The sequence below is a fragment of the Pinus tabuliformis genome, chromosome 3_1 (genome assembly GCF_031772625.1).
Source record: "Pinus tabuliformis cultivar Carrire ecotype Pingquan chromosome 3_1, CPIR1, whole genome shotgun sequence".
Classification (NCBI taxonomy): Eukaryota; Viridiplantae; Streptophyta; class Pinopsida; order Pinales; family Pinaceae; genus Pinus; species Pinus tabuliformis.
This window is the reverse complement of record NC_142301.1, coordinates 918,769,572-918,841,660: the sequence shown is the minus strand read 5'-3', so window position 1 is coordinate 918,841,660 and position 72,089 is coordinate 918,769,572. Positions and strand designations below refer to the sequence as shown.

General features: G+C 38.6%; 1 protein-coding gene, 1 non-coding gene and 1 pseudogene across 3 annotated transcripts; 2 read left to right on the top strand and 1 right to left on the bottom strand.

Moving 5' to 3' along the window:
- Positions 1 to 24,938: 24,938 nt before the first annotated feature.
- Positions 24,939 to 25,571, top strand: LOC149190704 (putative disease resistance protein At5g43730). The gene has a single exon (XM_089410580.1). The coding sequence runs from the start codon at positions 24,939 to 24,941 to the stop codon at positions 25,569 to 25,571; it is 633 nt and encodes a 210-aa protein (XP_089266706.1).
- Positions 25,572 to 28,441: 2,870 nt separating this feature from the next.
- LOC149190703 (fatty acid elongase 3-like pseudogene) lies at positions 28,442 to 33,186 on the bottom strand (annotated as a pseudogene). The gene is made up of 2 exons (XR_016255625.1): positions 29,147 to 33,186; positions 28,442 to 29,012 (listed from the first exon to the last, which is right to left on the bottom strand). The product of XR_016255625.1 is annotated as a fatty acid elongase 3-like pseudogene (transcript).
- Positions 33,187 to 34,759: 1,573 nt separating this feature from the next.
- On the top strand, positions 34,760 to 34,832 carry TRNAK-UUU (transfer RNA lysine (anticodon UUU)). The gene has a single exon. It is a non-coding gene; the product is annotated as a tRNA-Lys (tRNA).
- The last annotated feature ends 37,257 nt before the right edge of the window (positions 34,833 to 72,089 follow it).

The following is a 72,089-nucleotide window of genomic DNA, read 5'->3' as shown; positions in this document are numbered from 1 at the left end:
TCACACACAAGAAGCACACATGAACACCATGATGTAAGGTGGAAACCACCTGCTACAAGTCATCTCAATCTTATTTTTAATAAGAAACTTCTTTCTACAATATTTCTGTACTGGTGTAGTCTTATACCAGTACACAGGCTTCTACCTATAGAAGGCTACAACCTTCTCTCGTTCTCTAGCTTCTCCTGGAAGGGAACTACAACCCCCTTAGCTCTTGTACTAGTCGATCCTTTTACTAGTACGTAGGTGCCGACCTACTGAATGCTCCAACCTTCACTCATTTTCCAGCTGCTACTAGAAGGGAGCTACCACCCCCTTAGCTCTTGTACTAGCTGATGTACTAGTACGTAGGTGCCGACCTACAGAAGGCTACAACCTTCTCTTTCTTCCTCTAGGTATCATGTTTCATACATTTTCAGACTAGATACTCCTGAAGCACAACACCATAATCTGAAGGCCACGTTTCATCCAATTTTCATATTGGACCCATCAATATCATTGAAGCACACAATCATTCAACACTAGCATCATCAATCTCTGAATCACCCAATACTGAATTACTGAAACCCTATCAACAAACTGCAGTCACCAGAACACAGAGCAGAACACAGAACTCCGCAACAACATTCAGATCTAATTGTATCATCAAAAATCATGCATCAGACTGCATACGCTACTTGGAAGAGTCGAATCAGCGTGTATACGCAACTTCACCAAAGAAAACCAGTGTATATGTCATTAATTACTTACTTATAACTTGTTGCACTTCCTGACTTCAGACATACCCAGATTATTACATATACAAGGATAATATGTGTGTTAGAAACCAGATCTAGACCATCAAATCACATAAATATAAGTCATTATCATCCTGATCCATTACTAGATCTCATCCATCAACACTGAAGCTAAACACAATCAACCAAACTAAATATGCAGAATACTGACACCAGTAAACAGTCATCAGAACTCATCAACAACTAGAACCACCTGTAACTTCAAACATCATAGCTCATATGGTATACGCTACTTAGATGTATCTAACCTGCGTATGTACATGCTTTTATCATAGTCAACCAGCGTATACATCTGTAAATATTCATTCATGATTTGTAGTTATTCCAAACTTGAGTTATACCCAGATCATAATATTTACAGAACATTACATGCGTCAGTATACAGATCTAGACTTAACAAGACCAAACCATATAAAGATGATTCATTCCAAGCCATTAGATCCCGATCTATCCTTAGATCTTGTTCTCCATCAACTGCTGAGATTCCTCCTTAGCTCAGATCAAGCAAAGCATCATGAACCCATAACCTGCATACTAGGTCTCATACTTCATCAGATATTCAAGATTTTCTTAATTGCCTTTGCCTAATGATCTTCTTCTCCTTTTATAGTCTTAGGCCTTACTTAATACCATGGTCCAAAACCATTTAGAACCAATACTGGGGACCCAATACCTGGGTTCAACACTTCGGATGCAATACCAAGGTCCAAAACCATAGGTCTCAATACCACAGACCCAAAAATAAGCTTTCCCACATGTACGTGCTTTTCTGTGCATGAAAGTGCGTGCATACGCATACGCGACTTTTGATCAGCAATCCCATGTGTATACGTGCCTTTGTATATAGTGAACCTGCGTGTATACACTACTTGGTGTATTGCGAACCTGTATGCGCTTTTCCGTGCATGAGAGTGCATGCATACGCATACGCGACTTTTGATCAGCACTCCTGTGTGTATACGCGCCTTTGTATATAGTGAACCTGCGTGTATACACTACTTGGTATATAGCGAACCTGCATATATACGCGACTTGGTATATAGTGAACCTGCGTGTGTACACAACTTGGTATATAGTGAACCTGCGTATATACTTTTCTTTCTTCATTCTTTGTAGTCTGATCATCAATTCTTTGCTACTGACCTACTGCACTATGATCTGTCATCTGTGTGAGTTTCCATTAAGGACAACACTTGTATCATAATGCCAACAGTCTCCCCCTTTGAACTTGATGGCAAAGCTAACTTGTCATACTAAGAACTGTCATCTTAATGAGTTGTCATTGTTCATTACATTTGAACTGATTCCTTTGGGCTGTCCTGCATCCCATGTGTTCTGTCACATCTAATATCTCTTTTGTAGATTCATCTAGTTATGTATAAGTGAGATGTTCTGCTACAAGTGGGTTTCCATCAAGTACAACATATGCATCATAATTCCAACAATCTCCCCCTTTGGACTTGATGGCAACAACCATACCAAGTCACTCTCCCCCTTTGACATCAAGGGCAAAGGGTGAACCAAGATATTCTCTTCCTTGATATACATTATGTTGTCCATACTCCCCCTGAGTACCTGTTGAAGTCTCTGATTGAGCTCCCCCTTTGTATATGCCAAGATGTACCAATCCATCCATGCTCCCTCTAAGTACATGTAGAAATCTCTACTCTGCTGAAGTGTGTTGTTCATGCTCCCCCTGACTGTAAGCAAGGTCTTCAAAAAGATGCTCTACAAGAAGAACATGACTCTATCATAAATGACCTTCCTATTACCTCATACATACATCCATATCCCAATCTAGGGGGGATATACCAATATTGACTCATCCACCCAACCAAGTGGGGATACGCCAGATACCAAATGTTTGTACATGACCGAAATATTACATCATCCTTCCATGCATGGTGGGGGTACAAATTACATCATATGAACAAAAGGGATTCATCAAATGACTATAATAGATAGGGACAAACTATTACATCATGAGTCTTGATATGACCTTTACATGACATTTATAATAGAGACAAAACATCTAAATAAGATCATGATAGTCATCAGCAACTATCATACACAATGTATGATCTGCTCCATAATCATCTGACAACAGCATCTAGACCAGCAACCTGTATATGTTCATTAGTGTATAAGTCATCAACCTATAACAAGGTATGTCTGTATCAACTCATCCTTTTGAATAGAATTCTGCATATGACATACAGAATCATTCACATTATATCATATGTGAAAAACACCATAGCCATCTCATCAACATCAAGATCTGCATGATCCAAGTATCATCACTTGGGAACATCTGCATCAATCAACATATGTAAGTATCAACCTATCATCATATAGGTAAGAACTCATCATCATCATGTCTCCAACAATGCAAATTTGAGTAATCAGTCATGTATCCAGCACTATGCATCTTGAGTTCAAGATCATTTGTCAAGACTTCTTAATACCATCAACAGCAACAATCCTCATCCACATGAGTGCCAAGAACTATAGGAATCCTACATCATAACTGTATTATATGATCTTTATGCATATGATGACAGCAGCATATGAGTGACTCATCATCAAGTAATGAAGATGTGTATTCAAGCTTTGTACTTCTCCTTATCCTTATGAATATCACCATGTAAGCACCATATATGCATCATCAGAGAATCAACCACAAATCTGATCTGAACATCAACTATGTAACCCCAAGAATCATATGAGATTTTGTCATGGACAACTCATAACCATATCATAGCAAGATATATCATTTAGCCATATAAGCATCATCACCAAGGACTACTAACCATAATGCCAACAATGCATTATTAAAAGCATATGCTCCCCCTGAACCTATGCCATCTTGCTTACTGTCAGATCTGATCATGCATATATCAGCAAGAAGTATCAAGGCATCATCAACATTAATTTAGGATCAAAAGGCTTTTAAACATCTTACAAGTGTCAAGACATTTCCACACATCATCAGCAGATTGTAACCATTATCAAATAGAGCAAATAATGGACTGAATCATATCAGACCCTTTTTCCTGAGCCTGTCCCTACTGCTTTTCCTCAAACTAACATATACGCGATTGTGCAGTAACTAACTCGCGTATATACGCTACTTCCTTTTATGTAACTTGTGTATGAGATTTAGGACACTGAAGTTTTACACTTTCATCTCCCTCTGAGTCTGTTATGTCTGTATAGTGTGTTGTGCCACATCTTTCTGGCTGTACTTCCTTCTTCTTCCATATCTTCAAGTGTGATGATGTTTTCTCCTTTTGGTATGGTGCCCATACTTTGTTTCTGCATTCCTTTGTTGTATGTCCAAGCTTGTTACATGCATAACATCTTACATGTTTCATATTCCTTTTGTAGCAATCAACAGCTTTGTGACCAAACATATTGCAATAAAAACAATATCCCTTAAAGTACCTGGAACGTGATGATCTTTCTGTGTGATGGTCTTGAACCATTCCACTTCTGCATCTGGCTGCAACATGTCCAAGATTATGACATACATAACATTCAACATTATTCATCGGAGGAGTAAAAGATTTTCTTTGAAGAATTTCTTTCCTTGGTTGTTGATGGGATTGACCTCTCATCTCCTTGTTTATTTTAGCTTTCTCATTAGAGTTCCTTGCCTCTCCTTGTGAGCTAGATTCATCTTTAACAGATTCATAAAAACCAAGGCCAGTTTTGATAGCAGGAGACCTTTGACTACTAAGAATATCATCCAAGATCTTAGTACTATCTTGAAATTGTAAGAGCTTATTCTTTTCTTCTAAGTTATCTTTTAGAATATTTACCTCAACCTGATGTTTCTCCTCCTTTTCATAATACTGCTTCTTCATGTTTTCTTCAGCTTTTATTCCTTCTTCCAACTGATGTCTTAGTTCAAGAACTTCGTTTTCTTGTTTTTCAAGAGGTTGGAGTAGTTCTTTATTCTGATTATTTGATTCTTCAAGATCTTATTTTAGTGAGAGGATCGTAGCTTCAAGACTTTCATAGTAACTGGATCTATCTCTGAGTTTCTTGATTCTCGTGCTCCTTTCACTGACTTCATTTCTTAATTATGTCACTTCATCCTGCAACTTTTGACATTGATCTTCCTTGTCCTTGAATAGCTTCCTTACCTTGTTTCCTTCCTCTAGTTGAGATTTTAGTTTGGTAGCTTCTTCTTTGAAGGCACATTCCCTTTTGTTCAATAGATCTTGTTGATCTCTAATTTTGTCTGTAAGCCTTTTAAATTCTACCTCTATTTGATATCTTTCTTGCTCACCCATAAGAGCAAATTCAGTTGTTTCGCTATCACTTTCATCATCTTCAAATGGATGGATAAATGTATCACCAAAGGATAACAATTCATACCTAATAGTTCTTTTGCTTGTTCATCTTCATTCTGAAGTGATTCTAAATCTAAAGTGCTTCTTCCACATATTCCCCAATCGATTCTCCCACTGTCATAGCTCTTTTGATATGTCTTCTTCTTCTTAGGCGCTTTCTTCTTAAGCTTCTTTCCCATTGATCTACGGATCTCCTTCAAGCGATCAAGCTTCTACCAAAGGACCTGCTCTGATACCAATTGTTGGAAATAATACTGAGAGGGGGGGGCATGTGAATCAGTATTATCAAATTAATATAACTTTTTCATTTCCATATTCAGATTCATATACGCTACTTCAGTTAAGTCAAAACGCATGTATACGCAACTGTGTCTAATGCAACTAGCGTATATCCAGTAAACTTATGATTCAGTTAATCCATTAAATTGTTGATCTTTAGTTAGTGCATCAAAATTTTATTAACCATATGAAAAGTAAACAGATGCAGTAAAACAGAACAGATCATCACACACAAGAAGCACACATGAACACCATGATGTAAGGTGGAAACCCAATGTGGGTGAAAACCACCTGCTACAAGTTGTCTCAATCTTCTTTTTAATAAGAAACTTCTTTTTACAATATTTCTGCACTGGTGCAGTCTTATCTAGTACACAGGCTTCTACCTGTAGAAGGCTACAACCTTCTCTCATTCTCCAGCTTCTCCTGGAAGGGAGCTACAACCCCCTTAGCTCTTGTACTTGCCGATCCTTTTACTAGTACGTAGGTGCCAGCCTACTGAATGCTCCAACCTTCACTCGTTTTCTAGCTGCTACTGGAAGGGAGCCACCACCCCCTTAGCTCTTGTACTAGCTGATGTACTAGTACGTAGGTGCCGACCTACAGAAGGCTACAACCTTCTCTTTCTTCCTCCAGATACCATGTTTCATACATTTTCAGAATGGATACTCCTGAAGCACAACACCATTATTTGAAGCCCACGTTTCATCCAATTTTCATACTGGACCCATCAATATCATTGAAGTACACAATCAATCAACACTAGCATCATCAATCTCTGAATCACCCAACACTGAATTACTGAAACCCTATCAACAAACTGCAATCACTAGAACACAAAGCAGAACACAGAACTCTGCAACAATTTTCAGATCTAACTGTATCATCAAAAATCATGCATCAGACTGCATACGCTACTTGGAAGAGCCGAACCAGCGTGTATACGCAACTTCACCAAAGCGAACCAGCATATATGTCATTAATTACTTACTTATAACTTGCTGCACTTCCTAACTTCAAACATACCCAGATTATTACATATACAAGGATAATATGTGTGTTAGAAACCAGATCTAGACCATAAAATCACATAAATATAAGTCATTATCATCCTGATCCATTATTAGATCTCATCCATCAACACTGAAGCTAAACACAATCAACTAAACTAAATATGCAGAATACTAACACCAGTAAACATTCATCAGAACTCATCAACAACTAGAACCACCTGTAACTTCAAACATCATAGCTCATATGGTATAAGCTACTTAGATGTATCTAACCTGCGTATGTACGCACTTTTATCATAGTCAACTAGCGTATACATCTGTAAATATTCATTCATGATTTGTAGTTATTCCAAACTTGAGTTATACCCAGATCATAATATTTACAGAACATTACATGTGTCAGTATACAGATCTAGACTTAACAAGATCAAACCATATAGAGATGATTCATTCCAAGCCATTAGATCCTGATCTATCCTTAGATCTTGTTCTCCATTAACCGCTGAGATTCCTCCTTAGCTCAGATCAAGCAAAGCATCATGAACCCATAACCTGCATACTGGATCTCATACTTCATCAGATATTCAAGATTTTCTTAATGGCCTTTGCCTAATGATCTTCTTCTCCTTTTATGGTCTTAGGCCTTACTCAATACCATGGTCCAAAACCATTTAGAACCAATACTAGGGACCTAATACTTGGGTTCAACACTTTGGATGCAATACCAAGGTCCAAAACCATAGGTCTAAATACCACGGACCCAGAAATAAGCTTTCCCACATGTACGCGCTTTTCCGTGCATGAAAGTGCGTGCATACGCATACGCAACTTTTGATCAGCAATCCCGCATGTATATGCGCCTTTGTATATAGTGAACCTGCGTGTATACATTACTTAGTATATAGCGAACTTGTACGCAATTTTCTGTGCATGAAAGTGCGTACATACGCATACGCGACTTTTGATCAGCAATCCCGCGTGTATACGCGCCTTTCTATATAGTGAACCTGCGTGTATACACTACTTGGTATATAACGAACCTGCGTATATACACGACTTGGTATATAGTGAACCTGCGTGTGTACACGACTTGGTATATAGTGAACCTGTGTATATACTTTTCTTTCTTCATTCTTTGTAGTCTGATCATCAATTCTTTGCTACTGACCTGCTACACTATGATCTGTCATTTGTGTGAGTTGCCATCAAGGACAACACTTATATCATAATGCCAACAATCTCCCCTTTTGAACTTGATGGCAAAGCTAACTTTTCATACTAAGAACTGTCATCTTAATGAGTTGTCATTGTTCATTACATCTGAAAGGATTCGTTTGGGTTGTCCTGCATCCCATGTGTTCTGTCACATCTGATCTCTCTTCTGTAGATTCATCTAGTTATATATAAGTGAGATGTTCTGCTACAAGTGGGTTGCCATCAAGTACAACACATGCATCATAATGCCAACATTGGGGAGGAATCATTTACTTATATTCAAGTTTTTTGCAGCCTTTCAGACCCTCATATGTTGCCCCTGTATGTCCCTGATAAGCTCCTAGCCCAGGAAATAGCCTATCAGACTATGGGAAATGGCCTGTCTAAGGTCATGAGAGAAAGAAAAAAGACAATGTGGCCTAGTTTCCCCTTTCGCTGTGGAGTCTACTCCTTAGATAATTTCAAACATGCTACTAAGGAGATGGAGGAAATCCAACTGATGAACTTTCCAACCATTCCAAATCGGTTGTATGATCCCAATGATACTACCAAAAATATTACAACATAGGCAAAGATTAGGAAATTTACAAACGAGCCTGATAAATTTGACGATTTCTTTGAATCAACCTCAGATTATGTGCAGGTTGAAAAAGAAGCAGAAGCACAGCTTAGTCGTGAGGAATTAGTGTAGTTTCATCAATATAGGGTTAAAAGGATTTCCCACTTGCCCAGTGAATTATTGAAACTAAATCAACAGAGCACGAAAGAAGAGACAAAAATAAGCACAACCGAAAGTCAAGATGTAGCTCATGCAACTCAAACATTGGCAACTTCCCAGTCAAAGACAAAGAAGGTTATGACAGAAGAAAATATGGATGTGATTTGGGATCAGTTTCTTAAAGAGACTAACCCTAAAAAACTGCAAACTCCCTCCCAGACAAAGATCACTCAAACTGGTGTAATTACAAATAATACCTCATTCACTGTTGAGGCTTCTAAAGAAATTATGGACACTGATGATGTGGAAATGATCCCAGTTTTTTGGACCTTTGAGGTCATTCTCAAGATTGAGGAGATTCCTCCTCTGGATGTATTTTATAGTCCCAAACACAGAACAATAGTCAACAGACAAAGAAATAGGAGAAGGACTGAACAAAGGAAGGATTTGATCCCTAGAAACACCTCTTTTCAAGTATTATGGAAAGATTCCCAAGCCACCCTAGTGAAGATATTGGGAGACTATCACAATATGAAGGAGCCTATGTTAGTGCAACAATTTACAAAGCCACAGAAGTGCAACAACTCCTAAGGGAGAAAGATGATACAATAATGCATCTTGAACAAAATTTATAAAATGAAAAGCAAGGAATCATTCACCAATGGCAAGCTCGACTTGCACAATTTCAAACTAGTTTTGATGGCCTAAATATTCAATATGAATCTGACATAAAGAGATGGGATATCCATATACAGGATCTAGAGCACAAGATTGAGCAACTGAAGGTTAATCCTGAGATGGCAGAATTCATGAAAGAAGCACGGGAGCTGAATAACCTACTCGCTCATCAGAAGGTTCTGTTTTTCCAAAAGTTTTCCATTATCGAAGACATGTGCCAATCAGCTGATGCACTTATGAATCAACTGTCTGATCTAAAGACATATAGAAAAGAAATTGAAGAGAAAATCTCTGATTTCATTGACTAGCAGAATAACTCTGAGGGGCGATCAACCAATCTCTTGAAAATAGAATAACCTCAGAAATACATTATCTTTTAAGAATGGGAGTTAAGGCTTAAAAATACGGAGATGGAAATCTATAGTTCCAGGGACATATCTAGCAACATCATTGAATCAGTCAATGACAACCTGTTGCAGGAAAATCTAATCTCAGAATGCCCAGAAGATACTTTGCCCGATGTTAAATTATTGACAAAATCTTACCAAGAATCGTCAAAGAAGACGTCTAAGGGAATTAAAGCTTTATCAAATATTGACTTGGAATGTCATTTGCATTTCCTAGTCAAACCACATTGGCAATGGTTGATGCTAAGGTGTCTTGGAAATACAACCAGTCACTTTCTTCCAGCACTCAGTGATGCATTATTCACTGCACGTATGCACATTTTCCCTCAACATCCACCTGAATTGAAGAGAATGACAAATATATCTGAACTTCAACAGCGAATGGAAAAGCAGTCTTGCTCCAAGTCTTGATCAAGTTGTTGTAACAACACTCTAGTATTAGCTTGTATTTTTATTTTAAGTGTGGTTTTTTTGAACCACCCTAGCATGTTATGGGCTTTTCTATATTTGAGTTTTGATTTTAAACTATAAGTCCACTTCATTGTTATAAGAAAGGGGGTTCTAATTTTGTGTGAGAAACCTTTTTTTTTGCACTACTATAGTTGTAAAGAAGTCTTAATAGAAAGAAGAACCACAACGATTCCATGTATGAGAAGAGTGAATGTGTATCGCGTGCTATTATTTGTTTGTTGATGCTATGTTTATGAGTTGAATTATTGATTTATTTCAACTTTGTCATATATGTTATTGGATGCGATTGGACCATTATCATGATTAATGTGTTTTAATCGAAATATTTTAATTATATAGACAAACAACGATATCATATATGTGCAGTGCTTTATATCAACTAATGTAATTAACTATTTAATTAAAGCAACTATCATTACTCGTTTTATATTCATGAATGGTTTGATGATCTAGATTATAATTCTATAAGTGAAAAGATCTGTAAGTCACACATATTAATGATGCATTATCCTTGGATAGATATTACAAGGCTTTGTTTATATTTATTTTTTTAGTTTGATATACATTCAATAGCTTTGCATTCATATATCCTTCACTCATCCAAGACCCTTGTAGTCTTTGATACCACTGAGTATAATATTGTGGAACACATGAAGAAGGTTAAGGGAAACATTTCTTTCTATGAGGTTAGTAAATTGAAACAACAACAAAAAATGTTATTTAAAGAGTTTAATGCAGTTCTTGCATCTCCTTTCCATTTCTTAATTGATTAAAAGGACACAATTTTAAGAAATTGATATTAACATTTTGAGTATTTTATCCTTTCATTTGGTTCTGATCTCTGCTATATATAATTAATTTAAATTTGTATTTGAAGTGAAAAGTTACATAAGAAGAAACTAGATGCAAAAAAAGGGAATATTTGGGAAATAATGTAGCTTAAATTAGAATTAGAATTGTACAAATCTACAGATATTTTTGTTGTTGCTGATAATTAACATTCAGCAAGGATGTTGATGATAATTAACTTCTTTTTATAACTTTATCGGATCGTAAATCGAACGCAATATTATTTTGAATGAATTGCATACCCATATTTGGTCTGTGTATTGGAGCTCTAAACAAATCGAAGGTCTTGTGATATCGCACATCGGAGATCTAAACAAATCGGAGATCAAAGGTAACACTATATCAGCAATCAGAGGTTTGGAGGGGTGGTACATTACCAAAACGCCGATATGCAATTGCTCTGATATGATTTCATTATATAAGATGTGCATTATATATTTTTTTGTGAACTTTGATTGAAAGGTTTTCAAAGTATCAGTTAAATACTGCGACAGTGTGTTATTACTCAAAGGGCACATTTAACATTGGTTCAATATAAAAGGGTTAAATTCGGACATCAATATAATTCCTGGAATCAGGAGCTATTTGTTTCATTTATTTTAGTTAATGAATAATAAAAAGAAACTTTAAAAATAAGATTAAGTCAAATTGAAAAATAAAACAAGACAACATAAGGAAAAAAGGAATAACAAATGATCCAAAAGCCAATTGCAAATACATAGTGGTCCCCATTATTATTATGATAATAATACAATCAAAATGGGGGTGTTGTATTTTTCACCACAATAGTTTGGAAAGATTGCTCATAGTAGCTTTTGAGTCCTTTTGTTGTTTGGAAAAATGGCTTCCAACTTTTCCGGTAAGTTACTTCGTGGACAACTGAAAAGATATTTTCCAATAAGTGACAACATATTTTCTTTTTGTTTCTTCCTGTCAAGCATTTTGAAAGTATTTGATTTGAAGTAGAGTTGTAAAACCATGCTCACATCAATCAGCGAAATGCGAACTTGTAAAGTTTTTTCATTTTTATTTTTTTTGTTCCAAACGCAAATGCACATTATATTTTTTTTAGAAAGGGGAAAATTTTTGGAATTTTAACTAAGTTTCACAACAACTATTTGTAAAATAAAGCAACTATTCTGAAATTGAATCAAAAGTATGCTTACTCAAATGAAATTCGAAGGGGCTAGATGGAGCAATTAGATTGTAGGTGGTTGTAAAGACTTTGATGCTAGCATGGATTCCTCTTGTTGCCTACATTTGATGTAAGCATTGCCTTGCATGTGGGAGTAGTGGTTGAAGGAAAATGGTGGAGAGATGTGAAGATTAGCCAAGGTGCGAACTCTGGAGATGGCAGGGAATGTTAAGCATTGTCGATCTGTGTTGCCAGTGTCCAATGTCACCTTTGGTAATGTCATCCCTTGCGTTTTATGTATTGTCAAACCCCATAAAAGGTAGATGTGTAATTCATTCAATTCTTAATAGAAAAATGATATGTAGCATTCAAAAAATATAAATAAAGATAATAATATTCAATATAGATCATGAATAATAATATTGACATGTATTTAAAAATATATTAATAACATGAAAAAATAGTACAAACAACGTAGTTAAAAAATAAAAAATAAAAATTATTTCTAGTATATTAAATAAAATATATCAATGTCAATATACAAAATATTCCAATGTAAACTATGCAAATATGTATATATTTTTTTTTCTAGTTAAGACTAACCTAAGTACCCATGGGGGATTTGAACCGGTGACCTATCGCAAGGAGTGCCTTAACAGCGCACCCATTCACTGTCAATCCAAAGCCCCGTGGGCTTGCAAATATGTATATATTATATAAAACAAGTAAAAAAATTAAATTATTATAGTTCGAATATATATATATATATTTTAACTGTATCGGATATAGTTTATTAAGAAATCTGGTTGGGCCTATGCCTAATCAACCAATTTTACATAGCTTTTCCTTTCATTTTTCCCGCCTTTAAGGAGATTCCACAAGCCTGGAAATTCTAAAATGCCTGGAAACCTCTCAGGACTCTGCTCATTTTCCGACATATTGACAAAGTTTGCAGTGACTTTATCTTAAAACCACTGGAGATTCTGGCGCATTATGGGTTCCTATCCACTGAAGGCGATTGTTTTCGGTATCCGGCTGTTACTGTCAGTTGTTGTCAAGACTGGAGCCCTCCAACCGAACCCAATGGCGTCGGCAAAACTGACCAACGGTGTCCTTATACGGAGTCCTCCATCCGATCCCTTTCTGAATGCAGAATCGTCAGCATAGTGGTTGCCAGCAGAGTCCATATGAATGTCATGGTAAGATGCGTGTGCCACCTTCAGAATCGATGGTGGAAAATCTTGGCGGTAACAAAGAGATACTCCTCTGTTCAGATCTCCTTGACTAAGCAATTTCAGGCCTCCATTTTCGTCTAACAGCTACTGCCCTGTGTAATTGAATTTGAGATGGAAAAAATTCCGCTGATTTACCTGTACACATTATGCTATGCCCTGTTACAGTTGATATGCCGAAAATATCAGTCATATTCTTCTCTAACAGGTTCAGTGTGTAATGATCCCTGCTTCCTGCTTCTTGTTCTGATCTGCCCTTGAGCTAAGGTATGCAATATGAGTTTGCGTTGTTGCCATTGTTGTTGAGAGTTCCCGGTGCTAAGAGACAGCCTTTGTTTGCCATTTCGTCCGCCTCCCTATTCAGACTTCTGAGGATATGGTATATTTTGAAGGAGGTGAAGTCTTGCAGGATTAGCTTTAATCTTTCCAGAGACTTGTTGAGGATTGCATTGTTGAACTAGTCACCTGAGTTGATCTTCTTAATGAGGATTTCAGAGTCTCCGAATGCTTGGCATTCTTTGATGCCTTTATCACGGACTATTTTGCAGGATTTTGTGAGGGCAAGGAGCTCTGCTTGATTGTTTGTGGAAATACCGAGCCCCCAACAGAAATGGACCTTTATGAGATTATCTGCGAAGTATATGACTCCTCCATCTCCCGCAACCCCCGGATTTCCTTTGGAGGCACCGTCAAAGAAGATTGAAGTTGTGTTTTGGGTCTTCCACCAGTTTTGAAAGACAGCTTCAGGTTCTCTAATTTTCCAAGAAGGAGAGGGGAGGGGAGGGGAAAGGGAATGAACTTTGGTAGTGGGATGGGGGCTGTGGAGGTTCAGCCAAGCCTTCTCAGAGGGGAGAAGGGAGTGGTTAGACGTTAGGGAATGCTAGAGGACAGATTCAATAAGAAGGGCTTTAGAAATTGAGGCAGATTTAGCAGGAGAGCGAGAGGAATTATTGAAGATTAAATCATTCCGGGCAAGCCAAATTTCCCAGCATACAAATTTGGGAATGGAAAGCCAAATGTGAAGCCACAAGGATTTATTTGGGATGGATTGAGGGTAATAATGAAGCCATTCAGAGAAAAGATCTGCCATGGAGCTGTGATGGGGCGGGGAGACGGGCAGTCCAAGAAGAGTTATTGTCCAAACTTCTTTGGCAAAAGCGCAGTCAATGAACAGGTGGGAGGCTGATTCTCCTGAGTTTCTGCACATTGCGCATCTATGTGGCCCAACAAAGTTTCGTTTTGACAAGTTGTCCCCTGTGAGCTGTTTATTCTGCATGAGAATCCAAAAAAAGAAATTGACTTTGGGAAGCCCCTTGGCGCTCCATACCTGTTTCCAAAACGATGGCGTTCTCAGTCTATCTTTTTTGAGTTGCAGGGCAGAGTAACCCAAAGATGGCGTATAAAACCCAATTTCACCCCACCCCCATCTGTCTGCGATGTTGCGGTGGACCGGCGCTGCATTTGAGAGCAGTGATTTGAGAATTTTGATTTGATATTGGAACTGCGCTGGCACAGGAGGGATCGCCCATTCGGTCAAATTTCCTCTGCTGTCCCACTCTGAGATTTCGTTCAACTTTCTTATTCCTGCATCGTGGAGCCAGTTTCTGATGTCCCTGATTTCTGCGTGGGAGTTGAGTGGGGGACTATTCATGATGCGATCTTTCCAGAGAAGGGTCTTCTCTCCATTGCCCGGGATGCGGCATAGATGTTTCCTGAAGCTGCTTATGCTTTTCCTGCAGAGATTCCAGGTGTGTGTACCTGCTGTCGTATTATTTGCTGACAGGTGCCTGAGAGAGATCCCCTGCGCGTATTTTGAGATGAACGTTTCACTGACCGAGTGTGTAGGATCTGAATATATTTTCCACAAAAGCTTGCATCCAAGTGACAGATTAGAAAGGGCAGGGTCTTTGATCTGTAGCCCACCATCCAGAATTGGCTACTTGACTAGATCCCAGTTTTCCAAATGAATTTTATTGTGATTGCCTCTACCTCCTTTCCAGAGAAAGTCTCTTAGAAGACAAGAGATCTGTTCCATAATGTGTTTCGGGGCCAGAAGAAAAGAGGCTTGGTAAATGGGAAGAGCAGATAAGACGGATTTAAGAAGGATAATTTTTCCTCCCTTGGTTAGCCAATAACCTCCCCAGGAAGTGATCTTGTCTTTAATTTTGCTAATGATGCCATGCCACAGGGATCTGTTGTTGACTCCAGATGTGAGGGGTAAGCCGAGGTATTTGATGCTGTCCCATTATGCAAAGCACTCAAATCCTAGAGTCTGGGCTATGATATTGAGGTTGTGTTGGCTCACATTCCATCCAAAGATCGAGCTCTTTCTGTCATTTATCACAGCTCCTGAAGCTCTACAATAACTTTTTAACATGGCATCGAAGTTGACTGCTATTCTAGTAGAGGCTCCTCCTAGAAGAATGGAGTCATTTGCAAAAAGAGCATGATTTATTGGATTTAGAGCATTTGCAATTCGGATTCCTGGGAGATCACCAGTGTTCATTTCCGCAGCCAGCTTCCTACTAAGAGAATCAGCCATGAGAATGTACAAGAAAGGTGAGAGTGGACAGCCTTGCCTTAATCCGCGATGAGCTTGAAAGAAGGATGTTGGGCGGCCGTTGACCATTGGGGCAATCCAGGGGCATGAGATGCAAGCTTTGATGAGATTGATGAACTGAGGAGGAAAGCCAAAGGATCGGAGGACTTGGAGAAGAAAAGAATGGTTGACTCTGTCAAATGCGTTAGCCATGTCAAGCTTGAACGGCGGCCGTAACTATAACGGTCCTAAGGTAGCGAAATTCCTTGTCGGGTAAGTTCCGACCCGCACGAAAGGCGTAACGATCTGGGCACTGTCTCGGAGAGAGACTCGGTGAAAGCCTCCTCTCCTCTCCTTAACAGTCGAGCCTGCTTACGCATCCTCTCCCTCTTGGTCGAGCACCTAAAGGTGATGGCGGCCTTAACAGTCGAGCCTGCTTACGCATCCTCTCCCTCTGTTTGCTGGAATGGATAACTTCCTGCACTTGGATGATGTTATCCAAGATATGTCTGCCTTTGACGAATCCCCCTTGGGCCTTGGATATTAGTTTGTCAAGAAGGGGTTTAATTCTATTTGCCATAATTTTAGACAATATTTTATAGGAGGCATTGCATAGGGAGATGGGCCTAAACCTGCTGAAGGTTTCCGGATTGGCCTCTTTTGGAATTAGAGCAAGAAAGGTGGAGTTGATGCCTCCCCCAATCTTGGCTTTCCCAAAGAAACCTTGTATCATTTTCAACAAGTCTATTTTGATGATGTCCCAGCAGACTTTGAAGAAATGTATTGTGAAACCATCTGGCCCAGGGGCCTTGTCTGATTCCATTGCCCAAATAACCTTGATGATTTCTTCTTCAGATACTGGTTTCAATAAAGCCTGATTGTCCTCATGGGTGATGAGGTGGGGAATGTGAGAGAGTAGATCTTCAATGTCTTCTTTGCTGCCTTCATGCCTTGTGCCATATAGAACTTTGAAATGATTTTCAGCTGCAGTTTTTATTTGGTCAAATTTATTGCAGATCTGCCCTTCATCAATTTTGATCTCAGTGATATGATTCCGAGATAGGCGGGCTTTGTACTGTCGGTGAAAAAAGGAAGTGTTTCGATCTCCTGCCTTTAACCAAAGGCTACGAGATTTGAGTCTCCAGTGCTCTTCTTCCCTTCTGAAAGATTGATGGATGTTTCTTTGATAGGCTGCTTCTTTGTTTAAAATTTCCGGGGTAATGTGAAGCCCTTCCATACCAATTTGCAAGGTTTCCAGCTGCTGAACATCGATTTTCCTCTGTTGGGTGGTGGGGTTGTGGAGTTTCCTTAGCCACTCTTTTAAATCTTTTTTGGTGGCTTTTAATTTTTGCTCCCACACAACGCTTGGGGATCCGTTGATGGGGATATCCCAAGCTGATTGGATAGTATCCATGAACCCTGCTTTTTAAATCCAAAGTGGACTGAATTTAAAGGGAATGGGACCGAGATCTTCTTCAGGGGCTAAAAGGAGTTGAATTGGCTTGTGATCCGAGGAGAGTTTGGGGAGAATTTTTGTTGAAATGAGGAGATTTTCCATCAGCAGGGAGCTTTGAATTAGAAATCTGTCCAGCCGGGCAGCGATGTGGTCAGGCCCAGTTCTGTTATTGGTCCAAGTATATTTGCCTCTCACCAGAGCAAAGTCTAGGAGATCCCTCTGCTACATTATTTCCTCTACCAAACGCAGCAACTGATCTCTTTTACTGTTTCCCCCCCTTTTTTCCTTTGGCTTCATGACTAAGTTGAGGTCTCCTCCCAGGACAATGTTATTTATGGAGTGTTGATCTATGAAGGCCAAGAGAGTATTACAGCAGTCTCTTTTTTCTACATAGTTAACAGGAACATATAGATTGAACAAGGCTATAGTTAACTTACTTTCTAGATGCTTGAGCTCCGTGAAGATCCAGTGTTGGGTCTCATGGGCGTTTAACAGGGGGAACTGATCTTCCAGCTAGAGAGTTGCAACACCTCCCGAGGTTCCCCTTGAGCTGACTGCTATGCCTTCGTTCTTCTTCCATTTAGATTTGTTGATATCCTTGAGGGCTTGCCCTTCGATTTTGGTCTCTTGGAGCAAGAGGATGTCTGAGGGTTCTATTTTCATCAGATCTTTGACGGCTTCAATTTTTGGTTGGGTCCCCAGGCCTCTGCAGTTCCAAGAGACTATACGCATTATTTACCTGGCGAGGGGTTTGGGATTCCTCCCTTGGTGGATCTTCCTCTAGTATTTCTTCCTATAGTCATCTCTATTGTGGACTGGTTGCCTTGCATTTTGAGACGCTATGCCTCCTCCTCCCTGACTGCTTTGTGGGTCTTCCTGCCTGCTTTCTTCGAGGGTCTCTCATAGGTCTCTTCCTCTGAGGAGTCTGAAGGTTCTGGCAATTTTTTCTTCTTTGTTATATCTGCATACGAAGGCCTGGAGGGTCTTCCCTGAGGAGAGCCAAGCGATACATCTCTGCCTCGCTCTTTATTTGCCTGTGATTCTTCGGCCTGTGCTGGAATGGTCAGATCCGTCTTTGGGGGTTCTGATGGAGAGGCTTCTTCAGGGATTGGGGTCTCGTCCAGTTTCTGTTGGGTTTCATTTTCTTTGCTGGGTTTTCCTTGATTATTCCCCTTTGTGGCTCCTTTCCCTGATGCTTTTGCATGGCCCATTTTCTGGACTGTGGTCCATTGATCTCCCTTGGGGGTGTGACTCTGTTCTTCCGATTTTTTCTTGCAGTGTTTTGCGAAGTGTCCATAGCCATGACAGTGTCTGCATTTAAAGGGGATCTACTCGTAATCCAGCTCTTGGATATGAGACCATCCTGCCACAGTGAGTTTTATTGCTTCGGGTAGTCCTTCTTCCAGATCTACTTCCACGCATATTCGGGCACAGGAGTATTGATATTTCCTTACGGCCTGATCAATGTATTTTCCAAGGGAGTTGCTGATGATTTGGAGAGATTTCTGGCTCCAGCAATGCAGGGGGAGATGGGGGAGCCGCACCCACACTGGAACCGCAGAAGGAACATCCTGGGTCGGGTCGAAATCTAGAGACCATTTATTTAAATATAATCCCTATGGCCCCATGAAGTATGGCCCGTTCCTGAAGATGAGGCTCTGGTCTTCTGATGATTCAAAGACGAATACAAAGAAACCTTTTCCTACAAAATAAGATTTGATTCCTTCCTTAATCAGAGGGGTCTAGTTTCTCTTGATCCAGTCTTCTACAGATTTGGGCGATGGCCAAAGGCCGGTGAACTACCCTATGAGCCCTCTATCAACTAGATTCAGAGCCGAGCGGCAGGTTTCTTCCTCAGGAAGGGCCACCGTGGGAATGCAGTCTTTTTTCTTGACAAATTTCTGTTGTTGAGCAGATGGAGGGCATCTGCTGCAAGCGTCGATCATTTTCTGGAATTCTACGACTTCAGGAGGGAGAGGGGGAGGATCCGCCTCCCCATCACTAGGCATGGCTGCCAGGAGCCGCAGCAGCAATGGCGATCGTAGCAACAACACGGGGGCGGCGCAGGGGCTAGGTCACGCTGTGGTTCAGCGCAGATCCGATCCGTGCTTGTCGGAGCTCGAAAGCATTCGATCGACTATTTTTTGATTCCAAAAAAAATGTTCGAATATTTTAAAATGTTTCAAGTACTCTCATTCTTTTAGGTTTTGACATTTTTTCAATATAGTTTTTAGTCAATTTTTACTAAAATCTAGCTAAGATTTGTTAGACTTGCAAAGTTTAAGTTGTGTAGTCTATACAATCCAAGTGCCGAAAGAGACTTTCAAGGCATGTTGAAGCATTAAAAAATGTAATTTAACCAATGAAAAATTACACATGAAATCCATCTTAACTATGGATTTATCAAGTGCCTAGATGGATTAAATCTCTTGAGGTGCAAACATTTTTCCAAGTTTTGTACTGTAGAAATGGTTTGCATATTAAGAGATTTGATCCCTCTTGGAACTTGGTAGATTTGTGGTTAATATGGATCTATTGGTAATAATAATTGAGCCATGGGACACAAAAGAAAATACTCTAAATAAAAATACAATGTCGCTTATATATATATATATCTTCTCCTTCATACTATGTTGTAATATTAAAAAAAAAGGATCAAGTTAGCAAGAATAAGAGTGAAAATATTAATGTTTTATAATAGCTTATAAAACATTAATAATTTCACTCTTATTCTTGCTAGCTTGACCTTTTTTTTTAATATTACAACATAGTATGAAGGAGACATGGTAAAAATATTTCACTTTCACTCTCAAAGCCATAAATAAAATATTCCAATGTATCTATTTTATATCAGCTCTAAGAAATAAAGTATATATATATATATATATATATATATATATATATGCGAGGAAGGAACAAATAATCAAAATTAAAATAATTTTCTTTCTTCATAAAAGGAGATGTGTAATTTATTCACTTTTTAATATAAAATTGATATGCGGGATTTAAGAAATATTAAATATTAAATGTAGGTTATAAATAAAATATTTTACTATGCAAGGTTAATTAATAATTTTTATTTTTATTTTAAATAGAACAAGTAGCTTTTTCATTAGATAAATTGGAAAAAGGCTAGGTCCCATACAATCTTGGAGAAAAATCTCTCAGAAATGTTTATCATTTTAACCTAAAAGAAGACCCTATTGCTGCCAACATTATTTACAAACAAGCTTTGAACATAGCCTATACTATAGACTTTCCAAAAAACTCCACCATATTCTATAGACCGAAAAATACATATATAACTTAAAAGAAAACTTCTACCCGCTGCTACCAAGATCGATTTCTTCTGAGGCTTTGTCCACAGTCATAACCAGTTCTTCAACACCGCCAACCTCGGGTTCAAGGTCCCGAACAACAGCATCCGCAATACCTTCAACATGAGGGACAGAGCCATCCCCAAATCCGAATACTTCTTTCAACACCCTGACTGTTGCAGTCTCAACTTTGACTTCAATGTTCTCCACCTTGTGACCCAGACTCATCACGTCTGTACACAGACTCTCCATAGTTTTCTGCAGTAATTCCATGTCTTTACCGAGACCCAACAACTGGGCATACAGAACTGCCATGTTCTCATTGATTTCTTTTACAATTTCCTTTATGACATGCTTGTAGGAGCTATCAACCATGTCCTATAAATTCTTGTTGTGACCCTACCCAGCTCCACCACCACTTTCATTGCTAGTAGATGCCATTTTCTTGATAATTCTACCCTGAACTGACAAGATCCTGTGATCAAACATCCGCAACTAGCTGTTATAAATAATAGTTTGGTTCATTTTGACATTCATTCCCGCCTTATCTTTCATTAATGAGAATTGATTCTACATCATGGCGTAACAGCTACTCAGCACCGCCGAAACAAGCCTGGAGCGAATTGCGATGGTACCTTCACAACCCACGAATGGAATTGTATTGAATCTCTAGGTCAATAACCGAGGACACATCGCCCACTTGTCACAGATCACGACCTTCGAACTCTAACTGTCACACCTATTCCATAACTTCCTACCAACCACCCCTACTCCCAACGCACTGCAGAAGGCCATCGGGGAGCTAACCTTAATAACTTCCAGTTTGATGTGCTACAGGGTCGTACCCTAGTTGTAATGCACTGGTCTGAAATATTTATATCAAATCAAGGGATGTGACATATTCTAATGGAGTGGTTGATGTGTAAGGAACCTTGCTCTAAAGCCATCCAGATGTTGGATTGCGCATCCGCCACATGGATGTTTGCCCTCAACACATGGACCATTTTAACCTTTTCAAACATTTTTAATAGATAATTTATCCTAATAATAACTGGGGAGGATTCAAATTCGAGGGGGTTCTCACTCTCGAGAGCTTCAAGCATTTTTGGATTACCGTCATAGAATCACCAATGATAATCAAGTTCCTAATACCATTAGAGACGTTGATGTTCAAACCCTACCAAAGGGAAAGAGCTTATGCTTGATTGTTCATGGTGTTTCCTAGTCCCCATGCAAACTTTATTTTTTTCTTTTCTTCGAGGTTTACTATTACTCCTCCCACTCTAGTCTCCCCGATGCAAGGTTAAATAATATTGACATGTATTTAAAAATGTATTAATAAAAGTAATATTTTAATATGGACAATGTGATTTATAAATGAAATATGTAAATGTCCATATTAAATAAAACATTTCAATGGAAACTATGCATATAGGTATATATTGTTTTGTATAATGCTTGACTCCTTATTATTGCTTCAAATATTACATTGGAGATGTCTCTAGGAAAATGCTTGCCCGAAAGGGAAACTAACCCAAAACCATAAATTGATTTTCTTCGGATTGTCAATATTTTTCCTTATCATTTCCACAAACATGGTAAAAAAGCAACTGTGAAGTCTAATGTTAAACCAGGAAATACAAAAAGACTAGCTTTGAGCTCTAGAGAAATCTATATTAAACCAAAACTACCACTTTCTAGTCATATTCATCTATACCAAAGCAACATGCCATGAGATAACTTGGTTCTCCACTGAGAGTGTGAAACTGATGTGCCTCGGCGAACTTGTAGCAAGGAGCCTCAAACTGGTCTTCAGCCTAGGTTCCCACATTTGCAACCCACATGTGATTGTCCTTTTTCCAGCAATGTATCAAGATCTTTGTTTCGAGATGTGAAGGTCACTTAATGCCAAACCAGTCACATTCAGCCATTCCTGCGACCAAGAAGCATTTAACCCTTCATTATGCACCATGGAGAGAAGGATGGTGCTTTCCAAAGTATGCCAACTTTGAACCTTGTGCTACAACAAGACGATATTTTGAGTTTACAGATTTGAAACGGAGCTCTGAGCCCCTCCATGTTTCATTAACAAAATCAAACGCCTTCCAAGGAATGACTGCCCATCTCGGAATCACAAGCTCCAAGATTATCTATATGTTGAATTAGAAGTTGGCGAAAGGTGATGAAACTGATCGAGGTCTATGAAGGCCTCACTAGAACTATGAAGCTATGAAGCAGAATGGCCAATTGAAGGTGCCTATCTAAACGACAAATGGAGGAGTGTGAGGGAGGCCAACGCCAAAGATGCACTGACCAATGTTGGGATTTCCAAATGATACTCAAAGCAGACTAAATAACGGGTGCGTTAAAAGCAGATTCACGATGGGCATGGTGACTCTTGAATAACCGAACCAATACCATCATTTTTGGTAATGGAGCACTAGCTGACAAGGAGTATAAAATGGTGCCATAATACAACCAAATGTGTGCAATGATGCCACCTTCGTCCCTTGCAGGGAGGAAACATTGTACTTCGACATCCCTTATCATAATTTCCACACAGGCTAAATGAAGTTCGTAGTATAGAGCCAACAGGTTGAATGATGTGAGAATCATGTCACAATGAAGCCAGGGGTGTCAGGGAGTTAATGAGATGAATAGGCTGACCATATGGAAGTTGTTCTCTATCATATCTGATCTCGTACCAATAAAGGTCGGGTCTATAGGTCGGGTCTATACATCCATCGTGGGAGTATATATGTATATATTATATAAAGCAATTAAAAAAATATATATATCACTGAAATATTTTAAAATTTTATTTTTCTATTAATTTTATTTTAAAATCTAGTAAAGATTTGTTAGAATGCAAACTTAAGTTGTGTAGTCTACATAATCCAAGTGCTGGAGGAGACTTTTAAAACATTGTATCCATTTATACATTTAAAAATGCAATTTAAGCAATGAAAAATTACACCACATATTCAAGTGTGAGAGGTTAAATTTCTTAAGGTGCAAACATTTTTCAAGTTTGCACCCTACTTTACAAATCAAGAGATTTGATCCCCTCGGTGTTTGGTAGATTCATGGTTGAGATGGATCTATACTAGTAATAATTTAAAATAAAGTTATAAGTGTTATGATATTTATTATAGATTGATGTCTATTGACATTTATCAATCATTGCGCCGAGAGGCGCTCTCTAATCCAATATGAAATAAATGTTATTGTGTCATGTCCTATTATGTTATGCAAACATTTTGACTCAGGGAAATTACATAAAAATAAAAATAAAATAATTTTAACTAGCATTTGCACCACATGTTGCAAAGAAAACGCCGTAAGGCAATGATGAGAAACAATAGCATAGAAGAAAGAAGTCAAAAGTTTATGCAATTTTGTTTCTTTATTGATGTTTTTTTTATCATATGTTATGTTTCATGGAGATTCCAACGGGGATATCTTCAAAGTGAAGGATTTATGAAATTTTTTGAAATTTTTTTGCCCGGATTCCGACCACTTTTGGCGGTCCAGGCAATTCCTCCGCCTCGATAAACGCCTCCGGAAATATCACGAGCGGCTCTGCTAGCTCGTGCTCATTCGGAAACAACCTTTGATTCTGGCAGTCACTTAAAGCGCCTTTTGACTATTTCACTTACTCTACAAATCTAGTTAACAGCTTTAAAACTTTTGACTATTTAATTGACTTTCGAAATTTAATCAACCCTGGCATGCTGGATCTACATAAACTCAAGGGTTTGAGGCAATTGGAGATCATTGAATGTCCTAGAGTAAGTTTGTTTCCAACAGAATTTGGTCACAAAGGAGCATTTCCTCTTCTGGAAACATTTTCTCTTGCTTGGCTACCTACATTAAAGGAGTTGCCTGTAATAGAGAAAGGTGCAATGGCTTCACTTAAAATATTTAATATAATGGCACGTACAACATTAAATATATTACCAGAGAGTTATATGGATCTGAAGACACTTCAGAAAGTAAGAATTTTTGGTTGTCCAATAAGAAATATAGGAACTAGAGAGAACACTAATGTAGAAGTGATGGCAATGTCTATGGTAGACATGGAAGAAATTACAAAGAGATATTCCCAATTGTGAGATAAAAGGGAAAGTTGGTTGTATGGTGAATTTTGGTGCAATGAGCTCTTCTTCTTCAAGTACTTCCCATGGCCCTGTTGTTCCAACAGACTCTGCAAAGATGAAATTGATCGAAGAGCCCCTTATAGTGGGACGGGATAAAGCATTTTCGATTCTCGAAAAGCTGGTGTTGCTGGCAAGGGTGGATCTGGAAAAACTCTTCTTTTGAAGACGCTCTTCAATAGCCAAAAGGTACGCAGTAATTCTAAGGATGGTTTATTACTTTGGCTCACTGTTTCCCAAAGTCCCTCTTTTACAAGTCTTAGAAATGCACTCCGTACCCAAATAGCCACACAAAAAATGTAAATTTGGGCGAAAATATGAACAAAGAAGAGGTAAAGCGATGGTTGAATCAGATAGTGCACCAGAGCACCGGGTTTATTTTGTTATTAGATGATGTATGGGGATGCAATGCTGCAGAATTGTTAGAGGAATTAGGTGTACTGTGCCCTGTAAGGAACCACTCCACCTCCAAAGTCATTGTCAGTTCCAGGGTTCGCGCTGCACTCTTAAAAACAGGTGTCGCAAATAAATACACAATAACAATGGAGGACTTGTCGGAAGATGAGAGTTGGAAGTTGTTTGCTTGTCACACTTTTCCATATAATAATGGAAATCTGCCAGCAAACATAGAAGAGGGAAAAGCCAAGCTTGTGTGTAAAAGGTGCAGAGGGCTTCCCCTCGCTATCAAAGTGGTTGGCAGGGCAATGGCCAGGAGTACTCATCCACAACAGTGGGAATGGGCTGTCCAAAGGCTGCCAAACGTGGACAGTGTGTACAATTGTGTTAGGTTGAGTTATGATGCACTCGGCTATGAGGATGCTGACCTGCAATTGTGCTATTTATATGGAAATCTGCCAGCAAACATAAATACCATGGTTGAGAAAACTAAGGAAATTATTACACAAGATGCTTTAGCTCTTTTATTGATTTTAATTTTGTGGAGCATGTGAAGTACATCATTGTTACAAAGTGGAATGGCTTTTAACACTCCATTGCACACTTTCACACATCCTCTAAATCCAAAATTTTATGATAAAAAATTCATTGCTCAAAGCAATGGGAAGAGGAAGACCCAACATAAGAACGTGACCAATGAAGTGAAAAAATTCTTTCAAAGGTTGTACTTCTTTACAAATTGATGCAAAGGAAGAATTTGCTTGTTTCGTTGCTCGGTTAGAAGATTTTGTAGACATCAGTTTTGGATGAAAGGAGGACAATGAACTCATTTAAATGGAGGACTTGTCATGGGGCAAATGGTGTTTATTTGCAACGACTTGCCACTCGTATGCTATCACAAGTGGCAAGCTCTTTATCAATGGAACAGAATTGAGCTCCTATAGTTTCATTAATTCTATGAAGCACAACAAGTTGGGATTGTAGAAAATTGAGGATCCTGTATATGTGCATTCAAACTACACCTTGTGTCTCATAAAGGTAAAGAATGTACAAGTGGACGGCCAGCAAGTCCCCAATAATTTGAGTATATGTGCATTCAAACTACACCTTGTGTCTCATAAAGGTAAAGAATGTACAAGTGGACGGCCAGCAAGTCCCCAATAATTTGAGGATGTTTCTTAAGGATCCAAAAACCCAGGAACTCAGAGACACAAGTTACATCGGTGTTTCTACGGACAAATTCCTTACAACATAGAAAAAAACAAACCCAAACATTTGAGAATTGATATTTATTACTTGTACGATAGTAAATGAAACATAAAGTGCTTTCTTTTGGTTCATGCCCATTCCAGAATACATAACTTCTAATCACATCAATACTTGCTTCCTTGGCCTTGGCAGTCAAATCTGGCCACATCTGTCATACCGTATAGCAAATCAGTGAGGCATATGTTGGACATTTAAAGTGAGGCCCAATGCAAACTTTCCACGCTTTTATTTAATGTTACATGCCAAATCTATGGAAAACAGTGAATCAATAACAACAACCCAAACCCAATATGAGTTTATCAGTGTGAGACTCAGGGGTACTTCCCACACACTGTTCTTTTATGTATGCTCTCTCAGCTGCATGCTATAGCACAGTGTACCCTTTGATCTATGGTACTATAAAACTTGAATGAGAAGGGCATGCCCTCTCTTCAGGGCATACAGAGGTGGGCTATGGAATTTTACTATTCAACCCTTCATAGAGTGACTTTGTTGGATCCTATGAGGATGATTTAGAGAGTATCCCGGGTCAACAGGATTACTCTGAGCAAAAACGTAACCAACTAGATAGTGATACTGTTAAGATGTTACCCAGATTAGGTACGAGGCCACAAGATAATTTAGACTCCATTACAGCCATGTTGGAACCATTGTTGGTTTTGTGTATGGCTGTTTTTAGTTATAGCCTATCAGGGTCTTCAATCTCGTATGCAAACTAAACTCATCCACCTCTAATTACCACCTTGAATAGAGATACAAGACCCCCCAGACAGACTATGCACTCCCCTTTATCAAAGACTGCATACATATTTAATATAGTTTTCATGAAACCACTAGCACATCATTGCCATTATCATCAATTATCGTTCTGCAGTTTAATATATTCAGTGAGACGTTAAAACTACAATTCCTTAAATATGTGATGCCATGTTGTACGGAAGCATATCAGTGAAATAATTTCACAATGGAGTCACCTCAGACTTGACAACTGCTGATTTTACATGACCAGTGTAACAACTGCCCTCCATAAATAACTTAATAAGTTAATGGAACAGTACTTCATATATACATTAAATTAGTTGACTATATAGTGTATACACCATGAATCTGAAACTTAACACAGCACACTACAGGACTGATTCCTATTCATTGTTTACTCATCAGTATCACAGTATTTCATGTTATTACCATCAGAAAAAACAGGTAAATATACAAACTACCACCTTGAATAGAGATACAAGACCGCCCAGACAGACTATGCACTCCCTTTATCAAAGACTATGCATACATATTTAATATAGTTTTCATGAAACCACTAGCACATTATTGCCATTATCATCAATTTTCGTTCTGCGGTTTAATATGTTCAGTGAGTCGTTAAAACTACAATTCCTTAAATATGTGATGCCATGTTGTACCGAAGCAAATCAGTGAAATAATTTCACAATGGAGTCACCTCAGACCTGACAACTGCTGATATTTACATGAACAGAGTAACAACTGCCCTTCACAAATAACTTAATAAGTTAATGGAACAGTACTTCATATATACATTAAATTAGTTGACTATATAGTGTATACACAATGAATCTGAAACTTAACAAAGCACACTACAGGACTGATTCCCATTCATTGTTTACTCAACAGTATCACAGTATTTCATGTTTTCTCCGTAATTTATGTTATGACCATCAGAAAGAACAGGGAAATACACAAACTCACTACTGATACACTCCTAGATTGACAACAGTATTAGCAGAACAATAATCAACCAACATATACTGGACAAAACAAAAAAACCAGCAAAGGGAGTGTGGCAAGTACTCAATAAAAGGTGATACAATGATGAATCAGCAAGAGAGTTTACCTCAACTTTCTTAATCACTTGGTTGCAAATATTTAAGAAAAGCACACACTGTTGCTTCGTGTGATAACTACGCGCTTTCTAAATATTAACACCATATTTGTGGTTGCTTGATAACTTTTGCTTGGTGTCCTAATTTTCTCTACCAATAGACAAACACAAGCTTTCTAAATCTTAACACCTGACCAATCAGACCCCTAATAATAACCACCTTCATAGCCCAATAAAATTATCCCAGACAAAAGTAGAACTTTTCAGAAATGTAAGATGATTATGCAATACACAAAATGATGAGTAGGAACACTGCCAGATGGGTAACAGTTCAATGCCAATTCAATCAACCTTCAGGCAACCAAGGAAAACCAACTCACCTTTGCAGTATTGAATGGCACATTCTTGCAATGGGATATATGCTGACAGACCATGCAGGCAAGTCAGATGTCAAATTATGAATGGTGGCAGTTATATCAGATCTAAACATCCGTGTTTGACAGACAAGCAACACATAGACCTAGTTTTCTTCTGTAAACATGTGCATGTAGCATCATCCAAGCAACGCTTTTCAATCATGCAAATTCAGACTCTTTGGTAGTGAGCAATGCCTCATCCCCATAAAATGAACTTGAAAAATATTCCAAGTTGAAAGAAATTTTCCTAATGTACACAATTTTTGTGTTATGCACCTCTCATAAGGCCAACTTACTAATACAAGCATGACAAATATTGAATATCTCTAGAGAAGGACCTAATGAGAAATCCTCAGGTTTTCCCGCAAGGCAGGGCATTGCTGCTAATCTCAATTGCCACAAGGATATTCTTTCGAATGTTGTGGCTCTTCTTCCTCATCTCCATCCGTGGTTTCCTGTACAATAATTGTTAACCAAAATTTATAAGAAAAGGCCATACATATTAAAAATCTTATACATTCATTTAACCACCATCACATTTATAACAGAAAAAGATGAAAGTTTAAGGATAAGAATTACAGTTACTTACAGTTCCTCAGTTTTCTGAATAATTGTTCAAGGCGCAGTTTCATGTTATTCTCTTTGCAAAATATTGTTTCCTGTGACTCAAATTGGGTAGCTTCTCCAAGGCTGTTGGAAATCTTTTCGAAGGTCAATGATACATGTTCAAGACACGGACAGAGTTTGGGCAGTATCGTTCCACAGTCTATTGTTTGATACCCATGGTAACAATCCATAATGAAACTGGGTAGTTTCTTCATGTCCTCCATATACTGGGGAAGATCCTTCATTACCCCATATAAATTTTCCTTGGTTGATGTCCTCCATATTTGGTGGAAGATCTTTCATTACCCCATATAAATTTTACTTGTACTTCAACCATAGCTGCGTCATCTCCAGCGAATTCCCCACTATGCTTTCTTTAATTCCTGACTTTATCCTGGTTTAATATTTGACAAATAGATGTGACAGATTTCTGAAACCTTCAAACTCCAAACCCCATATAAATTTTCCTTGTACTTCAACCATAGGTGCGTCCTCTCCCGCCAATTCCCCATTATGCTTTCTTTAATTCCTGACTTTTCCCTGGTTTAATATTTGACAAACAGATGTAACAGGTTTGTGAGACCCTTCAAACTCCAAACATTTGCAGAAGCTTCAGTTTCTACACTTAATCCAGGAGTTGACTATTGAATACAGAGTGCTTAGTTTAGAGATTTCATGTGAAATCATCCATAAGTTCAAGCGTCCGTTTAAATTAAGAAACTTGAGATTTTCAAGCTCTCCAATCTGAGATGGGAATGATTCTAAATATACAAACAATGAAAGCATTAAATAATTGAAGTCTAGAAATATAGCAATCTCTAGAGGCAAACCCTTGAATCATTATGTGAAGAACTCAAATGTAAATTGCCATATCACGAAGAACATTATCATGAGTTCTTCGATGGCATGCCCTATTGACTTCCTAAGTCCCCTTATTTTTTAAATTCTGAAACAAACCACGAGCTCCCTGAAGATTTCCATAAGCTCCCTGAAGATTTCCATAGTTGCACCCAATGGCCATGCCCATTAAATAGTTTCTCTTTTTTGCTCAAAGCAAGCCCTTGGGCAATCTATATTTGTACTAATTTGTCCACATCGAATCTGCGTCTCCCATAAGCATGGCAGAAGAGAAGAAGCAAATCTCGACGTTTGAAAGGGGCAAAGAACCATAACTCCATTTTAATCGCTGATACAGGTCTTGATCAACGGGAGCATGAGTGTGTGGAAAAGATGGATCTGAGGGTTTCATCAAAGGTAAAGAAATCTCCCATTCATCTACACATCTTTTGCCCTTCATGGCTGCGGATACTGCGTCTAATGCCAAAGGAAAACATTTATACTCGTCCGCAACGGAGTATTCCAACTCCATAGGAGCATGGTCCTCTTTGAAAGCTATTCTTGCAAACATCCACGCTTCTTATCCAGAGAGGGGCTGTATTTCAATGGACTTCTCAGTGTCAGATCCTTCCTCCGAGTAGGGAATGCGATCGTGATTTCACAACTCGGCCAATACCTCAAATAATTTCTTGTTTCCTGCAACAACAATCAAAGATTTTTAAAATCTTGAAAAACTGTGACCCAAATAGCATCATAGAGGACATTACTGCCCTTAAACTTGTTACAGACCATTTATAACAAAGATGCTATCACAATGCCAGCATGCCATTACACCATTTAAACGAACTCGGTCAACATCTGCAAGCCACGTCTTTCCCTAGGTTTGAGCATCTTTAATCACAGAACCTACGATCCCTAAGGTTGCACAGCACTCTAGTCCCCTCACCCTGCCTAAAACAAAATTACTAACACAGAGGATATGGACGGATCTGGCATCTTCTCAGTCTGAACCAACCCATCAACATCAGCTGGTGCCCATATTGCCAACCCAACCCGTGCTCATGATGCCCATGAAATGTGAAGGCAAAAATAACAAGCACAACAGCTGCCAAGCACCCCACCTAAAACAAATATGCTAAAAAAGAGAGATGGGATGGATGGATCTGGCCTATTCTCTACTGGAACCGACCCAGGATCGGGTGCCCTAATCATGCATTCTATACGCTGGACAGAGGATCGAAAAACTTGGTTTCCTCAAATGACCATCCACCGCCAAAACACAATCAAATATTCAGAGAAAAATAAAAGAAGGGAAAGACTTACACCTCACAGCACTGTGAAAAGCTTCGCTTATAGATCACGCTATAAACATTTTGTAACTGCTATAAATCGTTCCTTCCGTTTCAGAAAGGGCCATTGATCTGATCTGACAAACATGGGAATGGAAAGAAAGATCAGGTCTATAGGGTTTGTAAAATCTTACCTGAAATTCCGCACCTGGGAGTCCATCGAGAGGTCCATTTCGATTGATCTGTTTGCGCACTCGACAATCTCATCTGATACAAAACCTTATAATTGCAAAAAGCAGAACGACGAATGGGATCTAAGTTGTTAATTTATTTAATTTTTATTTTGAAAAGAAGACTCTTCCCTTTGGGCGCGTACCTATTGGGAAACAGAATATCCACTGTTTAGAGGCATATGGCCTTCCCCACAACCACCGTGTTTCTTCCATCTCAAGGCTTGTAGCTTCCCAGGAACCCACCACCATAAGAGCCGAAAGAGAGAGTATTATCATGTTGTGAATTGCGGGAATAGGACCAAGGCGAATTGGGTATGTTTTTTTCTTCATTATGTGCCATAAAGTTGCAGTTAGGAGCAAATAACTTACCATTGCAGCGATCAAAAACTGCCAGGAGGCCCCCCAGGTGCTTGTGCTGCTCCATTGAAAGTGGGTGATTGTGAGATATTGTGCTGTCCAGTACATGATATCCCGAGCCAGGTTTGAAAATGAAACCATTCCGAAATCAGGCGCTGAGTCTATCAATCCTAAACTTTTGGTGGATAGATCAAGAAAACCAGGCGCTATACCTAAGGAATGGTGGCCACGGGCTCTGCAGGATACAGAGCAGAAGGAGCGTCCATGTAACTGTATCGATCTTCGCCGGAGTTGTGACATTTATTTATCCCTCTCATCACTAAGATCAAGGGATACCAAGTCCAGTTACTGGTTACCCCAAAAATCTTCCTCGGTATTGAGGATGGGGTTTGAGACCTGCGTTTGGTTAATTTTCCACACTGCCATCAGACCACAAACTCATGTCAATGTTATAATCAAATTTAGACAACAAGTTCATGTCCTTGTCATGATCAAATTTTAAAATGGGGGGTTGAGAACGGGCCCTCTGCTACAAAACACCATCTGAATGTCACTCCACCTTCCTTGCTACGCCTACCCTCATTTTACCTTTCCTGTATTGCCGCTTATGGAAGTTGAAAAAGAGTACTAACAGAGATGCATTGAACAGAGCATTAAAAATCCAAGCTCCCATTCCAGCACACCCATCCCCAGTGAAATGTAGCCACAGAAACACAATGGAAACCAAGAAACTGAACAAGAACTGCACAATCTGGCAATTCGTGACAAGTTTCTTCCATGGAGGCTGGAACCCAATGCTACACAGAAGATAGTATGCATACATCAGAGTATGCACTGATGCATTCGTAATCAATGCAATCACCTGTAGGGACTGTGAATACTCCAACCACAGAAAGCACATTACAACCACTACTGCGTGATGATAAACATGAAGAAAGGTCAAGGGCCTCTTTTTGAGAACAAGGATAATGGTGTCCATGAATTCATAAAATTTGCTTAGATAAAACACATACGACCAGAAGAAGACTCTTCCCTTTGGGCGCGTACCTATTGGGAAACAGAATATCCACTGTTTAGAGGCATATGGCCTTCCCCACAACCACCGTGTTTCTTCCATCTCAAGGCTTGTAGCTTCCCAGGAACCCACCACCATAAGAGCCGAAAGAGAGAGTATTATCATGTTGTGAATTGCGGGAATAGGACCAAGGCGAATTGGGTATGTTTTTTTCTTCATTATGTGCCATAAAGTTGCAGTTAGGAGCAAATAACTTACCATTGCACAGAGCATTAAAAATCCAAGCTCCCATTCCAGCACACCCATCCCCAGTGAAATGTAGCCACAGAAACACAATGGAAACCAAGAAACTGAACAAGAACTGCACAATCTGGCAATTCGTGACAAGTTTCTTCCATGGAGGCTGGAACCCAATGCTACACAGAAGATAGTATGCATACATCAGAGTATGCACTGATGCCAAGTTTCTTCCATGGAGGCTGGAACCCAATGCTACACAGAAGATAGTATGCATACATCAGAGTATGCACTGATGCATTCGTAATCAATGCAATCACCTGTAGGGACTGTGAATACTCCAACCACAGAAAGCACATTACAACCACTACTGCGTGATGATAAACATGAAGAAAGGTCAAGGGCCTCTTTTTGAGAACAAGGATAATGGTGTCCATGAATTCATAAAATTTGCTTAGATAAAACACATACGACCAGAAGAAGACTCTTCCCTTTGGGCGCGTACCTATTGGGAAACAGAATATCCACTGTTTAGAGGCATATGGCCTTCCCCACAACCACCGTGTTTCTTCCATCTCAAGGCTTGTAGCTTCCCAGGAACCCACCACCATAAGAGCCGAAAGAGAGAGTATTATCATGTTGTGAATTGCGGGAATAGGGCCAAGGCGAATTGGGTATGTTTTTTTCTTCATTATGTGCCATAAAGTTGCAGTTAGGAGCAAATAACTTACCATTGCAGCGATCAAAAACTGCCAGGAGGCCCCCCAGGTGCTTGTGCTGCTCCATTGAAAGTGGGTGATTGTGGGATATTGTGCTGTCCAGTACCTGATATCCCGAGCCAGGTTTGAGAATGAAACCATTCCGAAATCAGGCGCTGAGTCTATCAATCCTAAACTTTTGGTGGATAGATCAGGAAAACCAGGCGCTATACCCAAGGAATGGTGGCCACGGGCTCTGCAGGATACAGAGCAGAAGGAGCGTCCATGTAACTGTATCGATCTTCGCCGGAGTTAGTAACCACGTGGAGGTATGTATAGTTGCTGGTTAATCTGACGGTAGAAGATGCTTCTATCTTCTAACATAGATAATCGATGGTCCATAATCGTCCACGGTAGCAGCTGGGGATGTTGATACCAGAGGGAACGCCTTACGGCGTATTTATTAATAACTAAACCAACATATATCTATCTTATTTTTGAATCTACCAAGTCTCTAGAAACATCAAATCTTGAATTGCAAACTACTTTCTTTTGACTCTCAACTCTTTGTAAATCAAATTAAAACAAATCTAGAACAAATTCAATTTAATAGATCCTTAATTAAAATAAATCTAAAACAAGTTAAAATTATATAACTAAACTTATATTTTTTTTTAAGAAATACTTATTTCCTTCCCCGTTATGGCTCGATGGTTCACGCCCTGTAATTAAATAATGGAACAAAAATAGAGAAAATTATGTCAACGTCCACCGCAAGTTTATAGTTTAAAACGGTGTACATGGTTTTTAATCAGCAAAAAGGGCAAAATAATATTTACACGTGGCATAGTCGAAAGCTTTTTAAGATGCAGTCTGCAATACTACAGTCGTGAGTATCTCAATGGGTTTTGCCGTTTCCCAAAAGCGCAGGCCGTCTTAGCTCAGCTGGTAGAGCGCGTGGCTTTTAACCACGTGGTCGTGGGTTCGATTCCCACAGACGGCGATATTTCTATGAACTTACAACTGTGTTTGTGTAATCCTCTGGTAGGTATGTATTGTTTGTTTTGGGGGTTATAAATTTGTTTGATCGCAGGTAAAATGTATGTTTGTTTTGGGGGTTATAAATTTGTTTGATCGCAGATAAAATGTATGTTTGTTTTGGGGGTTTATATTTATATATAAATGGATATTTTACAATGTTTAGAGTAATGAATTTTACAATTGTCTTTGTTTAATCCTCTGGTCGGTAAAATGTATGGTGTTTTTTTTGGGTTATATTCATATATAAATTTGTTTGATCTTCAGGTAGGTAAAATGTATGTTTTGAGGTTATATTTATATATAAATGGATATTTTACAATTCACTAGGGTAATTAAATTGGGATATGTGACTAGTAAATGGTAATGTTTTAATAAAAATTTTGATAGAGTAATTAAATTGGGATATGTGATTAGCAAATGGTAATGTTTTAATAAAAATTTTGATAGAGTAATTAAATTAGGATATTGTAAGGTATTTGATTTTTGATAGAGTAATTAAATTGGGATATTGTAAGAATTGTAAGGTATTTGATTTTTGATAGAGTAATTAAATTGGGATATTGCAAGAATTGTAAGGTATTTGATTTTTGATAGAGTAATTAAATTGGGATATTGTAAGAATTGGTTAATTATTTGATTTTATGAAATTAATTAGTATAGTTTAATGAAAGGTTAATTGTTTGATTTTTTTATGAAATTAATAATATACAATGCACAAAGATTAAATGGGATGAAATTAATAATACAAGAGTATCATAACATCACTCATAGGTTAATTATTTGATTTTATGAAATTAATTAGTATAGTTTAATGAAAGGTTGATTGTTTGATTTTTTATAAAATTAATAATATACCATGCACAAAGATTAAATGGGATGAAATTAATAATACAAGAGTGTCATAACATCACTCATAGGTTAATTATTTGATTTTTTATGAAATTAATAATATACAATGCACAAAGATTAAATGGGATGAAATTAATAATACAAGAGTATCATAACATCACTCATAGGTTAATTATTTGATTTTATGAAATTAATTAGTATAGTTTAATGAAAGGTTAGTTGTTTGATTTTATGAAATTAATTAGTATAGTTTAATGAAAGGTTAATTGTTTGATTTTATGAAATTAATTAGTATAGTTTAATGAAAGGTTAATTGTTTGATTTTATGAAATTAATTAGTATAGTTTAATGAAAGGTTAATTGTTTGATTTTTTATAAAATTAATAATATACAATGCACAAAGATTAAATGGGATGAAATTAATAATACAAGAGTGTCATAACATCACTCATAGGTTAATTATTTGATTTTATGAAATTAATTAATATAGTTTAATGAAAGGTTAATTGTCTGATTTTATGAAATTAATAATTATTTGATTTTATGAAATTAATTAGTATAGTTTAATGAAAGGTTAATTGTTTGATTTTTTTATGAAATTAATAATATACAATGCACAAAGATTAAATGGGATGAAATTAATAATACAAGAGTGTCATAACATCACTCATAGGAATTATTTGATTTTATGAAATTAATTAATATAGTTTAATGAAAGGTTAATTGTTTGATTTTATGAAATTAATAATTATTTGATTTTATGAAATTAATTAGTATAGTTTAATGAAAGGTTAATTGTTTGATTTTTATGAAATTAATAATATACAATGCACAAAGATTAAATGGGATGTGTTAGCTCTGCTATAAGCTTCAGTATTTGAAGGTCAAATTCGGGTCTGGTGGTGTGTTTAATGCTGAAAAGGAGTTCGCAACAGTCGTTCACCTTCTCCTCCTTTTATTTCCTGTTAGGGTCCCACCCTAACCCCCTTATTTATGTAGTAGGATCGAGTCATAGTTATAGTTAAGTAAAGAGTTAATAAAGCCGATATTAATAATTGTAAGTGGTTAACCCGTAATTAATGACGGGACCACAGTTAGTTGCAAATGGGCCATGGTATTAGATAGATGGTATTAATAAGAACCATGGTATTGATCCATGGTATTGCATGTATGAGTCATATATAAAGGGTAGAGACTCCCTGCGAGGAGCATTGTGTCTTATTTTGTAATCGAGATCTGCTCTATTGGAGGTTACCCCCTCGAAGAGGCAAGTGAACATTGCTTTCTGAATAATAAAATACTTGCTCTTGTTTCTCACTATTCTATGTTCTGGGTATATTTCTTCGATATTTGGTATTCTGGTAATTGTCTTGCAGGTTAAGAGCATAACAAGTGGTATCAGAGCACTTTTCAGGGCAGGTGGGATCTCCATTTCTTAGAAAAAAAAATTGGCTAGAGATGTGTTCCGGCGTCTTTAAACCACGGGATCTGTCATTGAGCGCATAAACCTGCAGATTTGGGGAGGCATGCACGCAGGAAATACAAGAGGTGGTCACGCTTGTTGGACTCCCTTGTAACCCCTGTGGGTACCCCTTCGAGTAGTAGCACATTAGACAGAACTGCGCATGGACTGTCTTCCAAGTACCCTCTGGGTATATTGGAAGCCCCCTAGCTCCTTTGAAACCTCGCCATAGATAAACCGTCGGCCATCTTGCTACTACAGTACACCGAGAACAGCACTTGGAGAGATTACTCACCCGTACGATAGGGTAGTCGGGTTGTACGGCTAAGGGTACGGTTGATCCTCCTTAGTTAGAGCCTTGAAACATTGGGCCAAGTACTACTGTCAGACCCTTATGTATATTGCAATCTGTAGCACTTGACACTCCTCGAGACCATAGTTCCCTTTTCTCTCTTGGGATCACGCATAATATCTGCCAGATCAGATCTCGCAAGGGGGTTTGCAGCAGCAGCAGACATCAGTCCCGCAGTTCCGAGTTAGCAGACCAGCCTTTCCGATCTATTAGATCCATCAGATCCGCAGCAGCAATCTATCTGCCGATCAGAGCTATCCGATCAGCCATTCAAATCTCTCAGATCCACCAGATCTGAGTAGTTGTGTGGGGTTCCTATACTGGGGCGTGATTTTCGCAGGACTTTTGGCAGCATTAACGTTTTTAGGATTCGGCTACTGCAGTATTCCTAAGCAAGGAGTAAAACTCCATTAGGAGTTTTCAAAAAAAAAAAACTAGAGCTCAAGCTATGGCCAATGAGAAGATCGACAAACTTGAACAATCCTTGCAAGCCATCCAAGCTCAGCTTGACAAACTAACTAATGCACTCTCTAAGGGCAAGGAGGAAGCCCGTGAGGAGGCGTATATTGGCAATGGGCACAATGAGGGTGAGTCTAGCCACTCTCTTCACCTCTGGGGCACCCACCAACAATCCCGTCCACGACCTCCCAAGCTGGATATGCATAAATTTGATGGTTCTTACCCGGTCGCATGGATAGCACAAATGGAGCAGTATTTCAATTTGAATAACATCTTAGATAATGAGACCCAACTTATGGTGGGGAGCATGTACTTGGACAATGAAAGATGGCAATGGTGGGAAAGGCATCAACGTTGCAATGGAAGTTTTTTGACTTGGGCCACCTTCAAAAAAGTTCTTACAGAGCGCTTTGACCAGGAATCTGCTTTTTTGGGTCGTCTCACTAAGCTCCAACAGACTGGCACAATGGATGAATATGTTACAACCTTTGAAGCCTTAGCTTTCCACACTAGGGATCTCCCAGATGCGTTCTACACGAAATGTTTTATCAGCGGTCTTAAAGAGGCCATACAAGCCCACGTCCGACTACACCACCCTCCCACATGGTCGGAGGCTTGCAAGGTAGCTCGTAACATGGAACGTGCGTTAGCAACCCAGTCCATTCACCCAAATTTCACCGCCAAGGGTCGCCCCCCACAGGCTCACAGCATGACTCAAACACTTAAGGTCCAAAAGGTGTCACCTGCAGAAATGGCCGAAAGAAGAAAGCAGGGATTATGTTACTACTGTGATGAAAAATACTCCCCAGGTCATAAATGTAAGGAGCCCAAATTTTTTCAAATTGATGCCACTGATTACAGCTCATCGGAGGAAGCCCCGCCACTTGAGGAACTAGAGGAGGTAGAAGAGGACAACCAGAAGGACAATGTCCCTGACGAACTAGTTATTTCACTGCATGCTTTGGCAGGGATTTCTTCACCTCAAACTCTCAAAATCGGAAGTTTTATTAAACATCGCCCAATAGTAGTCTTGATTGATAGTTGAAGTACACATAATTTCATCCATCAAAAAGTCGCGGAAGCAGTGCAATGTTTTGTACGAGCAGTTTCTAACTTCCAAGTCCAAATTGCGGATGGGGGAACAATGAAATGTGAAGGCCGCTGTGAAAATGTCAAACTTCAAATGGGGGATTATCAGTTGAAGACCCACATGTTTGCCATACACATGGGAGGGTGCGACATTGTCCTCGGTGCTGAATGGCTTCGCACTCTTGGGCCAATCACAATGGATTTCCAGGAGTTATGTATGAGCTTTAAGCAGAACAACTCCACACATACCCTCCGTGGACTCCAGGCGGGAGCTCCCTCTATCATCAGCTCACATAGGATGGAAAAATTGCTAAAAAAGGGCCATCATGGAGTTATAGCTCAATTTAATGCCATCCAGGCCGTCGAACCCAATTCTCTGTCGATTCATACTGAGATGCAACATATTTTAAATAACCATCTGTCAGTCTTTAACAAGCCTCATGAGCTCCCACCCTCGAGAGGGGAACATGATCATAGCATCACCTTGGTTCCAGGGGCCCAACCACCAAATGTGCGCCCATACAGATATCTGTTCACCCAAAAGAATGAAATAGAAAAAATAATCAAGGAACTTTTGGAAGAAGGTGTCATTCGTCCCAGCATTAGTCCTTATTCATCGCCGATGGTCATGGTGCTCAAGAAAGATGGGGAATGGCGGATGTGTCCAGACTTCAGGGCCCTTAATAAGTTGACAGTCAAAGATAAATTTCCCATCCCGGTTGTTGATGATTTGTTGGATGAACTCAATGGGGCTCAATTCTTCACTAAGCTGGATCTTCACTCAGGCTACCACCAAATTCGCATGAAGGAAGTCGACATTCCAAAGACTACTTTCAGAACTCATGAAGGCCATTATGAGTTCCTAGTCATGCCATTCGGTCTTTGTAATGCCCCATCTACTTTTCAGAGCCTTATGAACCACCTTCTCAAACCATATCTCAGGAAATTTGTCCTTGTCTTCTTCGATGACATCCTCATCTATAGTTGCACTTGGGCCACACATCTTCAGCATGTAGATCTGCTCTTGCAACTGCTCCGCAAGCATAAATTATTTGTTAAGATGTCCAAATGTTCTTTTGGCATGGAAGAAGTTGAGTATTTGGGCCACATTGTGGGGCATGAAGGTGTCAAGGTGGACCCCAAAAAGATCCAGGCAATGCAGGATTGGCCTCAACCTAAGACCTTGAAGAGCCTGAGAGGATTTTTGGGTCTCACAGGCTATTATCGCAAATTTGTCTACAATTATGGTTGCATTGCGAAGCCCCTCACTCAACTCCTCAAGAAAAATTCATTCTTTTGGAATGATGACGCACAATAGGCATTTACAGCTCTCAAAAATGCCATCTGTTCCGCTCCAGTCTTAGCACTACCTGATTTCACCAAATCTTTTGTCATTGAATGTGATGCTTCGGGTATGGGTATTGGGGCGGTCTTAATGCAGGAAGGTTGACCATTGGCCTTCACAAGCCAACAACTAAGTGGGAAGAATCTGGGACAATCTACCTATGAGAAGGAAATGATGGCCATCTTACATGCAGTAGATACCTAGCGACCTTACTTACTGGGGCGATGTTTCCAAATCCGCACAAACCATCACAGTCTTAATTTTTTTGGAGCAACGCCTATCCTCCCCACAACAAAATAAATGGCTCGCCAAAATGCTGGGATATGATTATGAGATCATTTACAAGAAAGGGCGCGAAAATAGTGTAGCAAATGCATTATCTCGCCAATTTGAGGAGGAAAGTACCATGCTCGCAATTTCCCTTCCCATTCCAGAATGGATTGAAGAGGCTCACAGGGAATGGTTTTCACATCCCTCGCTCTCCCAACTCATTACTCAATTGCAGGCGGATCTAAATTCCACCAAGGGCTACTCATGGCAGGATGAGATTCTTCACTACAAGGAAAGAGTCGTAATATCACCAACATCCACCCTCAAAAGCCGCATTTTGGCAGAATTGCACTCATCCCCCATTGCAGGACATTCAGGCTTTCAGAAGACATATGCTTGTTGAGTCTTGAAAATGTCATTCATTTGCATTACACTTTCACTATTATGTCCATTATATCACCTCTATTTCACCTCCATTTCACTACTATGTCACCACATTCATCCCACTTTCATTATCATTGGGCTACCTTTATGTTTTTCCAATATTTATTATTTCTAAGCCTTTTAAGTGAATTTGTGGTTAAACATTAGAAAATAATGTGCATATGCTTATACCTAACAAATGGGTTGAGTTTGTTGACATGTGTAGGTTGAAAGGAGACTTCTAGAAGACCCTTATGTGGCACTCTAAGGCCAAATTCGAATTTGGTTGGAAAGAATCATGGGATCATGAGGATATGTGTCACATCTCCTAATTGTATTGTAACTCTAAAAGACGTGTCTTTTCAGTTCCTATTTTGATTAGGACTCTAGAGGTAGAGGGAGAGATTCATGGATTATCATTAATGAGATGGCTCTCATCTTTTTGTATAAATAGGAGGTCTCTCTCCTTCATTAGTTAGTCTTTTTAGTCTCTTTTAGTCTCTTTAGTCTCTTTTTAGTCTCTCTTTGGAGAGCTTTGTTGTACTTTGCACTTTTGAAGAAATTGAATAAAGCTTTGATGTTCTCAACATGGAAGGAGATGTGAAGTAGATGTCATGGAGCATATTAGGATGTAAGTAGATTAGATTTCATTTTGTAAATATTGCTTTGTAGAATGTAAGGTAGATTAGATTTTCATTCATGCAATTTTAAGTATGCTTTGATTTCATAGGTAGAAGGGGGCCCCTGCCTTGTACAGTTTGAATTATTGCATTTTATTTTCTCCCGGGATTTGTTTTTATGTTTATGTATTTGCTTTACAAACTAATGGTATTTGAAGTTGACAGGTTCAAGCTGCTGCCTTTGTTTTTATAGCTGATTTTTATTCTTATTTCTCAAAGTTCTGCTAACACATGAATGATCTTTTATCATAAACTGTTATCTTTTAAGGATCAGAATACCACTAACTTGCAGTTGGCTTTGAGTGCTTTTTAGACTAATCTTTCACTACTTTCTAATCATACTTTGCATAGTACATATGGCTGAAGTAGAGAGTTAGAAAGAGAAAAACGTTATCACTAGTCTTTAAAGTAGATTTTTCTCATTTTTAATCACTTTTCTAATTCAACTTGAGCTACTTCCTAATCATACTTTGCATAGTACATATGGCAGAAGTAGAGAATTAGGGAGAGATAATCATTATCTTTGGTTTTAAAAGTGACTTTCTTTTCTTTTATTTGCAGCAGCATGAATGGTGTCTAGTGCCATTGGAAGTGGTCATTTACTTTCAAGTCATTTCAAGTTCTTTGCTTTCAGTTTCATTTCAAGTTATTTCTTTCAAGCTCTTTCTTTGCAAGTTTAAAGTTTGATTACTTTCTAGACTTATTTCTAACTACTTCCTAATCGTGCTTTACACAGTACATGTGTTTGAAGCAGAGTTTTAGGAAGAGTTGAACATTATAACTGGTCTTTAAAGTGGTTTTTCTTACTTGTCACCTTAGAGCTTGACTACTTTTTGGACTTATTTCTGACTACTTCTTAATCGTGCTTTACACAGCACATGTGTTTGAAGCAGAGTTTTAGGAAGAGTTGAACATAAACTATAAAACAACGAAGTAAGAGAAAGGTTAACTAAGCACATATAGTGCACCACACTTCATCAGTTTACGAGCCCCGGGTTGACAATTAATGACATCAATTTAGAAACACTAAATTGACTAAACAATGCTCGCACTAGAAGATCATTTTTTTGGATAGGCATGAAAAAGGACATCCTTACTTTTGTAGCGGAATGCGATGTCTGTCAACACCACAAAGGGGGGACAGTCAAAGCACTAGGCACATTACAACTGTTGCCCATCTCGGCATCTATATGGATGGAGGTTTCTATGGATTTCATTACAGGTCTTCCAAAGTCAAGAAACAAGTCAGTCATCATGGTGGTTGTGGACCGACTTTCTAAGTATGCTCATTTCTACGCCCTACCCCACCCGTTTACACCGACTTTGGTCGCTCAATCTTTCATGGATCAGATCTTCAAATTGCATGGCATGCCCACTTCTATTGTGTCTGATCGTGACCTGATCTTCACCAGTAATTTTTGGCAGGAACTCTTCAGGCTACAAGGCACCCAACTAAAACTCAGTACTTCCTATCATCCACAAATGGATGGTCAAACTGAAGCCGTCAACAAATGTCTGGAAACCTACCTTAGGTGTTTCACTTCAGAAAAGCAACATCTATGGGTACAGTGGTTGCCTCTAGCTGAATGGTGGTATAACACCAACTATCATGCCACCACCAAAGTGACTCCCTATGAAGCAGTTTATGGTCAACTCCCTCCTTCCCCTACTTCTTATATCAAGGGGTGCTCAAAGGTACAAGTAATGGATCAACTCCTACAAAACCGCACAACCATGCTCGCCCATCTTAGAGAGAATCTTCATCAAGCTCAAAATCGCATGAAGCAACAGGTAGATCAACATCGCTCAGAGCGCCAATTTCAAGAAGGGGATCAGGTATTTTTGAGGTTGCAACCATATAAGCAAACTTCACTCAAAGACAAGGGTTGTCATAAACTATCTCCAAAATTCTACGGACCATATCAAGTACTTCAGCGCATTGGAGAAGTGGCCTACAAGCTATCTTTTCCACCCACTGCAAAAATCTATCCAATTTTCCATGTCTCATGCCTCAAGAAAGTGATTGGGAACAATTGCAGAATTCAAACCAGTCTACCTGAATTGGATGAAGAAGGGTCAATCTGGCTCCAACCTGAACAGGTGCTAGACACACGAGAACGGTACCTGCGTGGCCGCATTATCAGGGAAGTCCTCGTCAAGTGGAAAGACACCTCTCCGGAAGATGCAACCTCGGAACCAGCCACTATTCTTCAGCAGTTTCCGCAGCTTCAGCCTTGAGGACAAGGCTATTCTTAAGGGGGAGGGCATATTAGGGTCCCACCCTAACCCCCTTATTTATGTAGTAGGATCGAGTCATAGTTATAGTTAAGTAAAGAGTCAATAAAGCCCATATTAATAATTGTAAGTGGTTAACCCGCAATTAATGACGGGACCACAGTTAGTTGCAAATGGGCCATGGTATTAGATAGATGGTATTAATAAGAACCATGGTATTGATCCATGGTATTGCATGTGCGAGTCATATATAAAGGATAGAGACTCCTTGCGAGGAGCATCGTGTCTTATTTTGTAATCGAGCTCTGCTCTATTGGAGGTTGCCCCCTCGAAGAGGCAAGTGCACATTGCTTTCTGAATAATAAAATACTTGCTCTTGTTTCTCACTATTCTATGTTTTGGGTATATTTCTTCGCATATTTGGTATTCTGGTAATCGTCTTACAGGTTAAGAGCATAACATTTCCTCACACTCTCCTAGCCCTATAACCTCTGTTTCGTCCATAAAACTTCTTCATTCCTATTTAAAACCCCCGAAACCAAGAAAATCCCCTGTTTAGCCCCAGCCCTTAAGCGCAAAACGCAAGTCTTCCATAAGATCTGACCATATAACCTTGGCGCTTTCGCCCCCCATCACAGTCGTTGATCTGCTGCGTCCAGATCTAACATTCTCCGTTGTTTTTTCCTGCACATTAAACCTCATGTGCTTTCCTCGCCATCTGACTGCCCGTCGCGCGATCGGATGGTAGTCGCAAGCCCCGCTCGCATGACCTGCCCGCTCGTTAATGCACGATCGTGGTGGTTTCCCGCCGGTCCCTTCTGCCACGTGTTGCTGTTATATTGGATCGCGCGGTCACGTACGAATACCGCCCACATCCAATAAGCGGTGCAGGGAAACCGCTTACTACCGTCCCGTACGATCCCCGCGCATTAAACCCCGTGCTCTTTCGCCTCCCGATCACCGTCGGATCTACCCGATCGCAATCCAACTGCCCACACTTGTTTGACCCGCTTCTACCCGATTTTTCCCTTCGACAGATCCCCACCGTCAATCCATGCGATCCAACGGCTGAGATTTTTCCTCGTTGCAGTCATGTCTCTGCCATTCTGTCTCTGTCCATAGCCTGTCTCGTGTACCCAAGGGAAGAAGGAAGCCAGAATCCAGTACCCTGCGTAATAAATCTTCAACAATTGCATTTAAAAGAAAGCATGGCCGAAGAGGAAAATGCAGAGTTCGAGCAGTCAAAGGCATTTACCAGTTATGAAGTTTCACACATGCAACACGCCACCTGCTCAGAGAAGGACCGCTGAACAGCAGAAAAGGTCAAATTGTTCATTATAGCCAACAAATCATAGCAAACAATCCATCAGAAGAGTTAAGGTGGTTGGTGGTCCATTATGACCCCTCCGCGCTTAGAGCAGCAGAGCAATTTTGTAAACAAACTCTATATATACCCAGAAGATAGATGTAATCAGGGTTGTTGGATGTTATTTTGATGTAAGTTTCAACTTCTGGACACTGTAACTACTGTGATACTTGCAGCGTCTGGTCTTCATTTTCAGCTAATGCAAGCTTCTTTTGCTGTTAATTGCTCACTTTCCGCTTCTTCTTTGTTTCAGGCTATGCCTGTTATACATTTTTCATGTGCTCTTGATGTTTAGCATTAGAGGGGCTGTCATCCCACCTCTGTGTTAGAATCTAGTATGTATTATTGAATGTGTATGCAGGTTTCTATTGTTTTAATGCCAGAGAGCTGTCATCCTGTCTGTGCATTAGGGAATAGATTTACAGACCTTTTAACTGGTTGCAGCCAGCCATCACAGGGTCCTGTGCATCTGTTGGTGTGGTCAGTATTCTCCATCTTCACCTGTTCCTCAAACTATGAGTAATTGGTGGTCTAAAGCCTTGTAGTCTGGGGGTGTTCACCCATGTCTGAGGTTAAGCATAGTAGAAGTGGTTATCTGGCTTGAATATGCATCATTTCCTTCCATTCATCCACCATTTTCCAACAATTTTATTGAGTTTGTAATGTTCCCGAGCATCTCTGATATACAACCTAGGAGAGTTTCATGGGGTGATAACATTAATTGGCGCCATTGCCAGGGAGAGGAGGTTGAAGCTCAGCTTCCCTGGGAGAACGACACAGTTCCAGATTTTGATGATAGACAAGGTCTGGGCACATATTCTGGTTGTAATCATCTATCTGGCGACTCCACTAGAGGAAGACCAACATTTGGCGACTCCACATTGAAGTTCTAGAGCAGTCGGTGAGGCATGCTCGGAGAAATCCTTAGAAACCATCAGCTGAATCAGTGCCTGATCCTGAGAAGATTGTTAAGCAGAAGAAAGTATCGTAGAAAGGAGCATCAAGACTAGGTAAGCCTTAAAAAGTCTCGTGTATCTCTGTTAGTGAAAGTCACCTTCAGATATTCATAATGCTCCTTAGTCATTCATCTCCCTTTCGGATTCCAGTTCAAAGAAAGAAGCTTCCTATGTTGTCCATCGTATTCCTCTATCTCTATCATCCTTTTCATTGATCCATATCACTCAGTCTACCAGTATCCTTCCACTTACCTCAGTCATGGCAGGCTAGCAAGCTCTCACAAAGATAGAAAGAATAGTTGCTGCTAGGTATGGACCCCTGGTCTTGCCTGTCCCTTTGAATGCCATGCCTGCAGGAGATTATCAAGAATACATGCCTAAGTTTACTGGTACATAAGGAGTAACAGCTGAAGAGCACCTTGAGGCCTTTTATAGCTATGCTGATAACCTAGATATCAATGAAGAGGATGTCTGGATGAGGGTTTTTGTCCAAAGCCTAGATGGGGAGGCTAGAAAATGGTTTAGAGAATTACCCCCTAGGTCTATTGCAAACATTGAAGCCCTAGATGATGTATTCCTAAAGCACTAGGGGGGTAATAAAGATCTGCTCTTTTATTATACTGAATTTGGGAACTTGCAGAGAGAAGATGGTGAGCTGCTATCTGATTTCAACATCAGATTCAATCATATGTACAGCAAAATGCCAGCTGAATAAGACCCACCCCTGCTTCTTCCATGCTCACTTATGCCAATGCCTTCGATTCCCAGTTCGGCCTGCTGTTAAGAGAAAGAAGATTTGCTTCTTTGGCTGATATGCAAAATGCAGCCTTTGAGGTAGAAGCAAACATCATTGCTGCAGAAAGACTCGAAGTTGATGCTGAAAGGAGAAGACAGGGGGGTGAATCCTCATCATCCTCGAATCCTGAGATTGACATATTGGCCAGGATGATAGAGGCATTAGCCTCTGAAGTTTCCAAACTAAAAGCTTAGCAATATTCTGAGGAGGCAGGAGCTCCTCGTGACTTTCCTCTTTCAACTCCAAATCCATATAGAGGAGCACAAAAGCAATTTCAGATTTTGCAGAGAAATCAAGATGCAAACGAGGATAAAAGGGTGAAGAACCTTTTTCAGAATATAGTCATGGAAGAAGAGCAGTATGAAGAAGAGGAGGAGGCCCATGGTTTGGAAGATAATGGCAGTGCCCCATTCTTAACCAGAGTTGCATATGAAGAAGCATTATCCAAAGGCACTGCTCATCAGTTTGTTGTACCTGCAGAACAACAAGCTCATCAACAGAGGCAAGTAGCAGCAGATCCCTTCATCCTCGAAGAATCTGAGCCTGAAGCCTGCCCATCTTCCCATGATTATGCAGATCTGCAAATTAGCCAGCCTACTATCATCCCCAGGCCAGTGATCAATAAGGGAGAAGTAAGCTCCTCATCATCTTATGTTCCTCTATCTGCTCAAAAGAGGATCCCTCACAATTTCCCCCTAAACTCTGAGGCAGGCCATAATTCAATGCCCAAGGTTGATATTAATCACTTCAGTCTTGATATTCTGAAACTTGCTCAGGTGGCCTCCATACAGATTGAAAAGGAAGCTTATCAGAAGACAGAGGAGGAGGATGCTCAGTTTTGGGACTCTTACTTGGATGTGGACTATCCTAAGCAAGATGCAGGAGCAGATGGTGTCTCTATGTCCACTGCATAAGAATACAATGGTTCATCATTCATATTAGTTGTGCAAACCACGAACGACACAAACAAGTACACAACATCCATGATTATCCAGCAGGTGTACAGAGTCTCCCATGAAGAGCATCCAAGGAGGAGAGTACACAGAAAGGGGATGAAAGTTGATCCATCTCTACCTATTAAGCTCAAATGTCATAAACTGTTTGAGGTAGATGAACAAATAAAACCAGTTTTGTTGATATATGATGAACCAGTCAAGAGAAGGAGAAACAATTTTGATGGCCCAGCAGATGGGCAGTTTTTGAAATTTTAAGTGTTCAACCTTAATGTTGTAATTATGTTTTTTTTAGTATAGACTTAAATAGACTCCATGCCCAATGGAATACGAGGCATAATTTTTAAAGCTGATTTTGTATGAAGGCATTGGTTTGCAGTTCTTGAGACCTCATAGGGAGGATCTCATCCCCAGAAGGAGCCAGTGTTAGCTCTGCTATAAGCTTCAGCGTTTGAAGGTCAAATTCGGGTCTGGTGGTGTGTTTAATGCTGAAAAGGAGTTCGCAGCAGTCGTTCACCTTCTCCTCCTTTTATTTCCTCACACTCTCCTAGCCCTGTTACCTTTGTTTCGTCCACAAAACTTCTTCATTCCTGTTTAAAACCCCCGAAACCAAGCAAAGCCCCTATTTAGCCCCAACCCTTAAGCGCAAAGCGTAATTCTTCCATAAGATCTGACCATATAACTTTGGCGCTTTCGCCCCCAATCACAGCCGTTGATCTGCCGCGTCCAGATCTAACGGTCTTCGTTGTTTTTTCCCGCACATTAAACCTCGTGTGCTTTTCTCACCATCTGACCGTCCGTCGCGCGATCGGATGGTAGTCGCAAGCCCCACTCGCATGACCTGCCTGCTCATTAACGCGCAATCGCGATGGTTTCCCGCCGGTCCCTTCTGCCAAGTGTTGCTGTTATATTGGATCGCGCGGTCGCGTACGAATACCGCCCAACTCCGATAAGTGGTGCGGGGAAACTGCTTACTGTCGTCTCGTACGATCCCCGCGCATTAAAACCTGCGCTCTTTCGCCTCCCGATCACCGTCGGATCTGCCCGATCGCGATCTGATGGCCCACACTTGTTTGACCTACTTCTGCCCGATTTTTCCCTTCAATAGATCCCCGCTGCCGATCCACGCGATCCAACGGCTAAGTTTTTTCCCCGTCGCAGTCATGTCTCTGCCATTCTATCTATGTCCATAGCCTATCTCGTGTACCTGAGGGAAGAAGGAAGCTAGAATCCAGTACCCTGCGTAATAAATCTTCAACAACTGCATTTAAAAGAAAGCATGGCCGAAGAGGAAAATGCAGAGTTCGAGCAGTCAAAGGCATTTACCAATTATGAAGTTTCACTCATGCAGCACGCCACCTACTCAGAATAGGACCGCTGAACAACAGAAAAGGTCAAATTGTTCATTAAAGCCAACAGATCATAGCAGACAGTCCATCAGAAGAGTTAAGGTGGTTGGTGGTCCATTATGACCCCTCCACGCTTAGAGCAACAGAGCAATTTTGTAAACAAACTCTATATATACCCAGAAGATAGATTTAATCAGGGTTGATGGATGTTATTTTGATGTAAGGTTCAACTTCTGGAGACTGTAACTACTGTGATACCTGCAGCGTCTGGTCTTCATTTTCAACTAATGCAAGCTTCTTTTGTTGTTAATTGCTCACTTTCCACTTCTTCTTTGTCTCAGGCTGTGATTGTTATACATTTTTCATGTGCTCTTAATGTTTAACATTAGAGGGGCTGTCATCCCACCTCTGTGTTAGAATCTAGTATGTATTATTGAATGTGTATGCAGGTTTCTATTGTTTTAATGCCAGAGAGCTGTCATCCTGTCTGTGCATTAGGGAATAGATTTACAGACCTTTTAACTGGTTGCAGCCAGCCATCACAGGGTCCTGTGCATCTGCTGGTGTGGTCAGTGTTCTCCATCTTCACCTGTTCCTCAAACTGTGAGTAATTGGTGGTCTAAAGCCTTGTATTCTGGGGATGTTCACCCATGTCTGAGGTTAAGCATAGTAGAAGTGGTTATCTGGCTTGAATATGCATCATTTCCTTCCATTCATCCACCATTTTCCAACAATTTTGTTGAGTTTGTAATGTTCCCGAGCATCTCTGATACACAACCTAGGAGAGTTTATTGGGGTGATAACAGGATGAAATTAATAATACAAGAGTATCATAACATCACTCATAGGTTAATTATTTGATTTTATGAAATTAATTAGTATAGTTTAATGAAAGGTTAATTGTTTGATTTTATGAAATTAATAATATACAATGTACACAGATTAAATGGGATGAAATTAATAATACAAGAGTATCATAACAACAAGAATTTTAATCAATAAAAATAACCATAATACATAAAAATAAATAAATAAAATTAATCAATAAACATAATCATAATACATCAAGAGGTGTTTAAATGAATTTTAAAACATAAATTAAATAAATGTTTTATATTTTATATGAGCAAATATATGTAGATTTGTTAATATTCATCATATTATTTGTGGGAATTGAATCTGGATGAGAATGAATCTATTTCTTCCTCCTAACCACCGAAAACAACCCCAAATGGGGGGTTATATTCATATATAAATTTGTTTGATCCTCGGGTAGGTAAAATGTTTGTTTTGCAGGGTTATATTCATATATAAATGGATATTTTACAATGTTTCAATAAAAAATTTGATAGAGTAATTAAATTGTGATATGTGACCAGCAAATGGCAATGCTTTAATAAAAATATTGATAGAGTAATTAAATTGGGATATTGTAAGAATTGTAAGATATTTTTATGTTATAAAATATCATTATGAGTGGTTAGTATAGTTTAATGAAAGGTTAATTGTTTGATTTTATGAAATTAACAATATACAATGCACAAAGATTAAATGAGATGAAATTAATAATGCAAGAGTATCATAACATCAAGAATTTTAATCAATAAAGATAATCACAATGCATCAAGAATTTTAATCAATAAAGATAATCACAATGTATCAAGAATTTTAATCAATAAAGATAATCATAATACATCAAGAATTTTAATCAATAAAGATAATCATAATGCGTCAAGAATTTTAATCAATAAAAATAATCGTAATACATCAAAAGGTGTTTAAATGATTTTTAAAACATAAATTAAATAATGGATTAGTAGATTTTTGTGCTTGAATAAATGTCATATATTTTATATGAGCAAATATATGTATATTTGTTAATATTCATCATCTTATTTGTGGGAATTGAATCTGGATGAGGAAGAATCTATTTCTTTCTCCCAACCACAGAAAATAACCCCAATTCACATTGTGTTCTTGAATAATGTTTAACTTTAAAACATAAATTGAAGAATATATTAGTAGAATCTATTTCTTCCTCTTAATCATTGAAAATAACCCCAATTCACATAATATTCTTCAATAATACTTAATTTATTTTTTCAATTAATTTTTATTATAAAAAAATATCTATATACATAATTGTTATTTCAAATGTTTATATTAATTGAAATTCCAAAAACTTAAAAAAAATGTAATTGTGAAATTTTAAGATTATGACCAAATCTAACATTAAAAAGAAGATTTAATTATTAAATTCATATGTATTTGAAATTTCCACATTTTTACTCTTTTATTCCCGGGCTTTTGAGAATGTAATTCTCATTCCATGGAATTTGTAATTTATGTAAGTTCAAGTTAAGGTTAGATGATGCATTCTTAATAGTTAGATGAGTTAATGTTATTATCTTTATCATTTTCGTTTGAATTTTCAAATAACTTTTTATATATTAGGTTCAAATAATAGAAGAAAAAAGACTGATAGTTTCTCAAAAAATATTCTCCAAATAAAGTTTGGACTCATATATGATAAAAAACTTAATAGATCAATCATAATGCTCACACAATTTTTTTTTAGACAAATGGCAAAATTTTCAGAACTCAAATCATCATACAAATAATATTCTACTTATATTTCTAGTTTTAAGTAGTTAAATGATGGATATTTACAAATGTTTATGATGTTCATTGTTTTTCGCTATTTTTGTGTTAAGTTTTTTTTGGTGGAAATCACATAAAAAAAATTGGCCCTCAATGAACAAGTATGATTCAACATCAAAACTAAATTTTTATATTATCCACTTAAAATTTTTCAGACATTTTGTAATCATTATATAAGCCATGTATCCTATCTCTTTTGGGCCGTCTTTCTACAACATTATAACTGCAAATATGAATTATCTAACCAACTTAAAGCTGGTTTTTTCGCTGCTTATATAAACAACCACTCTGTAAAGCCTGGAAATTACAGTCTCGTTTAAGCTCAGTCGGTACCTTTTTCGAATAACAAAAAAATATTATCTTTTTCCGCTGAAGAAAACCTCTTGTATGCCAATTACTAAACCACCATTATTTTACATAGCCTAGGTGATTCTCTCAATGAACGATCTACGTGTTTAATTTGTTTATATTCCAAATGACAAATGTGAATCACCCAGTGCACTCTCTTTGCAGGAAATTAGGGTTAAATTTGTTGGGATGTTTAATTATTCAGGAATGGCAGATACCGATCATAAATATTGTGACTATGAGTAAACTAGACATTCACTGTAATATATATTATCGGAAATTTAGCTTCATAATGCAAACTAGCCTATACCCATTTATATAAACATGAAAGGTTTTGTTTTACTATGTAACTCAAGCTAACCAAAATAATTATAATAAAACTCTCTATAGGAAAAAAAATACTATGAAAAATAAAACTGCCATCATGCTTTGAGTAAAATTCCGAAGTTATATGTTAGATATTTTAGAGGTTTTTTTAGCATATATTTCTAGTATAATTTGCTTAGAATTCAGTAGGGATGTGTTGGAGTCACAAATTTGAGTTGTGAATTCTCCATTATTAAATTGTGTTAGGGTTTCTTCAGAATGTTGAAACCATATATGCAATCAAAAAACCAGTTTAAATAACACAAATTAAGATTTGACCAAAAAAATATTCTCCAAATTCTAACCAAAAACTCTAAAACGTCTAATAATTAAACAATGCCCGAGTAAACTGCATGAAAGCATAACCTGAACCATGATGTCAGTGAACCATCATGTCTTCGCAACAAATGTTGAAAAACCCATGCATCATGCAACTGCTAGTTGATGCGACTTTAGTAGGTACAATAAGCAAGTAGAGGCATCCCCAAGGCCTCTTATGTTTAATGACATTATAATAGATAAATTCCCTACGTCATCTATTAAAGGTTCACAACCCGAGCTTAATACTTATTCAAGAATCTATGTCTTTGGTGGAGAAGGCTAGGATTTACTTCCTGAGCATGTGCCCTAGGTGGCATCTATGTGCAATCAATGCAAGGGGTCACTCAAAGGGGCTGGTAGTTATTTTGGATCCCTTGCAGTTCCGTTTCAACATAGTTTTCCTTTGTTGGGATTATATTGTAGGTATATTTTGAGGTTATAGTAGGAGAGTGCATGTCCTAAATTGATATGCTCCTTACTCAAATAGAAGAGATTTCTAGAAAAAAGTTGATATGAGGGAGATTCTGAATATTGAGGGTTTGATCATTTTCGGTGACTTAAACCTCACTCTGTCGATTTTTGAGGTTTGGGGTGGTAAAGCTAAGTTAGATATAGACATGATATATTTCAAACGGATTTTTGATCATCACAATTTGGTTGATGTGGTTCCAGTTCCTATTCATAATACTTGGACAAATAGTATGGCGAAAAGATTGGATAGATTTTTTATTAAGGATAACCTCATGTTTCAACTGGGAGGTTGCAGGTCATGGGTGGTTTCGCCCAAGATATCAAACCACTTTTCGATCTTTTTAGAATGAAAGGAGTTGTAGAGGTGTCATAATAACTCGTTTAAGTTCAATCATGCATGGTTAAAGGAGCAGGATTTTCAAGATTTAGTTCGAGATGTTTGGACCAACTTCTCTTCATAGGAAATTGAGGGACACATGAATAGGATTTGTGAGAAATTAAGGAAGCCAAAAAGAAGAGAAAAGTAATGGTAAAGGAAGAGGAAGAAAGATTTAATGGATGAATTGGTTTTGATAGATGAGAGGTTGGAATTTATGGCAGATCCTTCTTGGGTGAATATTTTCTCCCGAGATATAATACTTGAAGCAAAAAAAATTGAACATAGGAAGAAATGCTTTCTGGGGTTTCAAGAAGAGATATGGCGGCTCAAGAGCCAAGATATTTGGTTGCAAGAAGGTGATAAAAACAAAAAAAAATCACATATTTGCCTCACAATGTAGGAGAGATTTTTCTATTTGGTAAATGAAATGTGGGTTCGACGAAAATGTGGTCTACAGAATGGAGGACATTCATAGGGAAGTTGTTCATCATTTTAAAGCTCAATATTATGCTAGAAATAATTTGGAGGTTGATCACTAGATTTGAGTAGCTCAGTATTTCCTAGAGATTTTCTCTTTCAAAGATAATGAGGAAGTGGGTCGACCAGTAACAATGGAAGAGGGGGAAAGGACCCTTAGGACATTCTCCAAAGGTAAGAGCCCAAGCCCTAATGGTTGAACAATTGAATTTTTCTTATTCTTTTTTTATTTGATGGGCAGGGATCTACTCAAATTGGTGGAGGAGTCCAAACTTTCCCTAAAGATTACAAGTGCTTTAAATTCTGCCTTTATTGCTTTAATTCCAAAGAAATTTAAGCCTTTGGTTTTTAATGATTATCATTTGATTTCTCTTTACAATATACTATACAAATTGATTTCCAAAATCATTGCATTAAGGCTTAGGGATAAAATCTCTGCACATCTATCCCTTAAGCAATTCAGTTTCTTGAAGCATTGTCAAATACATGATGTTGTGGCTATAGTACAGGAATGTATGCATTCTATCAAAAAAAACATTTAAAATCCATGTTGCTAAAACTAGATCTTGTGAAGGCATACAATTACATTGATTGGATATTCTGGAAGTTGGTTTTATATAAATTAAGGTTGATCTTTAATGTGGTCAAGTGGATCATGGCCTACATTTCCTCGGTAATTTTTTCTATTCTCATAAATGGTATCCCCTCATATTTTTTCAAGGCTTCTAGAGGTGTTAGACATGATTGCCCTCTTTCACCCATGTTATTCTTGGTGGTTGTTGAAATCTTTAGTAGATTGATACTAGTGGAGCAACATAATGGAAATATATTTGGGATCATGATCTCAAAGCACATTTCAACCACTTATCTTTTATTTGTTGACAATGTTCTGTTGTTTGTAAAAGGAGAATGGCTAGAATGGTTAAATTACTTGAGGTTAATTGAGAACTTTAGCAGCGCATCAAGACTAGTGGTTGGAAAAGTGAAGCCACACTTCATTGATTTGAGGGTGGTGTCATAACCCTAGTTTCCTCTCCATTATAGTAAGAGAGAACTAAGTTCAACTTACCTCAATTGCTTGCTAGAATGCATCCCCTTTCACGTTTGCTTTTACTTGTGTTAGATTTATTCCATGTTAAAAGGGTGGAATTACATTATTGAGTTATTTTTCATAAATATTTTGTCAAAAATTTATAATTATGGGACAATAATAATTTCATAATTGGTATAATTGAGGAAAAGATCATAATTGAGAAAAAGGTTTCTAGAGTTTGGCATTCCCAAGGAGATAAAATTGACCCACTTGTGTATGAGTTGGCTAGGGGTCCATTATTGTAGAATTTTACTAACTTCTCAAGCCCCTAGGTGTCTAAATACATTCTCCCGGATGATATAATGAACCTATATAATCTCACCAAAAGGAAAGGGGGCAAGATCTTTGTATCCATATTATAGCGCAAGAGCTCTGTTGTATTGGGAGAAGGAAACCAAGTTGCAAGTTGGAGGAGAGGAGCTTATTTCTTGGGTATATTATATTGTGTATTTTCCATTCATAATTAATAGATTATTGTTCCCTTCCCATACTTGTGATCTAATCATGTTTGTTACTTGTACATGTTGTTTTTAGGCTGACAATCCCTCTATGAAAGGCTAGTGTGTGCTTGGTTGTTGGTTTATGTGTGAAGGGTCTTGGCTTATTGCAGGTGGGAGTGAGATATTCCAGTGGAAGCAATTCTTTTTGTGCATCAAGCCCAAAAGACATCAACAATCTGCAAGGGTGTCTGGTACCAAACTTCAAACTCTTTTCTTATAGTATAGTGTACAATTTTGGAAGTTGCTTGCTTGTATGAGGATAAATTAGGGCTAGATTTGTTGATTTCTCTTCACCATTACACACATCACTCTAGGTAAATCCTTAGCTGATATATTGGGTTGAAAACAACTTGTTATCTCAAGCGAAATTCTCCCGTAATAGGTGGATGATGAGGTAAAAAGGGATATTTTGGTGATTTTAAATATGAATAGCCAACCATGATCTAGTGGCTTCACTTACCTGGGTTTTTATCTCAAAGTCATTGATTATTGTATTGAGGATTGGTTATGGCTTCTAAAGAAATTTGAATAGAAATTGTTCAATTGGTCCTCAAAATGGCTTTCATTTGGAGGTTGGTTGAATCTTGCAAAAGCCTCTTTGCAAAATCTTGCGGTATATTGGTTAACAGTGGCAAAAGTACTTGTAATCATTTGAAAAAGTTTAAAGGCCATTATGGAAAAAAATTTAGGATCTTGCTAGAAGGATTGCCACAAATTCCCCTTGGTAAATATTGATGACTTGACCAGACCATTAGGAGAAGGTGGTTGGGGGCTAAGGAATATTTTGTGGTTTGGTTGGGCACTCCTTACCATATCTCTATGGAGAGATCTATTTAAGGAGGTTATTTTGCATGATTTAATCATGAAAAAGTGCTTTAAAGATGTGGGGGTTTTTTATTGGTTAAGGTCTCAAAATCAATGGAAATGAAACTTTTCATTTATCTCGAGAAGCTTAACTTATGTCAAAATATGGATATCACAGAATATTCATGGGTACTTCCGTGTTACATATTATTTCCCCTCAGTTGAAAGAGAAACTTAGAGACAAAGTTATTGTATACCTATATCAAGTGTATAAACATCCAGTTGTTGTTAATTGTGTTCTAGATTGGTTGTCAGCTCAGGACATTGGAATTTCGGTGATCAAGATCACCAATGGAGGTTATATAATCAGGATTTAGTGTATCAAGGTATTTACCTGAGTCATAAGGAAAATAATATTAGCTAGAAACATTTCCATGTCGATGGAGTTATGGAGATCAAAGTTGCAAATTCACATATTGCAAATTCGTTTGCTCTAAAGGAGAGGCTTTTGTCGTTAACCAAGATTTGGAAATTTAAATCTCCATTAAAGATTAAACTTCTCATTTGGTTGACTTTGAAAGACATTATTCTCACATGTGACAACTTAAAAAGAAAGGGATTTATAGGAACAAGTATATGTTATCTGGGTGAATCTGAGGAAGAATTTGCTTTACATTTGTTTTTACAGTGAGATTTTGCAAAGGGACTTTCGTGTGGGGTGACTAAGATGTTGCGTATAAAATCTATATGGAACCAACACAACATTAGTGACTATCTTTTGGAATGGGCACAAAGAAACTTAGAACATAAGGAACTTCCTCTTTATATTTTTTGGTGTCTATAGAAGAGGAGGAATGGATTTTTTTTTTAAGGCAAGTATCCTTCCTTACCAATTTGTTGCATGCAAATGTTTGGATATTATCTGGAAACTTATGAATCAAGCAAAGTATCAAGGCGTAGAGTAATTTTCCAAGACAACTCACGGTTATTTCTTGTTTCTTTCTTTGATGGGGCTTATATAAATTTGGATTGTGGGAGTGGAGGTGTAGGTGTAGGTTTTAACCCTATATAGAAATTACCTACAAACAAATTCTTAAAATAGAAAAATAATGGCTAGGACATAAAACAAATATACACAGATATTTTCTCCTAGATCCCAAAACCGAGCTACCAGATTGATTTTTCATTATATTCCTTTCAATATATGTGTGTGTGTGTGTGTGTGTGTGTTAGAGCATTCATAAACCCAATTCACTAACCCTAGATTAGAACATAACCATAGTTCCCTTGACCAAATCTACAAAATATCATGGGCAAAAAACATCATTCCCAAAACCATGTGCAAAACTGCCCAAAAAAATTATTTCGGAGCCAGTCGTGGAAAGAATATAACACATACCCAATAGGAGGGGTATTCCATCTATCTAAAACACTCTATATCAAATTGTTTTGGAACAGTGGCAGAGGCTCAAACCAAAGGACAAAGTTACTTGCTTTATGGTGCATCATATTATTTGCAAGTTTGAAAGAGATTACCTTATTGAAGGTTTGCGAAGACTCTAAGGTGACCATTAAGAAAATAAAAGGTGAGGACATGGTGGATACTCCTTCCTTGCCAATTGGAAAAACATGATTTTGGATATTATTCCATTTTTCAAGCATATTTATTTTCACCATGTTAATAGGAGTTAAATACAGAGGCAAACCAACTTTTGAAAAGAGGAGTTAATGTTTTCACCGGTATTCTATTTCACGAAGAATTTATGGAGGAGTCTATGTTGGACAAGGGGGACTTCCCTCTCTGCTGAGTTTGAGGGGACTTGATTTACTTTGTGTTATCATCCAAAAAATGTTCACCTAGATATGTCTTATTAGATTGATCGAAAAACACCATATAGAATTAGTTTTACCATGGTAAACCCACTTTCACCATAAAAAATAATTTAGTAAACCATTTTTCCTAAATTATTTCTCATTAAAATCCAAAAAAACCCATGAGAATAATTAAACAAATCATTATTTATTTAATATTTTCTAGAAATAATTATTAAATAATTATTTGATAATTATTTCTTATCACTTTTGATTTTATCACTATGGAATAATCAAATAAATCATTATTTATTTATTATTCCTTATTTATTCCCTATTTTATTTTTGAGATAATTGTTAAATCAATATTTAATAATTAATTCGAACTCATATTTTTTTGTATTTTCATAAAGTGATTAATAAATTAGTTTTATTTGTTAATTACTTCAACAACTTTCTAAATAAATATATTTGACCATTTTGAATATCTTTTCCCTCTCAAAAAATATAATAAAATATTCACAATGGCTAGATTTTGATTTAGTCAATAATATTTTATTATTTTCTAAAAATCAATTTATTCTAAAATTTTGTTATAAATAGAGGGTTTTCTCTCTATTCTTCACCATGACCATTTTCATTGTCGCCATTATTGTCTGCTAGCATTTGTACTCCCACATGAGTTCAAGCTTCTTTTGTTTTATTTTATGCCCACTGCATACCACATATTGAGAGAGGGAGAGAAACACATTGTTGAAGTGAAAAGTCAAGAAGAACCCATCCCATGGAGGGGGATCTATAGGCTCAATTATGTAATCACTCCTCACCAAGTGTTATATTTCATCATTAATAAAATTGATCTTTGTCATTCTCCATTAGGTTATTGCACTTATATTTCTATTGTTATATGTTTCTTTTTGCATGCCATATTTTTCTACAGGGTTTTTCTAACATTTTTTTTCAAATGTGAAGAATAGACACAACCATATTTTGTTGTTAGGGTTATAAGTCACCTAAAACTTAAGTGTAGGTATTTTCGCTCAATTGCAGAAATACTTCACACTAACAAATGATGACTCTACTAGTGAAGTGATCAGAACCTTGGTGACTGTTGTTTCAACTATTTTCAGTGTTTTTCTAGCTATTTTGTTTCTCTTAATTTTTATTTTTAGATTTCTTCTTTTTTCTGGGAAAAAAATTATTTTTGTTGGGGTATTGTATATTTTTGCAGGTCACAGGTACTAGTCGAGCAGGGGATGGCACAATCTAGGTCATAAGAAGCGAGAATAAAACCCACTTTTTACCCTCTTTTTAGCGCTCCCTAATGCACTTTTCATCCCAGAATCTATGCCTGGACACACTTTCCAACTCAAAAACTGCATTCTACACTTTTCTAGACAAATTTTTCAATTTTTCCAGTTTTTGTCGAGACTATTGCGTGTGTGTCGGGAAGGGTTTTTGTTCTTTATTGAGTCACCTCTAGGTTTGGATCCACTTAGTAGTTTCTCATCAAGGAAGGGAAAAACCCCATAGGGTTTAGAGTACACCCCTATAATTTAGGAAGAGAATTTTCAAGTTGAGGACTTTAGTGTGCAACATTTTCAGCCACTGTTTTTCAGTACTTTTCCCATTGTTTAGCAGTCATTTTAGACAGGTTTTTACAACTCTTTATTCTCTTTATAATCTTGTATTGTCTTCCCCCCTTATGATCTCCTTGGGTATCCTTGCTTTTAAAGCTTTTTGCATGTCTTTTTCCAGCTTCTTCACCTTTGTTTTTTGTTGGTTTTTTGCATCATTGTCAGTAGACTTTTGCCCTTAGATCCCAGTCCTTTAAAAAATAGATCTTTTGGCCATTTTAGTTTCTTTGAGTTGCTTTTTTTCCATCATTTTTCTTGTTGCTTGATTACATCCTTGGGTGGGGGTTTGTGTGCTTCAATTATTTTCAGTACTATTTACAGTTAATGCACTTATTTTCAGCAACATCGACATCATCAAAACATGTTTAATTAACTCATACACTTGACACATTTTTCACACACGCACACCCTAAGTGAACATGAGCTTGGTTTTCACCACCAAGCCAAGAATTGAAACACTTCACCATAATAATAACTTAGCTCACATAGATTAAGCCCACTTGTGCATCAGGGCCAAAACAATCTTTGTAGTTAGGTGTAGGATTAGTGAGATAGGCTTCCAATGACACCCGTTGATCGCTTACATTGAGACATAGAAAGTTGACATTTTAGGGAGCTTAAAATCCTTCACCATCCCACAGTAAAAAATAGAGTGTGTTAAAAACTTGATTCAGAGGGGGTTAGGCTATGTCATGGTGTAAGCGGTTCTCCTCGAATCTACCCAAATCGTGGTAGGAAAACACCCTATAGGATTGGCTATGGGAAAGAATTTGGTCCTCTACCCCACCTTTCTCTAGATAGATTTTCTTGTGGTGATCAGATTTCATTAAGTAAGAAGTCTTTTGGAAGGGAATTTGAAACAATAGAACTATGACTTGTTTGATGATTTAGATCACCTTTAGGCTAGATGTCGTTTTTTCTTTGATAAGACGTGTTTGATTGAATTAGAGTCGCATATCAATATAGTTAGTTTACACTTGGCACCATTGCACTAGGTGTTTTCTTGTTGTTTGTTACTCTTTTCTCCAATCATCACCCTTTAATCCACTTGAGTCATATTTATCTAGACACCATTGCACCCCATAGGCGTTTGTCATGGAGACTTCGTGTCCTTCGCCCACAGTTTCCTTTAGGAAATTATCTCATTCATGCTCGTCGAGTTAGGATCCATCCTCCTAGTCCTCCATTGAGTCGACATACTGACTCTAGTTCTTTCGATTCCTCTAGTTCTTCCTCTAATTCTACATCTTTCCAACCCTGCCTCACCACTATGTTAAGCACTAATTTGGGTGGTGGAAACCCAGGCAGTAACCAAGGTCCTAACCAAGGTAAGCCCACTGACGGAACATCTTCAATTATGGTCATTAATCTTCCATTGCTTCCCTATATGGTTGGTTTGAGCCTTCCCGATTTAAGCTAGCTCATCAATGATCCCCTTCTATATAACTCAACTTGGCCTCTCATTCCCACCAAACTTCCCTCTAACATTCCGAAGTTTGAAGGTAATCCTGGAGAAGGCCCCACATGTGGTGTTCATCAAATTTATTACTGAGGACTCCACTTGTCTTCGCCGCTTCCAACACACTCTAACTAGAGTTGTTTCCAAGTGGTATGTTGATCAACTGCATGCCTCTCATTCCACCTTTGTGACTCTTTCCAACGCATTTCTTTCGTATTTCTAATCATCTCTTTGATATGACACTAGTACCGAACTATTGACCTCATTTCTTCAAACTTATGCCACCCACCTTTCTGACCATGTACAAGAATGGCGCAGAAGGAGGAGCATTTGTAAATCCCCTCAGTTTGAAGACCGTGTGTATATGGATTGGTTTTTGAGAACCTTGTTGGCCCCCATAGGTAAATATGTTGCCTCTCACTTCCCTAAAACTGAGGAAGAAGACCTCCAGATAGCCTTGAAATATGATATAATCTATGCACAGTCAAGTAATGTCTATACTGGCCTCCCCGATTTGCCTCGTCCCGATGCTTCTTATGCACCAGGGGAATTTCATGCCACTAACGGTATCATTGGATCTCTTTCACACCCTCACCCATCACCATATCCTAAACCTCATATGAGTTATGGTAAACCCCAGGGCAGGACCAGTTCCTCTTACACCTATCCCCCTCCTGATTCTTTGCGTGTCAACTCTTACAAAGGTACAAGCACATCATATGAATTTTCCCATTCACAACAGTTTATACTAGGGCCAAATGTTTCTCAACCCGAATATCAAAATGTTTTCGTGAATCCTTATTATCCCTATGCTATGCCTAGCGCTCCAGCCCCAATGACACTTACGCCTTAACCTTTGATGCTTCCACCTCCTCTACTTCAACAACAACCGCCTCCTAAGAGTTAAGCGTATTCTCAACAGAGTGCTACCAACCCCCCTAACCCCAAGAGAAGGAATAATGGGAAGGGTCAACGGAACTAGTAACCTCATGGTAACCAAGGAAACCAAGGTAGACAACGTAATTCCCATAAGGGTGACCAGCCTAATCCCATAAGCCAACAACAAGTCAAACAACCCAAGCATAACAAGGCTCTTAGAACTAATAAACCTTGTGCTTGTTGTGGGACTTTTGGCCATTATACTCATGAATGTCCCCTTTTACCTCAGATGCATTAGGCATGGGAAGCTCAAACAACTGTTTCTAGAGTGCCTCAGTCTATGGATCCAACCCCTCCTCCCTCTTCTTTGTAGTCGACAATGCTTACTAATTCATTTCCTCATCAAGGATATGTGGCTTCCCAACCTACCCAAAGTACTGCAACCCCCCAACCTCAATTTGGCAATAGTTATTACCATATCCTCATGATGAATTTCGAAGACATCAACTTTAAGACTCAGTCGCGCCAATATGAAAAACCTTTTGATAAGTCAGTGACTGATTCCCAACCCAAAGTTTCCACTCAACCCCTATAATTACCAAATGGTACCTTACTTATCCCTCAACCTAAGGTATAGGTTCACCCTAAGATCACCAAAGGTCCATTATGTCGAAACACTACTTCTTCTAAAGTTTCCCATACATATAGTATAGTAGATGACTTGGCATAGTCTCTTGCCATCATGTCAATGCTGGAATTCCTCTAGACGTGCCCATACCAACAGAAAACTCTACTATCTTCTTTGGGAGTTGTTGATCCTTCTGATGATCATATGATCATCTTTGATGTCGATAAATCGGAGCATGCACCCCTTGCTTCATTAGTTTCCTTTAAAATACCAGTCTGGTGGGGGTTTGTGTGCTTCAATTATTTTCAGTACTATTTACAGTTAATGCACTTATTTTTAGCACCATTGGCATCATCAAAACATGTTTAATTTACTCATACACTTGACACATTTTTGACACATGCACACCCTAAGCGAACATGAGCTTGGTTTTCACCGCCAAGCCAAGAATAGAAACACTTCACCATAATAATAACTTAACTCACATAGATTAAGCCCACTTGTCAATCAGGGCCAAAAGTAGGATCAGTGGGATAGGCTTCCAATAACACCCATTGATCGCTTACATTGAGACATAGAAAGTTTACATTTTAGGGAGCTTAAAATCCTTCACCATCCCATAGTAAAAAATAGAGCGTGTTAAAATCTTGATTCAGGGGGGGTTAGGCTAGGTCATGGTGCAAGAAGTTCTCCTCGAATCTACCCAAATCGTGGTAGGAAAACACCCTATAGGATTGGCTATGGGAAATAAGTTGGTCCTCTACCCCACCTTTTTCTAGATATATTTTCTTGTGGGGATCAGATTTCGTTAAGTAAGAAGTCTTTGGAAGGGAATTTGAAACAACAGAACTATGATTTTTTTGATGATTTATATCACCTTTAGGCTAGATGTTGCTCTTTCTTTGATAAGACGTGTTTGCTTGAATTAGACTAGCATATCAATATAGTTAGTTTACACTTGGCAACATTGCACTACGTGTTTTCTTGTTGTTTGTTACTCTTTTCTCCTATCATCACCCTTTAATCCTCTTGAGTCATATTTATCTAGACACCATTGCACCCCCTAGGCATTTGTCATGGAGACTTCGTGTCCTTCACCCCTAGTTTCCTTTAGGAAATTCTCTCAATCATGCTCGTCGAGTTAGGATCCATCCTCCTAGTCCTCCATTGAGTCAACATACTGACTCTAGTTCTTTTGATTCCTCTAGTTCTTCCTTTGATTCTACATCTTTCCAACCCTGCATCACCACTATGTTAAGCACTAATTTGGGTGGTGGAAACCCAAGCGGTAACCAAGGTAAGCCCACTGACGGAACATCATCAATTATGGTCATTAATCCTCCATTGCTTCCCTATATGGTTGGTTTGAGCATTCCCGATTTAAGCTAGCTCATCAATGATCCCCTTCTCCATAACTTGGCTTGGCCTCCCATTCCCACCAAACTTCCCTCTGACATTCCCAAGTTTGAAGGCAATCCTGGAGAAGGCCCCACCAGTCATTTTCTCTATTTCCACATGTGGTGTTCATCAAATTCATTACTGATGACTCCACTTGTCTTCGCCTCTTCCAACACACTCTAACTAGAGTTGTTTCCAAGTGGTATGTTGATCAACTGCATGCCTCTCATTCCACCTTTGTGACTCTTTCCAACACCTTTATTTCATATTTCTAATCATCTCTTTGATATGACACTAGTACCAAACTATTGACCTCATTTCTTCAAACTTATGCCACCCACCTTTCTGACCATGTACAAGAATGGCGCAGAAGGAGGAGCATTTGTAAATCCCCTCAGTTCGAAGACCAGGTGTATATGGATTGGTATTTGAGAACCTTGTTGGCCCCCATAGGTAAATATGTTGCCTCTCACTTCCCTCGAATTGAGGAAGAAGCCCTCCAAATAGCCTTGAAATATGATATAATCTATGCACAGTTAGGTTATGTCTATATTGTCCTCCCTGATTTGCCTCGTTCCACTACTTCTTATGCAATGGGGGAATTTCATGCCACTAACGGTATCGTTGGATCGTTTTCACACACTTGCCCATCACCATATCCTAAACCTCCTATGAGTTATGGTTAACCCCAGGGGGGGAACGGTTCCTCTTACACCTATCCCCCTCCTAATCCTACGCGTGTCAACTCTTACAAAGGTACAAGCACATCATATGCATTTTCCCATTCACATCAGTTAATACTATGGCCAACTATTGCTCAACCCGAATATCAAAATGTTTTCGTGAATCCTTATTATCCCTATGCTATGCCTAGCACTCCAACCCCAATGTCACTTACGCCTTAACCTTTGATGCTTCCACCTCCTCTACCTCAACAACAACCGCCTCCTGAGAGTTAAGTGTATTCTCAGTAGAGTGCTACCAACCCCCCTAACCCCAAGAGAAGGAATAATGGGAAGGGTCAACAGAACTAGTAACCTCATGGTAACCAAGGAAACCATGGTAGACAACCTAATTCCCATAAGGGTGACTAACCTAATCCCACAAACCAACAACAAGGCAAACAACCCAAGCTGAACAAGGCTCTTAGAACTAATAAACCTTGTGCTTGTTGTGGGACTTGTGGCCATTATACTCATGAATGTCCGCTTTTACCTCAGATGCATTAGGCATGGGAAGCTCAAACAATTGTTTCTAGAGGGCTTCAGTCTATGGATCCAACCCCTCCTCCTCTTCTTTGTAGTCAACAATGCTTATTAATCCATTTCCTCATCAAGGATATGTAGCTTCCCAACTTGCCCAAAGTACTGCAACCCCCCAACCTCAATTTGGCAATAGTTATTACCATATCCTCATGATGAATTCTGAAGACATCAACCTTCAGACTCGGTCACGCCAATATGAAAAACCTTTTGATAAGTCAGTGACTGATTCGCAACCCAATGTTTCCACTCAACCCCTATAATTACCAAATGGTACCTTACTTATCCCTCAACCTAAGGTATAGGTTCACCCTAAGATCACCAAAGGTCCATTACGTCGAAACACTACTTCTTCTAAAGTTGCCCATCCATATAGTATAGTAGATGACTTGGCACAGTGTCTTGCCATCATGTCAATGCTGGAATTCCTCTAGATGTGCCCATCCCAACAGAAAACTCTACTATCTTCTTTGGTAGTTGTTGATCCTTCTGATGATCATATGATCATCTTTGATGTCGATAAACCAGAGCATGCACCCCTTGCTTCATTATTTTCCTTTCAAATACCAATATGGTGGGGGTTTGTGTGCTTCAATTATTTTCAGTACTATTATAGTTAATGCACTTATTTTCAGCACCATTGGCATCATCAAAACATGTTTAATTAACTCATACACTTGACACATTTTTCACACACGCACACCCTAAGCGAACATGAGCTTGGTTTTCACCGCCAAGCCAAGAATTGAAACACTTCGCCATAATAATAACTTAACTCACATAGATTAAGCCCACTTGTGCATCAGTGCCAAAACAATCTTTGTATTTAGGTGTAGGATCAGTGGGATAGGCTACCAATAACACCCATTGATCGCTTACATTGAGACATAGAAAGTTGACATTTTAGGGAGCTTAAAATCCTTCACCATCCCACAGTAAAAAATAGAGTGTGTTAAAAACTTGATTCAAAGGGTGTTAGGCTAGGTTATGGTGCAAGCGGTTCTCCTCGAATCTACCAAAATCGTGGTAGGGAATTATATGTCATGGTTGATCACCAAGAAGGTTGAGGCTAAACCGCCCCTGTGGGACGAAGGTAAACTTAATGAACAATCTTAGGAAAACACCCTATAGGATTGGCTATGGGAAAGAAGTTGGTCCTCTACCCCACCTCTCTCTAGATAGATTTTCTTGTGGGGATCAAATTTCGTTAAGTAAGAAGTCTTTTGGAAGGGAATTTGAAACAATAGAACTATGACTTGTTTGAGGATTTAGATCACCTTTAGGCTAGATGTCATTTTTTATTTGATAAGACGTGTTTGCTTGAATTAGAGTAGCATATCAATATAGTTAGTTTACACTTGGCACCATTTCACTAGGTGTTTTCTTGTTGTTTGTTACTCTTTTCTCCTATCATCACCCTTTAATCCGCTTGAGTCATATTTATGTAGACACCATTACACCCCCTAGGCATTTGTCATGGAGAGTTCGTGTCCTTCGCCCACGGTTTCCTTTAGGAAATTCTCTCAATCATGCTCATTGAGTTAGGATACATCCTCCTAGTCCTCCATTGAGTCGACATACTGACTCTAGTTCTTTCGATTCCTCTAGTTCTTCCTATGATTCTGCATCTTTCCAACCCTACATCACCACTATGTCAAGCACTAATTTGGGTGGTGGAAACCCAGGTGTTAACCAAGGTCCTAACCAAGGTAAGCCCACTGACGGAACATCTTCAATTATGGTCATTAATCCTCCATTACTTCCCTATATGTTTGGTTTGAGCCTTCCCAATTTAAGCTAGTTCATAAATGATCCCCTTCTCCATAACTCGGCTTGGCCTCCCATTCCCACCAAACTTCCCTCTGACATTCCCAAGTTTGAAGGTAATCTTGGAGAATGCCCCACCAGCCATGTTCTCTCTTTCCACATGTGGTGTTCATCAAATTCATTACCGAGGACTCCACTTATCTTCGCCTCTTCCAACACACTCTAACTAGAGTTGTTTCCAAGTGGTATGTTGATCAACCACATGCCTCTCATTCCATGTTTGTGACTCTTTCCAATGCCTTTCTTTCATATTTCTAATCTTCTCTTCAATATGACACTAGTACCGAACTATTGACCTCATTTCTTCAAACTTATTCCACCCACCTTTCTGACCATGTACAAGAATGGTGCAGAAGGATGTAAATCCCCTCAATTCGAAGACGATGTGTATATGGATTGGTTTTTGAGAACCTTGTTTCCCCCATAGGTAAATATGTTGCCTCTCACTTCCCTCAAACTGAGGAAGAAGCCCTCTAGATAGCCTTGAAATATGATATAATCTATGCACAATCAAGTTATGTTTATATTGTCCTCCCTGATTTGCCTCATCCTGGTGCTTCTTATTCACAAGGGGAATTTCATGCCACTAATGGTATCGTTGGATCTCTTTCACACCCTCACCCATCACCATATCCTCAATCTTGTATGAGTTATGGTTAACCCTGGGGGGGGGAACGGTTCCTCTTACACCTATCCCCCTCCCGAGCCTTCGCGTCTCAACTCTTACAAAGGTACAATCACATCATATACATTTTCCCATTCACATCAGTCAATACTAGGGCCAACTATTGCTCAACCCTAATATCAAAATGTTTTTGTGAATCCTTATTATCCCTATGCATTGCCTAGCACTCTAGCCCCAATGACACTTACACCTTAACCTTTGGTGCTTCCACCTCCTCTACCTCAACAACAACCGCCTCCTGAGAGTTATGTGTATTCTCAGTGGAGTGTTACCAACCCCCCTAACCCCAAGAGAAGGAATAATGGGAAGGGTAAACAGAACTAGTAACCTCATGGTAACCAAGGGAACCAAGGTAGACAACCTAATGCCCATAAGGGTGACCAACCTAATCCTACAAGCTTACAACAAGGTGAACAACCCAAGTAGAACAAGGCTCTTAGAACTAATAAAATATGTGCTTGTTGTGGGACTTGTGGCCATTATACTCATGAATGTCCCATTTTACCTCAGATGCATTAGGCATGGGAAGCTCAAACAACTGTTTCTAGAGGGCCTCAGTCTATGGATCCAACCCCTCTTCCCTCTTCTTTGTAGTCGACAATGCTTAGTAATCCATTTCCTCATAAAGGATATACGGCTTCCGGACCTACCCAAAGTATTGCAACCCCCCAACCTCAATTTGGAAATAGTTATTACCATATCCTCATGATGAATTCTGAAGACATCAACCTCCAGACTCGGTCACGCCAATATGAAAAACCTTTTGATAAGTCAGTGACTGATTCCCAACCCAAAGTTTCCACTCAACCCCTGTAATTACCAAATGGTACCTTACTTATCCCTCAACCTAAGGTATAGGTTCACCCTAAGATCACCAAAGGTCCATTACGTTGAGACATTGCTTCTTCTAAAGTTTCCCATACATATAGTATAGTAGATGACTTGGCATAGTCTCTTTCCATCATGTCAATGCTGGAATTCCCCTAGACGTTCCCATCCCAACATAAAACTCTAATGTCTTCTTTGGGAGTTGTTGATCCTTCTGATGATCATATGATCATCTTTGATGTCGATAAATAGGAGCATGCACCCCTTGCTTCATTAGTTTCCTTTCAAATACCAATATGGTAGGGGCTTGTGTGCTTTAATTATTTTCAGTACTATTTATAGTCAATGCACTTATTTTTAGCACCATTGGCATCATCAAAACATGTTTAATTAACTCATACACTTGATACATTTTTCACACACACACACACCCTAAGCGAACATGAGCTTGGTTTTCACCGCCAAGCCAAGAATTGAAACACTTCACCATAATAATAACTTAACTCACATAGATTAAGCCCACTTGGGCATCAGGGCCAAAACAATCTTTTTAGTTAGGTGTAGGATCAGTGGGATAGGTTTCCAATAATACCCATTGATTGCTTACATTGAGACATAGAAAGTTGACATTTTAGGGATCTTAAAATCCTTCATCATCCCACAGTAAAAAATAGAGCATGTTAAAAACTTGATTCAGAGGGGGTTAGGCTAGGTCATGGTGCAAGCGGTTCTCCTCAAAGCTACCCAAATCGTGGTAGGGAATTCTATGTTGTGGTTGATCACCAAGAAGGTCAAGGCTCGACCGCCCCCGTGGGACAACGATAAACTTAATGACCAATCTTAGGAAAACACCCTATAGGATTGGCTATGGGAAAGAAGTTGGTCCTCTACCACACCTTTCTCTAGATATATTTTCTTGTGGGGATCAAATTTTGTTAAGTAAGAAGTCTTTTGGAAGGGAATTTGAAACAATAGAACTATGACTTGTTTGAGGATTTAGATCACCTCTAGGTTAGATGTCGCTTTTTCTTTGATATGACGTGTTTGCTTGAATTAGAGTAGCATATCAATATAGTTAGTTTACACTTGGTGCCATTGCACTAGGTGTTTTCTTGTTGTTTGTTACTCTTTTCTCCTATCATCACCCTTTAATCCTCTTGAACCATATTTATCTAGACACCATTGCACCCCTTAGGCGTTTGTCATGGAGACTTCATGTCCTTCGCCCCTAGTTTCCTTTAGGAAGTTCTCTCAATCATGCTCGTCGAGTTAGGATTCATCCTCCTAGTCTGCCATTGAGTCGACAAATTCACTCTAGTTCTTTTGATTCCTCTAGTTCTTCCTCTGATTCTTCATCTTTCCAACCCTGCATCACCACTATGTCAAGCACTAATTTGGGTGGTGGAAACCCATGCGGTAACCAAGGTCCTAACCAAGGTAAGCCCACTGACGGAACATTTTCAATTATGGTCATTAATCCTCCATTGCTTCCTTATATGGTTAGTTGAGCCTTCCCGATTTAAACTAGCTCATCAATGATCCCCTTCTCCATAACTCAGCTTGGCCTCCCATTCCCACCAAACTTCCCTCTGACATTCCCAAGTTTGAAGGTAATCTTGGAGAAGGCCCCACTAGTCATGTTCTCTCTTTCCACATGTGGTGTTAATCAAATTCATTACCGAGGACTCCACTTGTCTTCGCCTCTTCCAACACACTCTAACTGCAGTTGTTTCCAAGTGGTATGTTGATCAAGCACATGCCTCTCATTCCACTTTGTGACTCTTTCCAACACCTTTGGCAGGCCCTCTTTTGTCAACTTCAACCCATCTTTTCTAGGAGATTTTTTTAGAGGGTGGTGTAACTTGGTTCCATCCTTCATCGTTGTTCAATGCATCAGATCAAGCAAAGGAAATCCTCATTTCCCTTTGACTTGGTTGTTTCTCGCGTGCTCAACTCCTGTTAATTATCACATGATCAAGAATCGTACACTTGATGGTCTAGTGATCCAACAGATTGTACCGGCATTTCTCGGGTGTGTGTGAGATGTTCTATACCTCATGAGGGGGTGGCCCTTCAGGTAGCCCCCCACATGCCCATATGTCTGCATATTATGATCTAGCTTCAGATGGTGTTCCAATGATTTGACAGGTTCGGTCTCCACCAATCACAACGCTCCCATCATGGTCATCTCCTTCAGATGATCCATTCAAATCTTCAAATCCATTTCCTATTTAGCAGGGCTTGTTTGGTTGAGATCTCCACTCACCATGTCAACTTGAGGGGCATTATGTCTCATGTACTCACATTAGTAGATGTTGTTGTATCTAGTCTTGGCCTTTGTTTATCATTGTATCACTTTCTGGCCCATTTCTACTAGCATATCATGTATCATGTACTATGTTTCTCATACCTGCATTTCTAGGAACATCATTATTATTTGTACTAAGTTATATCGATAGATATGGGTATGCCTCCCCCACCTCATTTGAGATTATGTACTTTCCAATAAAGGGAGACTTATATCAGATCAGTAGATCTTGCCCCCTCCATTCTCATTCCTTCCTTACCTTGCTTCAACTCTCTCTCTCTCTCTCTCTCTCTCTCTCTCTCTCTCACATTGTCTCATGAAAGTGCAACCTACAACATATTTTGTCATACGATTTGCTCCTGACACTCTTATGTTGGGGAGGGGGTGGGGAATCTATTATCATCCAAAAAATGTTTACCTAGCCATTTCTTACTAGGTTGATCGAAATACACCATGTAGGATTAGTTTTACCATGGTAAACCCACTTTCACC

Bases quoted from the DNA above. Each gene is read 5' to 3' on its own strand.
- LOC149190704 (XM_089410580.1), top strand. From the start codon at position 24,939: ATGAACAAAGAAGAGGTAAAGCGATGGTTGAATCAGATAGTGCACCAG.